Source organism: Malus domestica, chromosome 05 (genome assembly GCF_042453785.1).
Source record: "Malus domestica chromosome 05, GDT2T_hap1".
In the NCBI taxonomy this organism is placed as follows: domain Eukaryota; kingdom Viridiplantae; phylum Streptophyta; class Magnoliopsida; order Rosales; family Rosaceae; genus Malus; species Malus domestica.
Window position 1 is genome coordinate 31890711 of NC_091665.1, and position 60474 is coordinate 31951184.

Below are 60474 nucleotides of genomic sequence, written 5' to 3' on the forward strand. Positions count from 1 at the left end.
AAAAGAATTGAGAATTGTTTGTAACCGAATTTATGCTATCTGGTCTAATTAATTTAGCGGTTAAATTGGCCAGATACAAGAATATAAATTAATTCTGGCCAGCATATGGTTTATACCAAGATTCAAGAATATAAATGAATTCTTACCAACATTAATTTAGGATGTGATTTTAGCTAAAATAAGATTAGGGGTTTGATATTCACACATTTCATTTTACTTTTCACACACGTTTCTAATTTTCGGCCATCGGATCGGATGAATTAAAGAAAATCAACGGATAGAAATTAACAAGGGGTGTGTAAGAAGTAAAATGAAATGTGTGGATAGCACACCCCTAAGATTAAAGCCGGAGTATTGATGTCATTGAGGCCTACGGCCGATATGTTTGTCTATAATGATATTATAGCCTATATATATATATATATTTTTTTTTTTTTTGAAAGTGGACGATCTTTATTGCGAAACAGAGATCACATACATACTAAGGATAGTGTGGATTAAAGGACCTCGATAAAAATCTTGTCAGGACTTTCAACCCGGTCTAAGGAAAAGAGCATCCCGCACGACAAGAAAGCTGTCCTCATATGCCAATACTGAAAAACCAATACAAATTACAAACTTTCATCAACCAAAACACCCATAATAAAATCAGGGGGATCTTCAAACCATAAGAATTGCTGAATACCTCCAATGCCAACCCGAGCCAACCTATGCACAGCCTCGTTACCACCTCGCTTCACATAATTCAAACACACCTGAGGGAAAAACTGTAATAAGAATCTCAGGTCATTAAGGATAGGCCCAAGAACTAAACAATCCTCCTCCCGCCTCTGCATGGCAGCCAAAACCATACTCGCGTCACCCTCAAACACCATCCTTGCACCCACAGAACAAAACGATTGAGCCAACAACATAGCTTGTCGAGCACCAAAGAGCTCCGCATGGAACGCAGAACCCGTCGGACCAATCAAACCCGCAGCTGCAGTGATAAATACTCCCTGATGGTCTCGAATTATGACACTGAATCCCCCCCCCCCCTGGAACCTTGCTGGATCCAAGCTCCGTCGAAGTTGCACTTCACCTAACCAACATCCGGTTTCTGCCATTGTTGCGGTGGAGTAGTGGACTTTGAGGAGCTTCTTTTATGCCACTCCTGATAATCACGCAACCAACCGTCAACTTCAAGCACCAGGTCCTCCGCCCTTACCTACTTACCATGCCAAATTACATCGTTTCGATTCTTCCATAACCGCCATAGAATCATCAAACAAAGGTCTAATACCATCGGGAGGATTACATTACAACAGAAGATAACCAAGAAATAAATTGAGTGTGGTTGCCATCGTCAACCCTAATTCCCAGGCCTCCAAACCAAACGGTCTTAGCCAAGCTACAGTCCCTTAATACATGCTCAGTTGACTCACCATAGCCTCCACAAATACTACACACATTCTCCACAGCCACCACTCGCCTAACAAGATTACCATGCGTGGGTAAAGCATTCATGTATGCTCTCCAGGCACAAATCCTAACTTTCCCGGGCACACAGGCATTCCAAATCTTTCTTAACACTTTACTACTTCCATCATCAGACATTGAATCAGACCCACTAGGCCCCGCTCCTGTGACAGACACCAGAGCCTTAGCTACATGATACGTACTTCGTAAAGTGAACTTCCCGTTCCTTTCAAAATGCCAGATTCTACGGTCCAGAGACGAACGGAAACTCAACGAAATACTCAAAATAAGATCCGCTTGCTCTTGAGAAAACAAAGCTCTTACCCGAGCCACATGTCATTGCGGCAAACCTGTAACAAACAGGCTATCCACTGTAGCCTCCACATTTCAGTCCGCCGGCGAAGGACTCAACACATGAAAAAAAGTATCCCTTGGAAGCCAGTTATCTCGCCAAATCTTTCAAGATTCTCCTTCCTTTTAGGAATTTTTTTTTTTTTAAACCTAGATGGTAGGAGAAATTTTTTATTAATAACGAAAAAAGATGTTACACTTAATAACAGGGAATTGATTTTGTGTTTATATTTTCTGATTTTGTATTTATAGTTCTTGTATAAAAAGGAATGTTACTTGTATTCCAAGTCAAAGACTTGTATATATTGTACTCTACACATATCAATAAAATCATCCAATTTAAACTTTTTACATCCTTCCCTTTATAATTGATTTTCGTGTTTATCTTTCTTGATTTTGTATTTATAATTCTTGTATAAAAAAGGAAAGTTACTTGTACTTCAAGTCAATGACTTGTGTTTATACCATATTTAGGGCCTCGTATTTAGACCTCGTATAAATACTCGATGGACTTAAATGTAATTATGTAATAAAGAAAGGGGCAAATATGTAATTAGGGGAGGAGCCCTTATTCTATAAAAGGGCCTCCTCACCCTCACAAACCCTAAGTCTCTCCTATCTAGAGCAAAACTCACACTTTCTCCCTCACAAATACTCTCAGAGAAATACAATCAGTGTAGACGTAGCCCAAACCTTGGGGTGAACCATGATACATCTTGTGTTATTTACATTTCATGCAGATTCACGGTCGGATTTACGTTGTACTAAGACCTCTGGTTTTGTGCATCAACATTTGGCGCCGTCTGTGGAAATCGATACGAAAAATCATGTCGGTTCTCTTTCATTTTTTTCATCTCACCACTGTGAATCTGCAAAAAAAAATAAATAAATAAATAAACCGTTCAAGAAAGCATGTGGAAGTTCTGAAAACATCACAAATTTCAACAACAAACTCATCAGACACATCAATAATTACCACCAAAATCAACACTCCTTATGATTCTCCAAGTCCTGCAGCTTTTCAATCCATTTTCATCATCACTCTCTTCTCTCTCCTTGACTCGACCCCCGACACCGAGTTGACACCGACGGCATCGCTGAAGGGTGTTTGTGACGTGACCCAGTACCCGAATTCGTGTTGCTAATCATTTCGATGATGATGGTCGGCCACTGTTGGTCTCCCTGTTCATCCTCCAAAAGATATTCTCAATATTCAATTGGGTTACAGAGCAATTCGAATCTTGAAACCCATATCTTGATTTTCCCCTAAAAACCTCAGATTTCGAGTAGTCAATTCGAATTCTGATACGATTGTAGCCCCCATTCTCATTTCCACAGTTCCCAAATTTCGCACCAAAAACCTACACGGTCCAGTCCAATCCATTCCAGATGGGCAATTCATGCTGCTGCTGCTGCTTCTGTACCTTCATAGACCAAGCGAGCATAGGCATCTTGGAGATGTGGGGTCGTTTCGAGAGTCTCGCCGAACCTGATTTCCACCTCCTGAACCCATTGGCCGGTCAATGGGCCGCCGACATCCTCTCCACCAGGATCGCCTCCCTCGACATCCGCATCGAGATCAAAAATAAGGATAATGTGTTTGTGCAATTAGTGTGCTCAATTCAATACAGGGTGGTGAAAGAAAATGCTGATAATGCATTTTATGAGCAGCAAAACCCCAACGAGCAGATTCAAGCTTATGTCTTTGATGTGGTTAGAGCTCTGGTTCCGAGAATGACGCTGGACGAGCTCTTTGAGCAGAAGGGTGAGGTTGCTAATGAGGATATCTGACTTGGGGGACTATTCACGCCTCATATCTAGAAACTCGCTCATTCACGACGACCCCACTGCGACGTCAACCATGAACGGGATTCTGTGGGACGTTCTGGAGATGGAGGTTCCGGCGTCAGATTTGTTGCTGTCGCAGTGGTTCGTTCCTTGATTTGGAACCGAACCGAGATGTTTCATTCCTGCAACCGCGATCGACGGTCGAGATCCGTACTGTTTAGTACTCGCACATATCGTCCATCTCTTCTCAACGAGAAAAGTGCAGATCAACAGTTGAGATCTGCCAAGCCCACTACCACCCACGGCTGCACTCAGTCCGACGACCCTATTGGGTTTCAGAAGTTGCTTCGGGAAAACCAATCTCGCCGTTATGGCACAAACTCATCTCCATGTTTCTGCTGGTTACAACAGAGGTGAGATAATTAAATTTCTTCTTGATTGGAAAGGGCCGAGTGAGGTTGAGTTGGAAGCCAAGCTGGATCGGCCAGCTCTACTCCGGCCAGTACATGTGTACCTGGTGGGAAAAGCTATGGAGATGTTTGTAAAGCAAGTCTGCAAAAGCAAAAGTGAAGATAAGCTTTCTATTATTATGACTCATTTTGTCTGCCAAAAGAAGGTACAGAGAATGAGCGGGGAGATCAAGAAAAGTAAAAGAAAAGATTCTTTTCTTATTATTAATTCTATTAATCATTCTTGTTTGCCATGAAGCAGAAAAGAGGAAACAAAAACAAAGGGAGAAAGCAGAAAGCAAAAGAAAAGGCAGAAGGTAAAAGTAAGGAATAAACACCCCACCAGAATGATATGATTTACTTTTCTTGTTTTTGAATGATGTAATTTATTTTTTGTATCTTTCGGAGACATCTGTATAAACCCCCTCAGAGGGTAACAAAAAAAAAAAAGGCAAAGCCCAAAATAAATGGGCTGGAATGTTGTATAGAGGGCGAAGGCCCATAAGCTCGAAATAGCACCAACCAGGTCATCAAAAGTATGCCCAATACTCCACAATTATTCGGCAACCCGCCGCTATTACCACCAACCAGGTGATCAAAAGTACGCTAAGTACTCCAAAATTATTCGACAACCTGCCGCTATTACCACCAACCAGGTGATGAAATGTATAACCCATACTCTAATATCATTTGGCAACTAGCCATTCATGCCACCAACCAAGTAATGAAATGTACAACCCGTACTCTCCTTCATGCCACCAACCAAGTGATCAAAAGTACGCTTAGTACTCTAAATTATACATGAGCATTACTCATGTCATCCATACATAAACATTCATGAGCAACACTCATAACAATCATACATAAACATTCTTGACCATCGTTCATGTCAACATTCATGAGCATCACTCATGTCAATCAGCTTCAAAAGCTTCATTTACAGAGCTCTAGCTTCAAAAGCGTCATTTACAGAGCTCTAGCTTCAAAGCTTTATTGCAAAGCTTCACCTACAAAAGCTTTAGTGCAGGGTATACAAATACCGCATCCGAACAACCGCCACTTCGGCCCATAAAACAATTTGAAGTCTCCAGCCAACAGACTCTATTGACCGAAGACTTAAGGGACTACATTATGTACCATATATTGGGCCTCATAAAAAAATAATTGGGGGACTCCAGCCCATCATTTATGTATTGAGGAGCGAGCCCTTATTCTATAAAAGGGACTCCCTCACTTTCATTAGAGAGCACCCATTATTCATGTACTGAGGAGCAAGCCCTTATTTTATAAAAGGGACTCCCTCACCTTCATTAGAAAACAACGTCCCCAACTGAGCAACCGCCTCGCCGCGAGCATAACTCCTAACTCATCACTTATGTATTCAGGAGCGAGCCCTTACTCTATAAAAGGGACTCCATCATCATCATTAGATAGCATCGCCGCCTACTGAGCATCCGCCTCACCGCGAGCATCAACTATAGCCCATCATTCATGTATTGAGGAGCGAGCCCTTATTCTATAAAAGGGACTCCCTCACCGTCAAACGCCACAAGCCCAGCTAACCAAGGCAACATAAGCCACGAGCCGAGCAGCCGAGTAGCATGTGCTACTTCTAGTTGAACATCATTTCAGATTGAGCACCGCCTCATATCGAACATCAGTTCAAGACAACATCTAGTTACTTCGGCCCACACATGGACTGAATTTCAAGTCTCCAACCAAAAGACTCTCTTGACTGAAGACTTGGGGGACTACTGTTTATACCATATTTAGGGCCTCGTATTTAGACCTAGTATAAATACTCGAGGGACTTAAATGTAATTATGTAATAAAGGAAAAGGCAAATATGTAATTAGGGGATGAGCCCTTATTCTATAAAAGGGCATCTTTACCCTCACAAACCCTAAGTCTCTCCTATCTAGAGCAAAGCTCTCACACTCTCTCCCTCACAAATACTCTAAGAGAAATACAATCAGGGTGGACGTAGCTCAAACCTTGGGGTGAACCACAATACATCTTGTGTTATTTACATTTCATGCAGATTCACGGTTGGATTTACGTTGTACGAAGACCTCCGATTTTGTGCATCAACAACTTGTATATGTTGTATTTTACACATATCAATGACATCATCCTGTTTAAACATTTTACAGATGTTATCCGCCAACCTATTAAGGCCGCATCCTAACCATAGGTTTTATGCACTTGATCGTTTCTAAGAGACCTTAACAGCCTGGTCATTTGTATTGAAGTGTCACAAGCACTTGCCTTAAATAAATAAACTAGGACCCAATGACATGGTGCGACTATGAGTTTCATTCAAATGGCTTAGTGGCTATGTGGGAATGTAAAGCTCAAAGTTTATTAATATAGGTACACCAAGAATCCCACTAAAAGAAAATAGGTGATAGGCAACGAAAAAATAAGCAACAACTAACAAACAGTTGCTTATCTAACGTTATGCTTTTTAATTTCCCTTTCTCTCCAATATCATGAATGAAGTGAGGCGGTTTAAAGGGAAGCGAAAGATGCAATTGCACATGGTTCTAAATTTGATGGATGCAGGTGAACATATAATGCACAAAGAAGAGTGCTTCAAGATCGAGGATCTTCAAATTTCTGAAACGGTGAACAAGTATATCACACATGTGCATCTAAAACCAAAGCCCTCAAATTCAACAATATATCACTTGTCTGGTAGATGTTTGTCATAACTAAACCCCTAAAAATTCAATCCTTATCATACACAATCCACCATCACCATGCATTATATTTGCTTTGTAATTCCAACTCACAACTTGCATTGCACTTTCCATATATATGTAGAATTTTCTTCATTGGTTTACCATACTGTTATTAGTTATATGCATCCACCAAAGCATGCCGTGACATACATATTCATCACCGTCAATCCAAATCTGGCAGCTGATGTTAACGTGATAATGAATGAACAGAAATAGAAGAAAATAACGTTGCATACAAGAAAGAAACATTTCTACTTATTAAATAAGATCTATCGACATACTTAGATTTCCTGTGTCAAGAACCAACTTAGATCGTAAAAGTCCCATCCAACGCGTGGGAACAAGTATGTTAAGGATCGAAAATGATTCGCTTATGGTATCACACATTTGCATCTAAGACCAAACCCCTCAAAGTTCAATAAACCACTTGTCTCGTAGATGTTTGTCATAAACAAATGCACGTAGTGAACGCATTGCACTTCAGAAATTTGAAACAAGGCAAGCAAATAATCATGTGACAAAACATGCTCTCTGAAACATCTTCAATAATTTGTTTCTGAAAATACAGATATCTATTCCAGTTCCTTACTGTATCACGCCTTCCCAGTCGTAGTTTTCAGTGTTGGGTAAAGAGTAATCAAATATAGGTGTAATGTTCATTTCTCTTCTGTATAGTTATTATACTTGACTATGTAATTGTTAGTATTAATGAGGATAAATATGTAAAGTGTTAGTTCTGTTAACACTATAAATATCAAGTGTATAAATATTATTGTTTAATGAGAAATACAAGGATTGCAGTTAAAAGTTTTCTTCCTCTCTAAGCTTTCTCTATAAGTCTCGATACGGTATCACTCGCCATTTGTCTTCGGCGATTTCGAACCGTCCAATTTCTGCTCGCGTTCTTTGATTCTCGAAGAGAATTCTTCTTTGTTTCTTTGATTTGTGATCTTGAGAAGCTGTATTGTGTGCATCTATGGCTTCTTCGTCGGAATCCTCTCACGAGTCGGTGCCAAATCCGACCCCAATTTCATCTTCATCAAACCCTAACTTCTCACATTTGTATACTTCTCTTATGATTCAAAATATTGGAAGCATGGTTCTGGTCAGGTTGAAACGCTTTAATGCGTGCGTTGTTTGCTCTGATTCTTTGCCGCTACAAACTCATTGGTGTCATTGATGGCACAGAACCGTGTCATTCTCCTCTGCTTCCAGATCATTCAATCAATCCGGCCCTTGAACTTTGGTATGAAAAAGATTAGAATCTCTTTATTTGGTTAAATTCTATACTTTTTGAAGAAGTTATTCCGTTAATTGTTGGGGTTTCATCATCTTGAGATTTGTGGATCAAATTGGAGCAGCGATTTGGTGGTGTTTCTGATGCACACATTCACCAATTGCGATCTCGCCTTCAATCTCTTCATAAAAGATCTCTGTCAATCTCTGAATATCCGCAGCAAATCAAAAAGATCTATGATTCATTGAATGCTACTGGAGCTCATGTTACCGATTGTGACTTGATCGTTGCTACACTTGCTGGATTGTTAGATGAATTTGAGTCATTTATCGATTTTATCATGCTTCGTCTTTCTTCCACAACACTTGATGAATTGCACAGTTTACTTCTCATCAAGGAATTGTCCATGGCTCGGAGAAAGAAACTTGCTTCCTCCAATGTCACATAACCATTTCAAGCCTTTTCAATTCACACTCAGGTTTCTCAAGCTCCTATTCTTCCTATACCACAAGTCTTTGTTGCTTAGTATCCTTAATCATAGAATTTTGTGAAGCACAATCTTGGTAATCGAGGCAATCACTACAACAATCGAGCCATAACTACAATAATTGTGGTAATCGTGGTTCCAATTACAATTCCAAAGGTAACAATTCCAATCACCGTGGCACTTATCGTGGCTCTCGCAATTTCAATACATCTGGTTATCGTATACAATGTCAAATATGTGGTTCTACTAGTCATGAGGCTATCAACTGTAATGATCATATGAATCCTGAGATTGTTGATAAAGTACCTTCTGCAAAGTCGGTTGTGATGTGTGCTTATCATTCAATGAAGCCTAATACTCCATCTTGGTTAATTGATTATGGTGATACTTCTCACATTACAAATGACATCTCCAACATTCAATCTCCCAAACGTTATCATGGAGAAGACAAAGTATACTTTGGTGATGATAAAGGTATGTCCATTGATCATAATAGTTATTCTTTATTGCATACTCCATACTTTATATTTAAGTTGCACAATGTCTTGCATGTGCCTCAAATGCAACACAATCTTCTTTATGCTTATTTGTTTATTAAAGATAATAAATGTTCATTGACTCTTGATATTGATGGATCCTATGTCAAGGATCGTACTACCGAGATGATGCTTTTACAAGGACCAGTTAAGGATGGTTTCTTCCCTCTTCAAAGCTCCTCTCACCCTGTAACTCTTTAGTATCTTCCCTTACTACATTAATTAGTAATAAAGCCTTTGTAAAAGTGTGGCATAGCAGACTTGGCCACCCTGTACATTCTACTACTCAACTTGCACTTCAGGGAAAATCTACAATGGATTTCTTCTGCAAATACTATGTTTTAGCCAAGAATTATAAAATTCCTTTTAATAGTACTAGTTCATTTTCATCCAAATGTTTGGGTTTGTTGCATTGTGACTTGTGGGGACCCTCACCTGTGTTGTCTGTGAGTGGTTATAAATACTATCTGGTCATTGTTGATGATTTCAGTAGGTATTGTTGGTTTTTTCCCTTTCAATGCTATGTAGAAAATGTTCAATCTTATCTGAAGTCTCATGGTATTTTACAACAATTAAGTTAATCTCATACCCCTGAACAAAATGGTTGTGTTGAGAATAAACGCAGATATTTAGTTGAAACTGCAAGGATTTTGTTAGTTCAATATCAGGTACCTCATCAGTTTTAGGTTGAAGCATTTTCAATTGCTGCCTATTTGATTAACTGACTCCCTATCGCTGGTATTCCCCATTCTCATTGGGAACTTTTGTTTCACATTCCTCTAGATTATTCACGGTTGAAAATATTTGGATGTAGCTGCTTCCCATGGCTCAAACTTTACATCTCTTCCAAATTGGATAGTAAAAGTAAACATTGTGTTTTCTTAGGGTACAACATTCAACATAAAGGGTACAGGTTATTGGATCCACTCACTCAGAGCATTTATATTTCCAGGCATGTCATTTTCAATGAATCAGAATTTCCATATCACAAGATTATAGCTACTGCATCTACTACTTCATCAACTTCGTTATTTTCACCTATTAGTCTTGAGTTTACCATTCCTCATTATGCTCCATCTATAGCACCAATTCCTCAAATGACTACTCCTACTCCAAGTAATCATCGTAATGTTGAATCTCCAATACATGAAGATCATGCATCATCATCAAGTACAGCTTCTTCAATTACTACAGTTCCTCATGTTGTTACCAATATAAATCCAATGGTTACTCGGTCTAAAGTAAGAGTTTTTAAACCAAAGATTTACTCAGCAACTAAGCATCCATTGCCTTCTTCAAATGATCATGTTCCAACTACATATTTTCAAGCATCCAAGTTTGCACATTGGAGAAATGTTATGCAAGAGGAATTTAATGCATTGTAGTCCACAGGTACATGGTCATTGGTGCCTTCTACTTCTAATCAAAATGTTGTTGGTTGTAAGTGGGTCTTCAGGGTCAAGAAACATCCAGATAGTAGCATTGATTGATATAAAACCTGGCTTATAGTCAAGGGTTTTCATCAGCCAGATGGATTGGATTACAAAGAGACTTTTAGCCCAGTGGCTAAACTTGTAACAATTAGGATTCTTTTTTCTCTTGCTGTTCAATATGACTGGTTTTTTAATCAACTTAACATTAGTAATGCCTTCCTACATAGTGACCTCAAAGAGGGTGTCTTTATGTCTCAACCTCTTGGCTTTTGTGACCCTAATTTTCCCAACCATGTGTGTAAACTCAAAAAGTCTCTCTATGGTCTCAAACAAGCTCATAGAGCTTGGTTTGACAAGTTGTTCAACACTTTGCAGTCTTTTGGTTTTCAACACTCAACTTCAGATGCTTTTCTCTTTGTTATTAAAGCTCATGTTTTGGTAATTGTTTTGGTCTATGTCGATGATATTCTAGCGACTGGACCAAATTCAGATGTCTACAAACTCTTCATTCAGAAGCTTAGTTCAGTCTTTCCAGTCAAGGATCTTGGTTCTTTGCATTATTTCCTTGGTCTTGAAATTCAAAAGACTTATGAAGGTTTATTTCTTCATTAGAGTAAATATTTACTTGACTTGCTTCAGAAAATAAAAATGGAAGGTGCTAAACCTTATACAACCCCTCTGAGCAGCATCAAACTTGATCACACTGGACCACTTCTCTCAAATCCTACAGAGTACAGGTCTATAGTTGGTGCCTTACAATATTTGACATGGACTCGGCTTGATTTATCCTTTGCAATTAATCAAGTATGTCAGTTTATGCATGCTCCAAGGGAATCTCACTTGCAGGCAGCCAAGAGAATCTTAAGGTTTCTCAAAGGTTTTCTCACACAAGGTTTATGGTTCAAAAAAGGTTCAATTCATCTCTCTGCCTTCTTAAATGCTAACTAGGCAGGCTGGTCGTTTGACAAAAGATGTACAAGTAGTTATTGCATTTTTTTTTATCCAATTTGATTAGTTAGAATGCCAAGAAGCAATCCAATGTTGCTCGTAGTTCCACAAAAGCTGAATATAGGCCATTAGCTCACACTACTGCAGAAATCACTTGGATTTGCAAGGTTCTTGATTTATGGTGTGATAACATCTCTGCCATTTCATTGGCATCAAATCCAGTGTTTCATGCTCGCACTAAGCACGTGGAAATTGACTACCATTATATCAGAGAAATTGTTCTTGCACATTTGATCAAAGTTCAATAGTTTGCAGTCAGGATCAACTTGCAGACATTCATACTAAAGCTTTGACAAAACACAGGTTTCGGTATTTGCAGTCCAAGCTTCCTCTCGATTCTTTTCAGCGCCAAGTTAAGCTTGAGGGGTGTAAAGAGTAATCAAATATAGTTGTACTGTTCTTTTCTCTTCTGTATAGTTGTTATACTTGACTATGTAATTGTTAGTATTATTGAGGGTAAATATGTAAAAGTGTTAGTTCTATTAACATTATAAATACCAAGTGTATAACTAATTATTGTTCAATGATAAATACAGGGATCACAGTTAAAAAATTTCTTCCTCTCCAAGCTTTCTCTATAAGTCTTAATATTGGGAAAGAGCCTGCAGCTTTTATTGCTGCCAACAGAGCAGATGCGTACAGGAAACTCGAAAAACTCCTTAAACTCCGCCATTGCACCAGACATCCAATTGTCTGATATCCCATAGTTGATCACCTGCTTCACTTACAACATTTTGACAAGTGAAAGGAACAAATATTGAGGCTTCCGGACCTAATAAAATCAAGTTGGAAAGACGAATATATGAAGGGAAATAATTTTTTTTAAAAAGGGATTAGGATGTAAGCAATTAAGCGTGATCATTCATTAAAAACTCTTATTATAATCTTACAATGAATAAAAGTAAATTTCAACCAGTTCGGTTTTTGTGCTTTCACAGAGAGCAAAAACACATTTATTCAAATGAACAACACTCAAATTTTATTATTAAGGGGAGGGAGAGTTTAGAATCTATGATGCATATATAGGTAGAAACTCCGCATCCTATCCACTAGGATATTTGACCACATACAACACTCAGATCCATCTAAATTCTTGCATTCCATTTACTTTTCGCTCCATTGTAATCAACTGTTGGTCATCATCAGCTAAGTTTGGAGCTTAAAGCTTTCCATTGCAAATTCGCTTTTACCTTCGAATACCATCGTATTAAAGTTGCGAAGAAACTCTTCGTACTGGAAACTTTTATATAGTTGGGGATTGCTTGCACTAACAAGAGCTCTTGCAGGTTCTACAACGCAAACATAAGAAGGCGCAACGAAAAATCCTGCAGATGTCCTAGCATTACATGGATTCGTCACAGCCCGATGTTCAGAACTTTTCAGCTTCCCATTACTGATGATCTGCATCCCACGTCAACAAAAATTGGTAATTAAGGAGACTGATACGCTATAATTTTATTTTTCCACGTAAAGAGGGTACTGAATCTACTGAACTATACGTGTAACTGATAGCCTATGTTAACCACAAGTGCATGTGAAATAGGCTCCACGCCCATCCATTCCCCGTCTTTGAAAACTTGAAGTCCATTTACATGATCCTCTTGCATTAAGATGGTTATGAGGTTTGGGTCACAATGTTTAGTTAATCCTAATGTCAAACTTGGGTCGGGGCAAGGCGGGTAATGATTAACTGAGAGTATCAAGTTTTGGCTAAGTTCGTTTCGGAAATACCCAGTTCCGAGCCCAAGTCCTTCACTGATTAGCTCCAAAACGTTCAGAGCCAGTTTCTTCACTTGTGTAGAACATGTCCCAACAAGCTCTCTGAAATCATCAACAATTGATTCATATGAATCATGGACAAATATATGCATACAAAAAAAGGTATTTTTCTGAACGTGAAACTGCAGGCCTTACCGATATCTACTTGGCTGTTGAGGCCAATCTTGCAAGCATTCCACCAATGGATGACAAGGGTGTCGCAGGACATCGCGCCAAAGATGAACATCTTCCGCATCATAATTTACGCTGCTGCTGAAGAGCTTGCAACTTTTTTGGGGGTCCTCAGAGTAAACGCTTGCCTTGTCCTCTAGCGGCAACTCAAAGAACTCCTTCAACACACTCATTGTGTCACTTAACAGAGTATCTGAGATGCCATGGTTGATTACCTGCTTTGCAACATTTGGAAATCACATTGATGAAAATCCGATAGTACACAAGCGAGCCTAAACACAGAAAACCTAACTCTAACAAAACTGTTAACAATTTTAACAGAAAGTTAACAGCTGTAACGATCATTAGCTAACTTAACTAGAATATCGACAATTAAGGGAAGAACTTCAAGTTCTGATAAGGAACCTGAAAAAATCCGAATTCTTGACTGGCCTCGAGTATTTGGTGAATGATGTAGGTATGATCACCCCCTTCAGCTCCACCAAGATCAATAACCGGAATGTTCTTGCATGAAGGAGCAGCTGCAAGCTTCCCGGGTCTTGAATCCGGTGGCCATATGAAACTCTCCGGCAAGGTTCCATCTTTGTACCAGCTTGAAACAAGCTTCTCCATTTGCTCCAAATGTGACTCTGATCCGACGATGACTGAAGAGCAAAAAATAGTGCATAATAATATACATTTGTTGTGGGCTTGTAGCAATTTGATAATGATAATACTTTAATTTGTATCAACCATCCATCCAATCTCCATACAGTCTACTTTAAATAAAACATAAATGGCGACCAGGGTGTCAACTATGTCGGTTTTGCCGTATTGTCATGTGATGCCATGTGAGAGACATTGAGGGACTTGCTCTAGTGTGACCGAGGAGCTGTGACGAAAGATACTAACAGCGGGATATATATACTTGGTTATGTGGTAAAATCTCTCGCAGCTTGGCTACCATTTATACACATGACCACGAATGTGATCCATGAGCCACGTTCGCTACAGGCTATAGCGAGTGCTCTCCCTATGCCATTGAGTTTAAGAAAGAATATCGTGTGTGAAATCATGACGGCTCCCAAAGTATGAAGGATTTCCCAAATTCACCTAAAGTCAAATTAGATACCAGAAAATATGATTTGGAGGGAAATCAATTTAGAAGAAAAACGTGGATTAGGGTGTAAGAAATTAAGCATGATGATTGATTGAAGTGATTTTCACACGCTATTTTTCTCTTATGTATACTTTTACTTTTTCTAACCTTGGTTTTGAACAAATAAAAATACAATCGAGAGACACAAGTAAACGAAGTGTGCAAAATGTGTAAAAGAGACGTGCAGAAATCATTTTCTTGACATTATTCACTAGACGTGTTTCAAAATTTTATTTTATTTTTCTTTAAACAAAAAAAAGGCAAAGGAATAATTGAAAGATATATAACAAAAAAGTTGGGTATCATTACGAGCTGAAGAATACGAGCAAGGATAAACATCAAATCCACCTCATCAATCAATACAAATCTTTGAAATTTGATCTAAAAACTAAAAAAAGATAATCACTTTAAAAGTTATAATAATTTTAGCCGTTGCATTAAATTTAAAGAGTTGCATTAAATTTTAAAAATTTGAATTGATTGATGAGGAGAATTTGGTATAAAGGATCCAGAGATGATCCCTTCCCGATAAACAGAACTCCACCAGAGTGCAGCTACCCGATTGCACAAGGACCAATTGGCAGTCTTCCCGTACTTTCCAATAATTAAGACAAACGACTTTGTCGTCAATCCCTCGATGGGACTTTTTTAGATACTCCGGAGCACACGATACTCCAGAAATTGTTAGAAAAATGGGCGAAATTAAGAACTGTCAGATAAGTGATTAAAACCATTAGAAATTTAAATTAAAAAAATTAGATATTTACCTTAAAATTAGCAGTGCCCGTTGGTGGGGACTAGGGCTGATGGCGGTGTGGCTGGCTGACTGATGGCTTGGAAGTTGGACGATGCTGGCAAACTGGCTGCTGGACCAATGGCAGAAGCAGAACAGAAGGGATTGGTCTTGGTCTAGAGTAAAGGAGCAGACGGCAGACGGCAGAACAGAAAGGATCTGTCTTGGTCTAGAGTCAAGGAGAAGACGGATCGTGAAGGGTTACTGGGGGATGAGTGGTAGTTATATTTTATTTATTTACTTATTAACAAAAAATATTATCTATGCTAAGGAAGATGGTGAGTGAGCAATAATATGATTCAAATTCACTTGTAGTGAGAATTAAATCTAAAGTATTTCACTTATAAGTGAAGAAGAATACTAGTAGACTACTATTCAATGACACAAAGAAATTAATATTAACACCATGTCATCGTTCTCCGAAATCCTCGGGCAATGTCGAGAGGATATAATCAAAGGGAATTGTTAGATTTATGAACGTACCAAATCTACGAGTCCATGCTATCATTTTATTTTTTTTATATTTTTATTTTTATGTCGAAGAGTCGGATGCCGTTCGATATCAAGAAGAAAAAAAATCTCTGGTATAAAATAACGTTGTTTTGGTTTGAGTATGCGCATAACAATAGAATTCAGACGAGGAATGCAGGTTTTTTGACGGACCAAAAGGGCGGCTCATCGCTGCTGGGCTTAAGTGAACATCGAATTGGGTAAAGAGGGTTTAATTTCCACTGTTACACTAGTCCTCTTCAGTGCCGACACATATTTACTATTAAATTTGAGGAAATTATTATTAGCATTCTAAAAATCTCATTTTGCACTCCAAACTTTCTATAATTAGAAAGAAAAATACACTTATGAGGTGTAGAATAAAATTTTTAAAATATCATTAACATTTCCAAATTTGATATATAACTTAAATTGAATGACCAAGACTGTTGAATCAATTTTAACCGTCAAATATATGTTGCCAATGGGGAGCAAACAAACACACACACAACTTTGTCTTTTGTGCTTACACATGTGGTTTCCCCAAAAAAGATTCACATGAGTGTTCATTTGTGTTTTTTGCCGCTGCTTCTTGCTATATGTGTTGTAATCCATCCGAAATGGCGGTTAGTTGAACTGTGAAAGCTTTGGAGTTTGCTCCCAAACTTTTTGGTGGCAAACCAAAAAAAAAAAAATGTTCATTTCTCAAATCACTCAGCCCCAATTTTTTCCTTCGACCCCAACAATCTCACTTCATCATCTTCTTCTTCTCCGATCGCTCTCCCTGCAAGTTCAGTGTTAAGACCCCTTTCCCATTCAGGCCCATTTCCTTAGTTATTTCCTTTATCTAGTAGTGTATTAGTAGTAGGATAATGAATCAGCATTTTACCTAACACTTTTGTCTATAGTGCAAATGTGGGCATATTATCCCTGTTGCGACTCCCATTTGGGAGATGAATGAAAATTTGTTTCTTTTACAATTTCTCTGTCATTTTCCTTTTTTCTCTGCAATTCCCCTCTTGGTCCTTCGGGAACTTACCATTTGGTATCCAGAGCCAGGTTGGAACCATGGGCAAAAGTAAGGCGTCCGTTACGGTTGTGGATGTACTGGAGGACGAATTGGATCGTGAGTTTCAACAGCACCAGATACTCACCCAGCTACAGGAGTTTCAGGAATCCATCTCGCTATTGAATATCCGCTACGACGACCTGCAGCACGCCATGGCCGATCTCTCGATCCACCAGGTTCGTCAAGACCAACTGCAGCAAACCATTTTAGACAAAGTTCGTGCCCTCAAAAACCCTCCCTTACCCAACCCACAAATTCCAATCGGCTTCATTCCCATTTCGCTAGGCCCCACCCCTTTCCCTACCGTCCACACCCCCATCCCACCACCGACATGGTCTCTTTCTCCTTCCCCACCCTTCCCAACAACTCAGCCTCCGGGCTCCCACCTCACGACCGGGCCCTCATCCCTTCCCTTCACCCCAACATCCACCACAACCCACGCTCTAAGCCGACCCTCCACCTCCCGCTACCTACCCACATCCACGACTAGGCCTACCACCTCTTTTGTTCCCCCCAAACCGTCTTACATCCACACCCCCCAACCCACATCCTCGACCTTTCCTGGGCACAAACACCTCAAAATCGAACTTCCTCGTTTCTTTGGAGACGACCCTTACGGATGGATTGCGATGGCTGAGGAGTTTTTAGACTATCACGAGATAACCGAGCACCGCAGCATCACAATGGTAGGTCTTCATCTTGGAAGAGACGCAGCCCACTGGCTCCGGTGGTTCAAGATACGATTCCCCCTCTCCTCATGGGCCAGTTTCACGACCCAGCTGCTGCAACGATTTGGCTCAACTAACTCCTTGAACATTAATATGGCCTTGTCACATATCACGCAAACCACCACAGTGGAGGTGTATGTGGGCCAGTTCATTCGCATCTCCTGCCGCACTCCGGACTGGACTGAAGCTCAACTACTGGGCACGTTTTTGGGCGGCCTCAAAGACGAGCTACAAGATAACGTCGTGGCTCAAGGACCTTCCTCTCTGGCACGAGCAATTGAACTCGCTCGCATCTACGAGTACAAACAGGGTCACTGACCAGTGGTCCGTCCCTAACACTATCGTTCCTCCCTTTACATTTCTAAACAACCATTTTCCCCCTCACCTACCCCACCTAACCAACCCACTACATCTCGCCCTCTTCCTACAACACCCACCCCTCATCTGCCAAAACCAATCCTATTGCTCACCCAGGCAGAGATGCGCAACCGTCGCGAGCAAGGACTCTGCTTCAACTGTGATAACCAGTATCGACCCGGTCATCGGTGTCGTCAATCCCACATACTACTGTTACTAGCGGAAAAGGAAGATCCTGACCCTGTCCTAGCGACAGAGATCCCCGCACCACTGCCCCCTCCCGTGGTAGAACATCCGGAGCATCCAATCGCCCTACATGCCATATCAGCCACTAAGCGTGCTAGGGGTCGTGTGATGCGCTTGGACGAATTCATTTTCCAAACATCGATCCAAGTCTTCATCGACTCTGGGGCTGATCAAAGTTTTCTCAACCCGCAAGTGATGACTCGTTTGGGCTTGCACGTTGACCCGTCTCGAACCGAGGCAGTCATGGTCACCACAGGATGTTGTCTTAGCATTAAAGGGGTGGCTCACCAAGTTTCAGTGCGCCTTCAAGGCTATACATTTACCAGTGATTTTCACCTTCTTGCGGTGACGGGATGTGACATGGTATTATGAGTGGATTGGTTGGAAACATTGGGTTTCATCAGATGGAATTTTTTGTTAAAAATTATGGAATTCTCAATCCATGGAACCAATTACCGATTGGTTGGGTCCTCGAATTCCCCTGTTCTGCGCTCTTATGTGCCTACAAGTATTGAGATTGTTCATGGCAAGCCTCTCCATGTTGTATCCCAATTGTCAAGCCTTACTCGCCCCTCTCACCAACCAATTCCACCACCCGCCCTACTTCAATCCATTCTCACTAAATATAACAGTCTCTTCCAACCACCAACATCTTTGCCCTTTCATCGCGAGATCGATCATCGAATTCCCTTACTCCCAGGTACGGGGCCTATCAATGTTCAACCATATCGATACGGGCATGCCCAGAAAGCCGAATTAAAGCGCCAAGTTGACGAGATGCTAGCCGCAGACATTATCCACCCCAACTCGAGTCCCTTCTCATCCCCGACCTGATTAGTGGCCAAAACTGACTTGTCATGGCGTTTTTGTGTGGATTACAGAGAGCTAAATGCGGTCACCATCAAAGATTGTTTCCCGGTCCCTATTATTGATTAACTATTGGCTGAATTGAACGGTGCTATGATATTTTCTAAATTGGATCTTCGTTCCGGGTACCACCAAATCCGAATGCACAAGGCGAACATCCATAAGACGGCGTTTCGTACATATGAAGGCCATTACGAATTCACAATCATGCCATTTGGCCTGACCAACGCACCAGCCACATTCCAAACACTGATGAATTCAATCTTGAAGCCCCATGCTCCAGAAATCCGTTCTCGTCTTTTTTTATGATATTTTAGTCTTCAGTGACTCCCTAAACCGCCATATTTCCCACCTCACAACCGTGTTCGACATTCTCCAGTTGCACCAATTGCAATTGAAACCATCCAAGTGTACATTTGGTCAGGACTCGATTGCCTATTTAGACCATATCATTTCAGCTAGTGGGGTTCAGGTTGACCCATCCAAAATTGCAGCTATTGTGGAATGGCCGACGCCTACAAGTCTTAGGGGCATTCACGGATTCTTGGGTCTGGCAGGATACTACAGCAAATTTGTCCGCCATTTTGGTCTCATTGCCAAGCTTCTCACATACTTGCTAAAAAAGACAGTTTCCTTTGGTCCTCGGCAACCGACACGGCATTCTCGGCCCTCAAACTTGCATTGTCCACCACATCCATGCTGGTTCTCCCAGACTTCACCAAGTCGTTCATTCTTGAGTGTGACGCTTCAAACGTTGGTATAGGAGCAGTGTTGGCATAAGATAACCATCCCATCGAGTTCCTCAGTAAGCCCTTGGCCCCCAAACACCAAACCTTGTCAATGTATGATAAGGAAATGATGGCTGTAGTGTTTGCTGTACAAAAGTGGGGCCCATATTTGATTGGTCATCACTTCACAATTCTCACGGATCACCAAACACTCAAATATTTCTTAGACCAACGACTTACTACTCCGGTACAACAAAAGTGGTTGTTGAAACTACTTGGGTACAACTATACCTTGGAGTATCGTCTAGGGGCTTCTAATGCAGCTGCTGATGCACTGTCCTGCCGTTCCGACCTTCTATCTTTAATGGGGATATCACAACCACTATTTGATTGTGTATCCAAGATTCAGAATTCCTATACGGCAGATTCTTCCACGGCCAAGCTCTTTCAAGACTTACTACATAACCCCTACAATACAGGCTCTTTTAAGCTGCAAGGTAACTTGATTTATTACAAGACCGGTATTTTCGTACCTTCTATATCTCAGTGGTGTGCCCGCCTTCTACAGGAATTCCATGCTTCTCCTTCTTCCGGACATTCTGGGTTCTTACGGACATACAAACGCATCACTCATAACTTTAATTGGCCCAGCATAAAAAAAAGAGGTTAAAAGCTTCATGGCCGCTTGTGATGTCTGCCAACGAACTCATTATGAAACCATTAAACCACCAGGACTTCTACAGCCACTCTCTGTGCCGAACCCTCATTATGAAACCATTAAACCACCAAAACTTCTACAGCCACTCTCTGTGCCGAACCAAGTGTGGACTAATATTGCTATGGACTTCGTCCAAGGTCTTCACTCGAACCATGGCAAGAATGTTATTTTGGTAGTCGTGGATCGTCTCTCTAAATACGGTCACTTCATTCCTATCCAGCACCTCTACTCCGCTCCACAGATTGCTGAAGTCTTTATTCATGAGGTGTTCAGATTGCACGGGATGCCTGTTTCTATTGTTAGTGATCGAGACCCGATTTTCCTTACTGAGTTTTGGACAGCCTTCTTCAAACACCAACAGACGGCACTTTGCAAAAGCTCCGCCTATCACCCACAAACAGATGGCCAGACAGAAGTTCTTAACAGGACATTAGAGCATTATCTTCGCAGCTTTGCCATGGACAAACTCACTACTTGGATTCAATGGCTGTCATGGGCGGAATGGTGGTATAACACCACCTTTCAGTCAACCATCAAAATGACTCCATTCCAGGCGGTCTACGGCTATCCTCCACCCACTGTGCAGTCCTACCTTCCCGGCTCCTCTCCAGTTCATCTGGTGGATGTCACTCTCAGGAATCGGGACACCCTTCTTAAGCATCTCAAGGAGAACATGCACATGGCACAGCAGCGCATGAGGCAACAGGCAGATAAGCATGGATCGGAAATGACTTTTCAAGTAGGTGATTGGGTCTTCCTCAAACTCCAACCATATAAGCAAACCTCTGTGTCCAAAACTCACTGCCCAAAACTGGCACCGCGCTATTACGGACCATTTCAAGTGCTCGCTCATGTCGGCCAGGTCGCCTACACATTAGACCTTCCTCTTCAGTCCCGCATTCACCCCACTTTTCATGTGTCACTGCTCAAACCCAAGCTTGGTGCTCATTCTGTGACTTCAGTAACACTACCCCCAGTGGCAGCTGATGGTTCCCTTCTATGGTTTCCAGAGTGCATCCTGCAACGTGGCATGTTCAAACGACACAACAAGGCGATCACTCATTGGTTAATCAAAAGGCAAGGTCTACCGGAGCATGACGCAACATGGGAAGATGCTGACTCCATAGTCACTCGTTTCCAGATTTTGACGCCTGAGGACAGGCTTGTTCTATGGGGGTGCCCTGTTAAGACCCTTTTCCCATTCAGGCCCATTTCCTTAGTTATTTCCTTTATCTAGTAGTGGATCAGTAGTAGGATAGTGAGTCCGCATGTTTACCTAAGTGCGGATGTGGGCATATTACTCCCTGTTGCGACTCCCATTTGGAAGATGAATGAAAAGCTGTTTCTTTTACAATTTCTCTGTCATTTTCCTTTTTTCTCTGCAATTCGCCTCTTGATCCTTCTGGAACCTACCATTCAGCTCCGTTTCTCTCCCCTCCACTTCCTAGCCTCCCGCTTAATCACGCTCTACGCTCCCTGTTCCGCCAAGCCGACGTCGTCCCGGTCCGAATCGGCGGCAGCGGAGGCCAGCAATGAAGCTTTTATTCAAGCTCAAAACGACACGTCGGAAAGTCAGTGGACTGTGGAGATCGGAAACGCTAGCGTTCCGAGCCCAGTCGGTGGCCAGATTGAGCTTGAGCGACCAGGCTTTCTTTCTCTTGGCCTTCATCGCCCGCACGGTATGAGCCTCAATTATTGTACTTTGAGCCTGTGTAATTCAATTTGTGAGTTTTTTTTTTGTGGATGATTGGGATTAATTTGTAATTTTGTTGTGGAAATTGGGATTGATTTGTTGTGGAAATTGGGACAAATTTGTAGACTTTCTTGACATAAATGGGAAATGTGAAAGTTCTAGTTAATTTTGTTCATACCCTGATGATGCGAGTGCATGATTTGATTTCATTGTGCTTTGTAATTTGAAGAGTTTGAGGGCTGCTGAAATGTTATTTGGATGGTCGGAAGATTCATCGTCTACTGCTTGCATGCCATGGAATGTGTAATAACTTCTTTCATAGCTTTAATCGTCTTGGACTCTTGGCCTTTAAAGTTCTTGTCTTGGTTGCAAAAGAAAATCAGAACTGCAACTCTTGATAAATATATATATATATATATATATATATATATATATATATATTTTTTTTCCAAAGACAAGTTTACAGATTTGATTTAGATGCCCTTTTCTTTGTTTAAACTGGATGGAGGTCTTGTCCAAATTTGGGTTCCAATGTAGCTGTTTCTGGTATGTTCTGTAGGCAATGGTGAAGCTGCAATATCTCTTTCAAAGCTGGCGGATACAGCTCGTGAAGAACTCCCTAGTACTATGGCTGCCGTTAGGCTTTCAGGCATGGAAATAAGTGATCTTACGCTGAACTGAATGATCTTAGGTGATAACTAAATCTTTATTTTGGAGTCCCTGATTCATTTTTTTTATGTCATACACGGTTGCTTTGTAGTCTGTCTTCATAGTTAGACTTGTCTCTTTTCGATGAGCTATCCGTTATCTGCTAGTTCATAACCCAAAAACAAGTCCATGCATACATACCCATCTGCTTAAGCAGTGGGGGTTTTACTCTAAGCTGTTTTTCTTTTTCCCTTGGAAAATTGTGTGTTATACACTGGTGTTTACTCCCAGAAATACACTAAACCAGGTTTGATAAAGAGGAATTACTTAACAACACAATTGTTTATCAACAATATCTGTTGAGGCTTTGAAATTCATTTTTTGTGTCTTTTATATATGCTCACATCAGATTTTTCTTCAAACTTTTAAATTGGATGAAGTATGTCATGCTTTGTTTTCCATTCCATGCAGTCAAGAGATAGCTGATGGGGTCAGCAAGTCCACTCAAGCCGTTCAAGCAGCAGAAGCTGGGATTCTGCAGATTGGTACAATTGCACGGCAGCAGACTATGTGTATGTTTTAAGCTCCATCTCTGTGATTTGTGGTTAGAAATTTGTCTTGTGCTTTTCTTCTTAATAAGGCTTTCCACTGAATTCTGAACTATTGTTATCAATATTTTATGATACAGCAATGATACAGGAGAGGGCAAGCCTTCCCATCATCTCTTTGCAACCCGCTGTTGTCGGAGCAGCAAAGAAGACCTCTCTTGTTGTCGGCCAAGCCACTAGGAACTTGATCAATAAAATTTCTAGAAGGGACGACTCAGAGAATGAAGACGACACTGGAATTGATAGGTCGGAAATTTGAGTTTGTTACACTTAGGATCAGCACTCTATTTTCACGAACGTTGTGCACATAATATTCGGTACCCCACTAGTTCAAACCCGACGCCAAATGTCTCAAAACTGTGGTGGAGATGAACACTATGCACCAACGTTTGTGAAAATAGTTTATACTGAAGCACTGTGCCTGTTGTACATACCATTTTCTCCGAAGAAGTTCGTGAGCTCCCGTTGCAGTGGTTGTCCAAATTATTGAAGCTGTCAAGTGTCAAATGAGCGAGGAAGAAGTTCCTGAAGCTCATATTTTCGAATGTAAGATCACTGTATTAGCTTTCTAAACTAGGCCCCCTTCATATCTTCTGTACCCAAATATTTGTACCAAAAAACTACCAGCCTTTAAGATTTTGACAGGTGGACATCTATTAACTCTTATGGCCAAATTGGATTATTCATCCCCGTAGTCATAGGAAACTTGCATGATGACCCCGTGGTGAAAAAACTAGGAATTAAACCCATGTGGTCAAGAATGTTAGCAAATTTAGTCCAAAAGTAAGATTTCTGCTAAATGATTGTTAAAAGTATGGGTAAAACTGTATTTTCAGTTCCAATTGACATTTAAAATAAATATTTTTTTATAACAATTAACAAAAAAAATAATGCTTAATTTTTTAAATAAAAAAAGCCCCAATTCAATGTCAATTGTAACTGAAAATACAGTTTTACCCCAACTTTTAACCGTTATTTAACAGAAATCTTACTTTTGGACTAAATTTGCTAACATTCTAGACCACATGGGTTTAATTCCTAGTTTTTTCACCACAGGAGTCATCATGCAAGTGTACTATGACCACAGGGATGAACAATCCAATTTAGCCTAACTCTAATTTAACACCATTGTCAACACTTATATAAACTACATATTAATAAAACGTGCTTTCTCAACCAAAATAGGAGGAGAAGACTATTTAATCTTCTATCACAACAAAAAACTTAAGAATAGTAATGTAATTTAACAAAACAAAATTTTGTTGTTTTTTGTCTAAACCTTACCTATAGATGACTTTAACATCTCTAATTTTTAAAAAATAAAATAAACTTCTATCCCTATCTCATGTTCTCGAGAGAGAGAGTTATTTATTTATTTATTTTAGATAAGAAATGTTAAAATAAAATGACTATTTAGGCCACATAAGATTTTAAAAAGAAAATTATTTTCTTAATACACCCAATAACACACTCTGACCTGGGATGTTCACCTGGACCCAGAATCGAGCTGTGTTGGCCGACACTCGGAGGGTGGCAAAGCCATAAAGTGTAGTAATGTGGAACATGTGAATAAATTTAAACTTAATAGTGCCTAAATATAAGAGTGCGCTTGTGAATGAAAATAAATTCATTTCACACGTGATGTCAGAGCATAAGTAAAGTATAGTAAAAGTATAATGAGAATTATATTATCGAAGGTAACCACCTATACCAAGATTTGCCAAGGATCTTCGTCGACACAAAGCTCAGCTGCTAAAACCTGAAAGGGCAAAAAACGAGGGTGAATGTGCCTAAAAACAAAGTTTTGTAAAAACCTTTTTCGAAAACATAATAATTCATCGCCGTAAAATAAGTATAGTTTCCAAAATATACATACTACATATATTATGGAAATAATTACCGTAGCCTGCAATATCTCAAGAATTTAATACATCACAATATTTCGTATATAAACACCTAACATCTGGTAATCACATAATCTTGCATAAACAAACATATCATATCGAGTGCTCATCGACATATGCTGACACACGAGTTCATGCAGAGGTATTATGACATGAACAGGACTGGGTGTAATAATGATTTACGCTCTAGTACTACAATCATGTGAAGACTGGGGCTATGCGCGTCACATACAAGTCCTAATTGCCTATAGCAATCTAGGATAGGATTGGTACCTACAGTGGATTCAAAGTGAGTGTATGGTGTGATGTGAATATATACGTGAAGTCTGGCCCTGGTCCGGGCGAGTACAAACACCAGTGTAACACACGATGAGCAGATAAAGTAAATATAAATATGCACGGTAATTCGATAATTCTAGTCGACATAAAACTATTCATAGCCGTAAATCTAATTAAGTCATCCCCTTATAGTAAGCTTACATGTGCATCCCGTAGGATTATTTCATAATTTCCCAACAATACGACAATTCTTATAAACATTAATTTAATTATGGCAATCACTTAGGAACTTCGTTATTAGATGTATATGTGGAAACTAAACAAGTATATATGTACTATGTAAAAGAAAAGACCCACTCACAGATACTTGCGAAGTCGCAGCCATTTGAACTAGGAAAACCGGAGTCTCTAATAGTAACCGCACCTAAGCATAATATTAGGACCATTAGTAAAACTCCACTAAAACAATTAAATTTAGGAAAACGAAGTGCGGATTTGAAATCAAGGCATCGAAATACCCAAAGAAGGGTCCTTGACAAATTTTACAAAAAGTCAACAGGAAAGTCAATGGTTAACCTTAAAAAGTCAACCGAGCCGCCCCTCAGTCATGTACATTAAAACTTCAGAATTTCACTAAATGGATGTCAAAAACAGACTCGAGGCATCAAAATTAGCCTAAGATGGTTTCCGAGAAAATTTTGAAAAAGTCAACACAAGAAATATTCCAGATCCATTTTTGGAAATGGGTCAGATCTGGTCAACGACCCAAAGGTTTGAGTCGGGTTTGGGCTTGGTCCCCTTTTTTTTCCCTTTTTCTCCTGGGTCGGGTTGACCCGTTTGGGCTCGTGGGTTGGCCGGACCCAACAAAGAAGAAGGTCGAACTGGGCCGAGTTTGGCCGGGAAACTTCCCAAGCTCTGTTCGAGCTTGATTCTTGACTATTTTCAATGAAATAAAATTCAAAATGAAGCTTAGGAGATTAGGAACAAGAGTATATCAAAAAGAGGTTGAGCCTCGGTCGGAAAAGGCTTGCAAAGGCTGGGTTCCTCGCCAAAAAATTGGGGAACTTTCCCCCGTGTCGTTTTTGAACTAAAACCCCCACCAAAGACCTTAGAAAAGCTAGAAACATAAACCAAAACACGATCCAAGAAGTTTTGGGTGGTTTTTGGAATTTACCATTGTCGGAAACTCGAGATATATGAACAGTGATGGTGCCGAAGATAGAAGGAAAGGGAAAGGCCTTGGCCTGGTCAAAGTTCGTGACGGGGAAGTTCTGTGGGTGGTGTGCTCGCTGGGGTAAACTTTTTGGTGATGGTTTAGGTGGTTGCAGAGGGAAGACAAGAGAGATAAGAGAGCGAGAAAGGTGAGAAGGACGAGAGAAAGACTGAGAGAAGAGGGAAGAGAGAGGGAGGCCTAGGAGAGAGGGAAGAGGGACACGCGGCGGGGAGATAGTAGAGAGTTTGAGATGCGTGGGCCCCACGGGCCAAAAATAAATTATTTAAATATTTAAAATGTCAAATCAGAAAATGTTAAAAATAATAGAAAATTAATAATATAAAATAATATTTTTTTTACAGAAGTATTTTTCGGATTTGTAGTCCCGTAAAATCTTCGTTGTAACTTTGAATTTGATTCCGCTTGCGCCTACGCATTCGTACCGTTGAGTACTTCGAATACAGTAAAATAGTAGCTCGTACACATCATGAATTGACGGTCAACGAAGGTCAACAACTTGCCTCAAGGGATATTTTCGTCAATACACTCCTTTAAAATTTATAAATCCGTAAAATTAAGGACGGGTTATTACACCCAAAATTATTTTGAATGCATATTAGATTGTTTTTCTTAAAGCTCTCAAAGTATTTTCCCTATCCACATTCAGTGGTCAATGTGATCGCCAAATTTACTCATTAGTTTGTGGTGGAAGGATATGAAATGGTATGAAACAGGAGGTCGTGGACAAGTTAGTTTAATCATTAGTAGACTTACCGTTATTCCGATGTGATTTTATTAACAAATAATAACAGTATATAGTCTTGAATCAAATATTAGTTTATTCCCTTCCAAAATTAATCCAAGGCACCCATAATTTTTTCAACAAGGATCCTTGCAACCACTAATGCAAAGACTTGCATTCAAAATTAAATATCAAAGAATGTTAAATTAGAGGTGATTCGTCTAAAGGAAATTTTTTTAGCTCAAATCTATCATCAATATACGTTAAACTAGATATTCGAGGTGAAAAAGATGAGTTTTGGGACAAACATGCCTTTTTTATTATATTTAAATAGACAAGAGTCTCATGTGGGGTTTAAGTGGGGATTGCGAGTGTTTGTAGAAAGTATGGAGTGTGATGGTAGTATTTGAGATTATGTGGAGTGTAATAACAGTTTTAGTACATATGGAGAAAGTTGAAGGTGAAAACACATTCAAAGTACAGTAACGAATTAGGGAAGACAAACTATACATAATTATATTAATTTTAAAATGTGAAATTGCTTCCTAATAAAAAAGGAAACTTCAGAAAGCGAAAACAAAGAGAAAATAAAGGAAATAATCAATCACTAAAACCAGAAAATAAAAGATCAAAGAAGAAGTGGCAAACAGTGTCCCGAAAACGGGCCAGTTATTTCTTAAAATTATAACAGGATTCAATTTTTTATAAGTCAATTAAACTTTTGATTTCGCAATTTTCTAGTTCGACCAATTCGAAAAGCTGGGTAGTTCATTGACATTCTTCCCAAAAGGGTCGAACACAATATATAGTTATTAATTGATCATAAGAATCTGTTGGTTTATATACAGCTGCAAGCAAATATTTGACGGTAAGGGAAAGTTGAAAATATTGTGTAAATGCAAATGCAGGCTGGCATCTTAGTATATATGCATGAATGCATATTAAGGACCTTAAATAAATTCGAATAAATTGATTCATTCTTGCAAAGATATGCTCCTGGTCTCTAAAATTTAGTACCAATTAAAGAAGATTATATTCATATACTATTCATGTGTTATAGCTGAACTTTTTTTTTTTTTTTTGTATTATGACACATCATGTGACATTATTTATTAGCGTGTTACACGTGGGTTGGACAACATTAGCGATAAATTCTGGACCTAGTATATTACATTAATAAATCAATACACATGTTTTTTATTTGATTACACCTAATCTAAACCACGGTGAGGAGGATTCGAACTTTGGTTTAGAGAGAAAACACATATTTCTACTCAATTTAGCTAAATATGACTTTCCATACACATGTTAGCATTAATTGATTGATAACGTTACTTGACACTATTTATGCTGAATAATTATGGAAACGGATTTGTTTTACTTATTACCCTAATCGGAAGCTTCACAAATCTAGAAGGATTGGCACTCTCTAGTTCCCTGCAAAAAATTTAGTTGAAAATCTTCAACCAAAAATATCCTTTTTATTTTCTTACCAAAAAAAGAATAGCAACTTATTCATTAATTTTGGAATATTGAAAGTTATTTAATGCTAAAACGTATTTCTTTCCATCTCCACAACTCGGCGATGCATGTGAAATAGGGTAGATGACTTCCTATAAAAAGCCAACTTGCAACGATTTTTGTTACTACTGTGTTTCGAAGGTTGATATGGAGACATTTGACCAGAAGCTTGCTTCAAGCTGGTTTGATGTTCAATCTGTTCCCCAAACCTATGTCCACCCACCAGAAAAGCGGCCTGGCAACACTGTCGGCGTTCCTCCTTGCAAGAACATTCCAGTAGTTGATCTTGGCAACGATGATCGCAGTCACACAATTCAACAAATTTCCAAAGCTAGCCAAGACTTCGGATTTTTCCAGGTTTGAAAAGAGTCATGCACCTTCATCAACTTTACACTTCTTTCATCTTTTTTTTTTTTTTTTTTTTTTTTTTTTTTTTTTTTTTTTTGCATTGAAGTTTAAAGTTCAATTATGTTTATGCTAAACGAAAGTTGTCTGCAATTGAATAGGTATCTGTTCTTTATTAAAAAAATTGTTTATATGTTGTTGATAATGTGTCATCAAGTCTTTATCGATACATGTCCGTTTCTGTTCTTTAATTTTTATTTAATAAGAGAACGACGTTTTGCTCAGAGAATTTCTAATAGTAACAGTACTGTTATTTTCTCAGGTCATCAATCATGGGGTTTCCAAGAAGTTGATTGATGACACAATGAGTGTTTCCAAGGAGTTTCATGCAATGCCCCGAAAAGACAAGATAATCGAAGGCTCAAAGGACCCTACCGGAAGCTACAAGTTCTACACAAGCAGTGAAAACTATGCGAATGAAGAGCTTCACTACTGGAGAGATGCATTGGCTCACCCCGCTCATCCTTCTGAAAACAACATTCAGTTTTGGCCTCAAAATCCTACTCGATACCGGTACATAGTGCTCGTAAATATCCTTTTCAAATAGAATGATTTTTGCATTTCCTTTTCTCTCGCTACACTCTTCCTTTATGTCCGATTATTTGGACTGAATAATAAATTAAAGGAGATTCAAAGGGCATGAAGGCAACGAGTGTTTTATGAGAAAATAGAAGTGTGAAAATCACTACTCATTGCTTAATTCCATGCGATTAGAGATCAATGATGATTTTGTTGTTTTCGTGTCTTCGACTCTTTGCAGAGAAGTTTTAAAAACTTACGCGGAGGAGGTAAGAAAGTTGGGTTCTAGGATTTTGGAGATGCTTGCTGAAGGGTTGGGACTGAGCAAAGAGTTCTTCAATGGTGGACTTAGTGAATATCCACGGCTGCTGTCCAACCACTATCCGCCGTGCCCAGATCCTAGTTTAACTTTGGGATTAGCGAAACACCGTGATCCGAGCCTCATTACCATTTTACTGCAAGATTCAGAAGGACTCCAAGTCTTCAAAGATGGGAATTGGATTGGTGTTGAGCCTATTTCTAGTGGCTTTGTTGTTAACATAGGTTACGTCATGCAAGTATGTATTTAACTAAATTGTAATGTTATTAAAGTTTATATGTAAAACCCCCTTAATATATACTCTTTAAATCTTTATATACAAAAAATGTGATCTCCCGAACATTAACTTGATGACGTGGATTAATGCAGATGATCAGCAACTCGAAGTTTAAAGGCGCTGACCATCGAGCCGTGACAAATTCAAGAGCTGCAAGGACAACGGTTGCGTACTTTATTTATCCGTCTAATGAGACTGTTATAGAACCTGCAAAAGCTTTGTGCAATCCACCACTGTACAAATCCATGACGTTTACAGAGTTCCTTCAATACTTCAAATCGAAAGCTGCCAACGACGAAGAACTGTCAAAGGTTTTAAGCCTCTCGGGGAGCTAATCATGTGACCCGCGCGCCAATTAAGATAAAACATCACAGATTTTGAGTTATAGTTTAGAATAATCTCTTCAGTTTAAGTTTACAATAATGTCTTGTACAAGATTCCAAAATTGAGTTCATTTGGTTCTATTTAAATGCCAGTATTTATATTCTATGTCATTTTTTTTAGTGTATACTAATTCATTATAATATATTTTGGTAAACATTTAATTACACAAATTCATTAGTATAGCTCGGTACTAACATTTAGTTACACTTGTTGTGCCATATATTGGGCCTTAGTATTTGGGCCTCATGATCTTGCCCATGATGTATGTAAGAGGTGAAGAAGGCCCTTATTCTATAAAAAATGATCCTTCACCCTCACTTGAAGGAGGAGCAAAGGATCCTTCATCCTCACTTGGGGTGAACCATGATATATATTTGTATTATTGTGCGTTTATGTGATTTACAGTCAGATTTACATTGGTCCAAGATCGACCCGATTTTGTGCATCAACAACACTAATTCATTATAATATATTTAAGTACAAATATTTTGGTACAGACATTTATGGACAAAACAATCCAATTTAATATATTTTGGTACAGTCATTTGCTATACACTTATGTATTTACATACTTTTCTTACGTGTCACTAAATATTCTCTCATTTTGACTTATTTATAATTGGAAGAACTAAAATGTGCATATTAATAAAATTAAAATTTTAATGTGAAGATATGAAATAAAAATACACATAAAATAACAAAAATAAAATATGAACTTTATCAAAAGTATACTTCGAAGGATTATAATCAATATGTAATCTAACACCAAATCATAAGCTTTATTGCTAGTGATTGGCCTACAAAAAATAATATATAGGTTGTTGACTTGGAGTTGCAGTGCTGTACAAGTTGTGTGTTCTTTAGGGAGAGAAGAAAACTATAGCATGACTAGGAGATATAACATGCATCTTTGGTTATGAAGTGCAAACACACGATTCTATTTGAACAATATTTTTTTATTGAGTGACATACGTATACAGTTGACAGTGGCTCTCCAAAATTCCAAATCCATCAACTTAGGACAGATTCTACTTGTAACCAAGTATGTATATCATCAAGCGGGATAAAAGTCTAACGTAATGAGAGAGATATGAATAGGATGATATATCACTAATTATATCTAAAATTTTGCCTTATCTAACCCTTAATATTAGATGACAAGTGATTGTAAATAATTGTCAAAATATCTAATTTGAAGTGCAGACGACTTCAAAAGAAATGCGAAAACCATTACCCTTAAACCAGAATGCTCATATGGTCTTGAAAAGAATGGAATGAAATGGGTTGAAAGAAGATATTGATGAAATTGAGGTTCCACTATAAAATCAATTGACAATATGGGGAGTAGTCCAATATCATATAAGCACATAGCAAACATTGTCCCTCACCGATGTGGGGCAACTCTCCACATGTGGCGGATTTTCAAGCCTACACGTGGACAACAACTGGGTGACGTGGAGCGCGTGTGGCCGTTAAGCTTCACACGTGGACAACCTTACTCTGTTACCATGATGAAATTGAGGTTCCACCATAAAACCAATTGGCAATATAAGGAGTAACTCAATATCATATAAGCACATAGCAAACCTTGTCCCTCACCGATGTGGGACAACTCTCAACAGATATTGCAGGGAGGGACATAGGCCAACTCCATTCTAAACCATAATTTCACAGCGGCCCAGAAGCACCTTCATGCATGACCAATCTTCCAACACCCATGTATAGAAATATAAATATATGAAACTAGTTACAACTTTTAATTAAAAGTAAAATTCAAGAGACACCAAGACGTCAATAAAGGGCCACTAAGTCATGGTTTATATACGGTTTACTACTGTAGGTTTAGATTTTTTATCAGAAATTTGTAATCGGTCTCCAAATCTTTGTACATTCACATTTATGTTGTTACTAAACTAGTTTTGCTTTAACTTTTATATATCATGTTGTTGTTTAGGCATTTTTGTTGAAATTCGTGTCTTGCACACATTTTGATGTATTTTTAAAATTTATTTTAGACTTTTTGTATTAGCATCCTACAAAATGTTGAATGCATCCGATATTAAAATTTAATATTAAATGACTTATTTACCCGACTATGCAATTACAATTTTGACCTTATTAGGTTTTTTTTTTAAAAAAAAAATTCTAAATACACCCCAAATCACTTTTAGCGTATTATTTATCTTCTCAACTATCAAAACCCTCACACACTCCATTGTTGAACAAAATGTTGATTGAGAAAAATTGTTTTTGACAAATGGAATATGAAATCGATGTTTCGGAAGCTTCACATGAGGTAAGACTTCTTATTTTTCATGTTGATTGAAAAAAAGTTGTCTAAAATGTTTTTCGATAAAAGAAGTTTTGTGAGGAACCTTTTAGAAATTCTTCCTAGATTTATTTTGGAATTGATTGACTCTGAAGGGTTACAAATTAACATGTCAAAAAGTGAGTATTTGTATTACGACATAGATCACTAAGTGTGTATCAAAGCGGTACAAGCAGAGCAATCATATCACATTTCTCGGAAAAACACCGGCACCAAAACTCAACGTCAGGAGGGTGGGTGGCTTCCCATCCGGCAATAAATTAGTAATAACAACAGAGATAGATCCTAAAACTTGGAAGTCCCTCTTCTTGTTTTTCCCTTCCTTGTCTTGCTTACGTTTCCTCTTCTCGTTCTCTGCGAACATGTCACTGAAATCTTCTTTCTGACTTCGCAGCTTCTCCTCCTCCCTTGCTTCTTCGTACCTGTTAAATACGACACACTAGTTATAAGCTATCTGCTGCTGCTAAGGTACATTGTTAAAGTAAAGTTCAATTTTTTCATGTCTCGGACTTACTTTGCAGGCAAAACGGTCTCCATATCATCCAATTCTTCAGGTTGTATAGTGACCTCCACTTTATCTGCTTTCTGACCTCTAAGCAGCTCAACCTAAGAGAACAATGACAAATCAATCAATAATACACAATGAAGCCATTGCTGATGTTACCCTACTTAACGAAGGTAGACATCTGTCGATGCAAACTATACTAAGATGATTTCAAATCATCATTTTGAAACCATTCGGCAAACTAAACGTTTAGATGACTTGAAATCTTTCGGCAAACTAAACATTCAAATGGTTAGATTCAGTTCCTGAAAATTAAAAATGAGTGTTATAAGATTTGAGAAATGTGGGGTGTATGTACAAAATATAAGGTGTATATTGAGAATGTGGGGTGTGGAGGTATTATGGGAAAGTATGTGGGGTGTATTAAGATAATTTTTAAGTGAAAAAGCAAATGTGGAGTTTATTGAACAATTTGTGGGATATTAATATAATAAGCCTTTATTTTATTATATTTCATTGATTTGATGAATTAAATTAAAAAATAAATTCTAAACCTATTGGTCGAAATCTTATATATCAGCATCTATGAAACACAAACTCTCATGTTTCATTGACATTCAGCTCCATTCTTTTTATGGCACCAAAGCACAAAAACTGGTACAATTTTGGTGATCAATCTGTCTTCCTAACCATAAAAGACCAGGTAAACTCCACATATCCACCACCTCTGCCCAGTCCACCTTCTTCTTTCCCTACCTTAGCTATTGTTCTACTAAGCCTCATGGCCTCAGCTTTCTTGCTAGTGAGCTACTATCTCATTGTTGTCAAGTTTTGCTCAAAGTGGCACCAACTCAATCTCTTGATCATGAGGTTTCCGACCACCTCACGAGCTCGACAAAATGAGGAGCTACTTACGGCCTTCTCTCCGTCAGTGTGGAACCGCGGGCTTGACGAATCAGTCATTCGTGGAATCCCAACTGTTCAGTTCAAAGGAGGAGAAGTTGATGAAGAGAGAAGTGTGTGTGGATGTGCAGTTTGTTTGAAGGATTTTCAAGAACAAGACACACTAAAAGTTCTTCCCAATTGCAGCCATGAGTTTCACTTGGACTGCATTGATGTATGGCTTCAAAGCAATGCCAACTGCCCTCTTTGCAGAACAAGTGTTCCGGGTACTATTCGTTGTCCGATCGATCATGCCATAGCACCGAGCTCTTCGCCTCAAGACTCGGAGCTGTTTTCTATCGGTAGTGATGTGGACTTTGTAGTGATTGAATTGGAGGGAGGAGATGGAGTCATAACTCATAGCACAACATAGAAGTTATGAACCCAGAAGGACGGAGAACGTAATAAAACTAAGGTCTGTTTTTCCTTTCCTATTGAGTGTGAGTTGTAATGTGAATTTCTTTTTGTAACCTTTTCTTCTTAATACAAGCGGTATTGGAAGAGGGGAAATCGAGCTCAGGACTTGAGATGTATAGATGAATGCTTTTAACTAAGCTGTAAACAGTGGCGCAAGATTGGGAGAGGATAAGTTAAACTCGGGACATCAGGTGTAGAAGTGGATGTTCTTAATTAACTAAGTTGCAAGCCCTTCGAACGACATTGGGAGGGGGATCCAAACTCGGAGCCTTGTGTAGGTGAATCATCTTAACCAACTGAGCTAAAGATGAGATAAACCAATGTATGGGGTCACATTGGGTTAATTTTAGACATAATGAAAGACATTAGAGATTCCTTGCTTAAAGCTTGGCATGGGTTTTTGAGAATCATTGCTTCTAGGTTTGTTATCTTCTTCTTCTTCATGAATGAGAATGATTACTTTTAACATATTTTTATATTGAAGCAATTATGCAAATGTTGGTGAGTGCTGAAAGCCTCAATGTATTCATCACGTCTAATTTTAATTATACGAATGCTATTTCTTTGGCCCTTATGAATATAGAGGAAAGAAAAAGAAGGCGATATGATTTTTGCACTCGTTTTCTTATATCCATTCATGTTTAACTTTGTCTCTAGATTTTCTTTTGATCTATTCAGTTCAAAGAACAAAAATAAGCAACGGTATGCATGATGAGAAAATGGTGTGCAAAAATTACTTACAAGGAATAGAAAATGAGATCATTTCCCTCGTTAACTTTACCTGCGTTTACTTACAACTAAGGTATAAAAAAAGTGAAAATCTTCCCTTGAAATCTGTAATTAAGTGCCTAAAAATGGGAAATCAAATCGAGTAGGGTGACTAGTTGATCCGATTCCCTTTCCTTACTTCTCTTTATGTTTTAGCTCTCTAATTCCTTCAATTTTCCACTTTAGTTAACATGCCCTAAAAGAAAAGCAGGGCAAAAACAACAAAGCAGCATACATGAGCTGAGCCAACACCAACATCATCATTACATGTCTTTGCTAACCAAACATCATCAATAAGTTGTTCAAGAGAAACAGAGTTACTATATTGTAGGGCAACATGTCTCAGAAAAATCTGGCAAGCCAGCGTAAACCAGTCGTCCACACGCTCGAAATGTAGATTAAATTCTTACTAAACAGATAATAAGTGTATCACAAAGACCCGTAAGATCGTTTATTAATCAAGCAATTAAGGACTAAGATTATCATTACAAGCTTTGTAGACAGGCTAAACTCGAATGCTGGCCAAAATCTTCAACTTCTAGCAGAAAAAACAGGGTGATTACTTCAGAATAATTAAGACATTGGCAAAACTAGGAATCACTATAAATTGTGTTGTTTATATAACTAGCTACGTAAGATTACTGAAAAAATTAAAACCAGTAGCCACAGACCCTCACCAATATATGAAGCTACCCAGTCCATGCTATGCAGCAGATGGATAAGTTTGAGCATCTTCTGAATTATTAATTCACAGGAAATCAGCCTTTTGAACTCCTGTCAGATCCATACGTTTGGGTCTGGGGCAGAGGTAAGGCCTTTGTAGTAAACTCATTACTTGCAAATGTGTTACGGGCTTTAAATTTCAATTGTTCGAGAACTCGGTGTGCTTCTTTGAGTTCGTCTTCAGCACTTGGTCCGTGGCTTTCCCAAGCATCAACTACTTGCTGCTGGAATTGGATTGCAAGGACATAGCTGAAAAATCCAGGAGAGAAATTCTGAGATACTATATTTGCCCATAACAATTGACATAAGATTAAACATTTCTACTAAATGCATCAATCGTCTCAATGAATTGCTGCTTGATAAATACAATTCAAGTGCCAGAATCGTATCAAGTTCACTTTCTTTGACCAGGAAACAATGGAAATAGCAAGATTTATAACCACATTGTAACTGTCATATCCAATGAAGTAATAAATCTAATATGTAAGAAAATAAGAAAGAGTATTAATACCTTCCCATGGCAGCGTATGCTTTTGAGAGGTTCTGGCATGACTCAATTGAATCGGCATGATGGGGACCAAGGGAGACATCCATGATGTCCTTCGCAACAGCAAACATCTGCGCAGCTGACTGAGGTCTCTCTAGTTCTAAATATGCTGCCCCCAAGTTATTGTAAATATAGCCGACGCCAAAATGCTTGGGACCAAAGCTCTCTTTCAACCTCTCAGCTGCACTCTCCAAGTAAGGAACAGCCTGTGAGACCTTTCCAGTCAACAGAAGTAACCACCCTATTCTAGCTGAAACACTTCCCTCAGAGTGCTGTTCTTGTGGGAGCTTCTCAAGCAAAGCTAGTGTTCGCTTTAACAGTGAAATTGCAGTTTCAAACTCATTCATAGTCTCATATTGCATTGCTATCTCCGAGTACGCTTCGGAAACATCTACTGGGGAGATTGTCTCTCTCTTGTCAAGAATTCCACAAGCAAGCTCCAAACATCTCTTTGCATCTGCCGTTCTTTCCTGATTACATAATGCTTTTCCCATCGAGATAAACACCAGTGCCCTAGTCTCACTATCCTTATCTGTCTGCTGAACAACACGCTTCAAAGTTTCAATAGCCTCGTCAAAGTTTCCCAGGGCAATCTGCATATTAGCAGCATCAATCTCTGCACGAAGCAAGTCGGAACTAAGACCCCAATTCTTCAACACCCTTTGTGACAATGCATTTTGCTCCAACGCCTTCTCATGCTCCTCCAGCCCAGTATAAATAACCGCAAGAAGTCTCCTGTCATGTGCAACCTCAACTGAATTCTGCCCCAACTTTTCTTTGTGAATCTCCAATGCCTTCATACAGAATCCTAATGCATCCTTAAAGTTCAAAAGAGCTACATACGCCTCTGCCAAATCCCGGTGTCCCTTGCCAAGTTCAGTACTATCTTTCTCCAACATGAACTCCTTAATCTCCAAACACTTCCTAAGATTCCCTAGAGCCTCCTCTCTCCTCCCCATTGCAGTCTTCACATTCGCCAACTCGAGCTGCACAGCGTGAAGCACCGGTCTAAGATCCCGAACATCAAAACCCTCCTCCTCTAATCTACACAATGCTCTATTAGCCCTATTAAGGTACCCCAAACTATCACTAAACCTTTTTAATCCATAATTAACAGAACCCATTAACTGTAAAGCCATGGCAACAACCAAAGAGGGCTTACCGGTATCGTCTCTATCCAAAGCCTTCAATGCTCTGGTAGCAAAAGACAGAGCCTTTTCAGGGTCCTCACCTTCATGGTCAAGCTTGAGGCCGACTTTCAGAGCAGCCATGCCGAGCTCCCTCTCTTCGAAAGCCGACTCCATGGCCTTGAAAGCCGCAAGCAGTTCTTCGATGGTTTTTGCAGACTCGAAAGCCTCTTCAAGGTCCGACTTTTCCATGGATTTTCTCTGCCTGGAGGAAATTTGAGGCGATGTTTCGACGAGGGTGTTCATATTTCGAGATGGGTTTGTGTGGAATTGGCTGCTTTTGAAGAATGAGTCCTGAATTATGGCGCAGGGGCTGAAACGGGCCGGTGAGACCGCCGGCGGAGAGGGGGAGGAGGAGGATGGGCGGTCGGAAATGTAATTTCTGGAAAGAAGAGGAGGGATTGAGGATTTGAGTCTCTGGCGAGTGAGGTGGGAGAAGAGTGAGATTGAAGATTTTCTCATGGTCGGAAATGTTGAGAGATTTTTGTGAATTTGGGATTTTTGTTAAACCCTTGTGCATAAACCCTACAAACTGCTTTCTGCGTTCCAGTGAAGGCGATGGACAACGAACAATGAAAACTGCGATGTTCCTAAACGGCGCCGTTTTAGGAGCTAAAATTTCGGGTTTCCTTGCATAATTTTACTGGCATGGGCATTGGAATGTTTTTGTGCGGTAGGTGTGTCCAAAGTATTAAATATCGGTAATATTGGAAATATCGATAGTCTGAAAACACAGAAATATCGATAGAAATATGGGGATAATATCGATATCGATAAAAATTATATGGAAACCACGGAAATTGTAAGAAAAACTTGGAAATTTTTATTAAAACTTTGCAAGATGTTTATTTAGTCAATTATCTATTAGTTTATCACAAAAAATTGAAAGAAAATGCATTGCATGATGGATTTAACATTATCAAGTTGATTATATAGCGAACTGACAAACATTATGAGTGTAGAAAATATGTAGTAATTAATGAAAGAAGTTTAAACACACCAATTGGGACTTATTGCGGCAAGTTTTTTAGATATGACCTCGCATCAAGTCGTCTTTTGTGTTAATTTGTAATCTTAACTGGTTTTGTTGTGTTGTGTCAATTAGTTAAATTAAGCGGTACATCCAATTGGGGCTTATAAACATTTTAATTCTCCTTAAAAATCTAAGGGCATTTTAATCAGGATTTTAAGTAATTCTTTAAAGTTTAAGGGGTATTCGATCATGATTTTTAAGAAATTCATACATTCCAAATGTATTCATTTAGAAATTGATTCGAAGAGATTTTTAAAAAGTTGGGAAACTCGAAAAAATTAGAAATATTTCACATAATATTTTAAACATTCTCAAATTGCTCCCTAAAAATTTGAGGGAATTCACTTAAAATTTTACATAAAAGTTTTAAAAATTATTAAACTTCATCAAAATTCATAAATTTTTAAATCTATTATAATCCTTTAAAATCTGAATGGAGTAAAAAATTCAAATCTAAACCTAATATGAAACAATCACTAAATTACATAGAATTTCTAAACCAAATCTAACAAGGATCAATTACAATTCTAATACGATGTTGTAATTACTTGGAGTTTTTTAGGGCAATATAAGTAGATGATTTGGGGGCCTGAAACTTGCTTAAATCCCTAAATTGCCAATTGAAATGAGAAAGAAGAGAAGACAGAGAGAACGAGTCAACGATCCCTCCTCCTCCTCATCGCCCTCCTCTCCCTCCTCGCAATCTCCGCCCCTGCAAAACCCTCTTCGTTTCCTCCTACTCCTTTTCCCTCCGCCGCCTCCCCTCCTCCTCCTCTTCCTCCTCCGGCTTCTTCACCATCGTCACCGAGATCAACCAGATCCTACCCGAGACCCCCTTTCTTTCCTTCCTTCTCTGCACACTATCTTCTCTCTCGAAACCCTCTCATCACTCTCACTCTTTCTCCCGTGATTACCCTAGTACACGGCACCCACACCATCGTTCCGTAGACAGCATCACCATCAAAACCTCGTCTTTCTCTCTCTTCCTCTTATCTCTGCAAGATCGACGAAACCCAGAAACCTCCGGCGAGTTTTCTTCATTTTCTCCGGTTAGGTAAGCTTGGGTGTGTGTTATGGAACGAGATCAGGTCGGGGGAAAGCTCACCCAACTCCGGCGAACCCGTGACTATTGAGGAGCTTTCCGAACACCTTCGGCCATTTCACTGCGAACCAAGGGTATAAACTTACTCCTCTCTCTTTCCTCTTCACGTTGGTAATTAGATCGGAGTCTAAGGTTTGCGTTTGTAATCGGCCGGAGCTGTAGAAGCTCCGGCGTTCTTCTCCGAGTAGCACAGTTCCAAAATATCGCGATAGTTTCAGAAATATCGCGATATTATCGATAATATCATGATATTTTGACGAAAACCTGTTGGATACCTATTAAAATATCGGTACTGTGAAAACCCGATAATATCGGCGAAATATCGCCGATATTATCGGCATTTTGTTCCTTGGTCATATCACACCATCTGTAAAAACATGTTTCATGAACGCATGGGTAAATGTGTTGGACCACATCATTTGTTAATCATGTCTCTCGTAAGCACGAAATTTTTTTGTTTGATATTTTCCAGTTATGTCAAAGTTTCTCTCATTTTGGGCTCATTACTTTTATTGTCCTATTAATAGTCTGGCGGTCATGTCGAAATTTCTCTCTTTTGAGCTCATTACTTTTGTTGCCCTATTGGGCGTTATGGTTTTGCTTGTTTTGTCGACGTCTTTGTTGTATTCTTAGAAATGCTTTTGTTGAGGTTTTTGTTGTATTGTGAGAGATTTTGTTTGTTAAGAAAATATTTTTATTCACCATGACTAACCCACACAGTGGAGCCAATCACAATAATCAAGTATCAAACTTGTCATTTATGTAAACCGAATCCATGGTTTTCTATTTATAAGTCGAGAAGAATATCATTTAACCGTAATACTAGTAGAATATTGAGGAACAAATTTGAAATGACCAATAAATAACTTATTTTAAATACAAATTATATATATTTTTTATATATTTATTTATTTTTAATATTATCTAGACATTCTAATTAGGGAGTAGCATTCTTGGTAAATTGAAAGCTTCGTATTTTAGGATGCTGACTTTATATATAGAGATAACACAGATTCCTCACGAAGTCGAGTATTGGTCTAATCAAGATTCGATTGAATTTATATACAACAAAGAATGCACAGATTCCTTGAATGAGTAATAACATTAATCACATTCCACAGTTGCTGCAAAACCACCCAAATTACTAGTTAAGCAAGAACCTCTTGATAAAACCAGAGGCCAACAAATGGTAATCGATATCACTACAAGCTTGAGGGGTGGCTATGGCTTTATTTTCGGAGTTTCAGGAGGTCTACTACTGTACACGTCACCGAAATGAAGATTAAACTCTCCTGCCTCCAAGTCCAGGTCATCCACGTACGTCGTTCGGGACAAGCTCTGGTAGTTCCTCCAGTCCAACCGTTGTTCTTGTTCTTGTTCCGGTTCTTCTTCTTGTTCGTGTTCCTCGAAGCTTCTTTCTGAGAAGTTTCCGTAAAAATTATCTGAAGACTGGCGCATGAAGTTTGGAGGATCGAGAAAGCTTGACTGGGGTTGTTTCCCGTGTTGAGTGAAATCTGGAGGCTCGAGAAAACTTGACTGGGGCTGTGTTCCGTGTTGGCCGGTTCTAGCCCACCAATGACTCCGCATTGGATTTGCGGAAGTGCCAGCGTCATGATGCTGAAGTACACTCTCTCGGTGGAAAGGCGCTGATGTAGAAGCCCCCAGATTAGACTGTGAACGGTCATCATAACGATGAGCCCAGAGATCTTCAAATCTCAGTTGATTATCTGGAAAGTTGGTTGGGGTCCAATCAGTAGAATGTTGCTCAGTAGCTTCAAATGGTTCTTCTGGAATTTCACCAGCGTAACTTGCCATGCGGTGTGGCCGAGAGGTGTAATACCAATCAAGGAGATATGGGTGGTGATTCTTTTGATCTGCATCAATTAACCACAGAGACCCCAAGTGATAGGCAGTTCCAGGGCTATGATATGGCCTTTCCCATGATAAAAGATTGTTGCGGTCGCCAAATCCTCTCGGAGGAGAATATGCATGTCGAGTTCCTTGTCCCTGCAACTTTTGCTCCCTGAAAGTTCTCAGCTTTTTAAGAAACTGATCACCTTGAGTATTTGGGTCCCACGATGGATAGTTACTCTTGAAGCTGCCACAAAGATTGGAAAGCTCATAAGATTTGAGATGCGGAAAGGCATTTATCCAGGGCGTGCCTAATTTGCATAGTCCTAGGAATACTGCACCTTTTTGGCAACTACTTAATTGCTGCTTACAGCAATCTTATGAGTAATGGTTGTGATCTTACCTCAAAAACGATTTCTCCATTTTCCCCTGAGAACTCCTCTGCGAGCGAGGTACATTGTCAGGTGACCCGTAATTGCTATTACCATGTCTTTCAAAGTCGAAGGTGCTAAAACTGCCAGGAAATCAAGAGGGCAGTCAAATTTCGTACTCTTGTTAATAGAGTATATGGTGCCAGAATACAAATGAAAAGACGGTGACAACAATGACTGATAAGAATACCGACCTACACACATGACCAACACCCTCAACATTTACTGTGAAGTCTGCAATAAACTGTAAAATGTCATCCACCCTCTGCAAAATAAATCAGAAAGCATATTAGAACAAAAAACTGCCAACTGTGCATCTAGATGGCATAAAAATAAAATGACATTTAACAATTATGATCAAAACTGACCTTCGGGACGACAAATATAAGTAAATATGGAGTAAGGAAGATTGAGGCCATCTCCTCAAGTAACATCATTCCAGTATACTGCATTGAAAAATCAAAACAGCATGAACATCAGCTTAATTTGTTTTGTAATCATAAAATGTTATAAACTGTTATTTTCTTCCCTTCGGGCTTAAATTCAACTGGAAAGGGTAGACTAATCTTCAGGCATGTAATATAATCAAAAATCAAAAATCAAAACTGGATACAATATTAACTGTGAACAATCAAATATTTACTGGGACGGAATCAAAACACTAGATTCCACCACGTATGTGATGCATAAACGGGGCCTATAATATCTGTTTCACCAACTGGCAAAAGATACGTCCTACTTTTCTGAAACTCTCAACAGAAGCCACACTACACTACTTGAGTGCCCAGAAATATTTTCCACATGTAATCCCAGTTTAAGATGAACAAGAGTAAATGAAATGAGAATTACCTGAAACAGGGTTTCAAACTCTACCCGAACCCTTTCAGTATTCTCTTTGCCACGCCATGTCTTTGGCATATAATGTGTATATTGTACCACCATAGACATTGCCCCCTCTGGATCAAGGACCAGCAGTTCATCGGAAATGGCAGCCCTGCTAATAGCTGTTATAGTTCCAAAAACAGCAGCATACCAGAACAAGTTGCGTCCAAATATCTACATGATTAAAAAATATTGTAGAACCAAAATAATTAGCATCGAAATGTATACAGACAGCCTGATATAGCATTAAGTTACAAGTAAGAATATCTTACATGGCCCTCTAGCAGAGATTCCTCCAGAAATGCGATGATGATTAGGATAGCAGCAAAGCCACCAGAAACAAAAGAGATGAATTTCGCTATTATGGATATAATAGGGCAAGGAAATTGCTTCAGATAATCAGAAGCATGCACTACACTGCTCGTGACTCGGTGTTTAAACAAATGGTCCACCTGCCATTCACCATGCCAATAGTACAAAACACCGTACAATTATAGACATTGCAAACAAAAAGCAGGAAGGGAGGGGAATATTGATCTTCCTAAGCCAACATAATAATTGGACCTTAAATGACAACTTTTGACTAACAATTTTTTCTGTAGCATAAGTACCAGACATGGGAAAAGGATCGAGTTGAATTTGAGGGGAAGAACAAAAATATTACCTCATTAAATTCCCTAAACATCCACCTTGACAAATTTGACCACCTTCGAGATGATGCTGTGCTTGGATGGTTATAAAACTGTTCTGCATGCCTCAGGAAGAGATATACCAGCATGAATATTACAAGAAATGGGGAAAGGAGAAGCATTACGAATCCAACTACCATAAGCCTTTTCTTTAATGTTCTTGGATTAGATTTAAAGTCCCTTGTAACATAGAAATTTCTGCAGAAAGAGTCACATCGTCAGAAATGAATATTATAACAGAAAACAAAACACACAGGACAAATAAAATTCTCCGAGTGCATCCTGTTTGTAAACAATATTACACACTTCATTCAAAAGGAAATACATAATACAAGTCATTGATACATGAATAAACAATTATCAACAAAGCCATACTCTACCCTTTAGCGGTCCTTGAAGCATGGCCACTCGAACCAATAAAACCTCCTACCAAAGATTCTAGTGTAGACAAAACAGGTCCCAGTTTATCATATTTCCCTAAACCGTGCATATATCTATAAGCACACGAAGTAGATTAGAAACTAAAAGCAATAAAAATATCCAACACAGTTTGACCAAGAGACTATGCCAACTCAACCCAATACTTTCTTGCCAGTCAGGGATGACCATATTAAGGCCTGGTTTGGTACTGAGGCGATTTTGAAAAAAGTGGGTATCAAAAAATGCTGGCAGCTTTTTTGTGTTTGGTAAACATTCACCTTCAGCTTTTTTTCACAGTTTTGGATGAAAAAAAAGCCAAAAACACAAAGCTGCAAAACCCAGCTTTGAAAAACCGGTTTTTTTTTCACATCTGTTTTACATAAAAGTTTACCAAACACTATAATACTACTTTTTTTTTTTCAAAAGCACTTTTACAAAAAAGTTTACCAAACACTCTGTTGCTTATTCTCACAGCACAGCAGAAGCAGTTTTTTTTCAAAGCACAGCAATACCAAACCATCCCTAAGAGATAGCTTCTAATTTTTATTTTTCTTTTAAAGGAAAGCATAATAGTTTTGCTCCTAGCATCTATAGGATAAATATTCATTCTAGCTAACAAAAATTCTAAAGTACAAAAACAAGAAAGAAGGCATCATAATGTATTCCAAATAATTGTAAATATGATATAGGTAATATGCCATTTGGACATAAGATCAAGATTCCAAATGAAATCGAGAAGTACATATACATTGCAAGATGTTTGTACTTAGATTCACCCTACCGATCAAACATGCTCTGCAGAATGCACCAATTTAAGGTCCACTCGAGGGTTTTTGTCAGTATTAATCGTTCTTGCTTTCCATCCGAGCCAGACTTTACAATTGGACCAGCACCTGGAACCCACTGTGAAATTGGGAAAGCAAGCACCCCCTTGTTAAGCATTCCAATCAAGTAGTTCTCCTTCCGCATCAATCGCATAACCACATCATGAGCAGAAAGATCTTTGACCACACAGAGCTGCTGCGATCTTTGTAGCTGAACAACCTTTTCAAGAATTGATGCCCATGGCATGGTCTGAATTTCATTGTCTGTGACATGGAGACTGCAAGAAGACAACCAAAATCACTATTCTTTACTAATAAAGGCATAGGTTTTGTACAAAACAACAGGCATAGTTTAAAATGCATTAAATCTTTTGAGATCAAACTACTCAGACATACCTGTTGTGATAGAAGTGACGGACTGCCAAAGTATCCCTTAACTGAGAGAAAAACCTCAAAAAACAGAAGACCAAATAAATGGAAAATATGCCCAAATATCCAACAATGATGGCTTTGGAAAGAGTTAGAGGGGTTAATGGGTGCTGATGAAGGGCTTCCTTAGCAAGGTCACAGGGCTTAATTCCAGATTCGAATGCATCCATCCCACATTTTGCATTACGAAGACCATTCCAATCAACTTTTAATAAGAAGAATCCTGAGAACAATATAGTGAAGCCCAAACTCAAAAGTTCAACTATCCACTTTATAATAATACACCAAAGTCCTTTCTCACAGTAGTAGCTGTAGAGCCTTTCAAAGAACAGGTCCAAATCAGCAATTGGTTCAACATTTATACTCTCACCATTAAGAAGCCCTGAAGGGCTCTCACTACCAGGACTCGGTGCCCTACCATAGTCAGATAATTCAACCTCAGGAGCCACATCCCTAAGCAACCCTGATGTCAAAGATGAATCGCCTTTCCACTTTAAAATGCCAAGAGATGTCACACCCTTCAACCTACGGAACATCATTCACAAAGGCTGACAGTGGACAGATACAGCCAGTCCATTCCACAAACTACTATACCAGTTAAGCAGGTATCTGTAAGGATGAAAGGCATAAGATAAGTCCTTTTACAGGCATGTAAAGTTCTAAACAAAGTTCAGCATCTGTGAAGAGGGTAAAATATATAATGCAGTAACAAAATCAATAAGCTCTCCCACCACAACCAAAACACCTCACTCAGATTACCACCACATTGGAATGACAGTTTAATGAGGATCAAATTATCAAATCACTACCGAAACCAACCACGAACTGTCTCCAACATACTAAACTGATCTGCTGAACCCGACTTTTTTCAGATTGAAAATAAACTAGTAAGTATATAAATATGCCAAACAAACCAAACCTAGAACATAGGCTCTAATTTCACTATCCAGTTGAGTAAAAGTAACAGCGCAACCTCGAGAAACGCACACAGAACCTCTCCAGTGCAATGTAACACAAAATCCTACAAACCTAGCACCCACTTTGTTTTTTATCCTACATAAAGCAATATACTTCAGCTGTTTACTTTCTCGGAAAGTTCCAGACTTTTGTGCAACAAAGTAAAAATCATACCCTAAAGCTGGAATAATTACTACAATCTGATCATCTACCTTGACAATAAGTCAATTCGCCACGAAAATATCAAAGTCTAACAAACAAATTAAACAAAACCCAGAAACGCAAATGCAAAAATTCGACAAGAGAAGGAACAAAACCATGTTTATGCACAGAAATAAAAATTGAACAAAACGCCAACATGTTCAATCTTTCTTTTGGGCAAAACAAACAAACCCAAAACGAATAACAACACGATAAAGTTAAAGAACGAATCTTTACCTCCGACCCACGAAGCAGCATCATCAGAAGAGTCGAAATCGATGAAATTGATTGGAACACGGAAAAGATACGTTTCGAAAAGGACACCCAATTCGAAACGGATTGAGACGGTGAGAGGAAAAGGGCAAAGGGGGAAGAGAGCTGTGGAGGTAAAAAATGGGGAAGAAGCTGGAGGCGGTCCTGTAAATACAAATGGCTCTGCCGATTGATTGAAAGCAGAGAGGAGAAACCGAAGAGAGAAGGGAAAGCTTTTGGGCTTTTTGTTCAAATTTATTTAATCATCTGGGTGTTTTGTTTTCTTCTTCTCCTGTCTCTCTGCGTGAGAGCTTGCTTGTTAAATTGTACCAAATAATAAGAAAAGACTGGGAAGGAGACGTGGAGTTGGGTAATACTTGCGAAGGGAGCCTGATGCTTCACAAACCTTGGTTTTTGTTGGAATGGAACAACCATAATTGTATTAGGGTCAAAAATCTTAAATAATTGCGAGTATTATGACTGGGGAGGGTTTGCTCTGGGCCTAAAGAATGATACTTGGGCTTAGGGGCTTAATAGGGCAGCGCACGAATCTACTTTTACGATGGCGGTATTTTCGATAGGGGATTCGAACTAGGGTGTAAAGGAGGCGGACACGTTATCTCAAACCAACTAGCCTAACACATAATATGTAAACGAAAAACACTTGGGTCGAAAGCATCTGGTCGAGCGAGCACCAATTTAGATATAGTGACGCTAATTGTCATGGTAAAATGGTTGTAGTCAAGAGATAGCGATGGTTGTGAAATGTTGTACATACATTTTAAAGTTTGGATTTATGAGGTACATGAATTTCTAAATTCATCTCTGAGTTTTGAATGTTAATTTCGATTCATATTATTTTTCTAAGAAAAAAAAATTCAGGTTTCTAATTTTTGCTTTATCATATTAATTTTTTAAACCTTATTTTAAGTTGACATTTTCAGCTGGGTTACGTTTTGGGAATGTATTACTCTCACTCTTTGATTAATAAGTACGCATGCGATTTTTTTTAGAACATTAAAAATAATAAAGCAATTCCCAATGATCCTGAGATTCTGAGAATCTTTTAGCCAAAATTACGCTTTTGTTATTGATTTTCACCTTTGTGTTACGAATCTAATCCTACCATATGTAATTGTGGAATCTTGTGATCTTGGTTTTCTTTTGTGTGTGCGCGCATACAACATAAGAAGGGTGAGGTTGATACTTGATTATTGGTTCGACATAGTTTGATTTCACACGTTGGACAATCTGTTCTGATATTATGAAAAAAGTTGTAGTTCCATCATAAAATTAATTGACAATATGAGGAGTTGCCTAACCCCTTATAAATTCATAGAAGGTCATTCCTCCCATCAATACGAGACTCATTCTCAATATCTTCCCATGATTTTCCACCGGATTATCCACCCCCCCCCGCGAAGTAAATCATTTCATCTGAGGCAGCAACATGTTTGAGAGCTGAGAAAGTCTGGCAGTAGAATTTAAGACTTGAACAACATGCATCCGCATCCGTAAGGATGTTGAACAACGTGCAAATCTCTGATGCAGACATTCTATCCATGCATCCAATTATATAAGAAAAACCTTCAATGCTTAACACACGATTGATGGAATTCACTACTCGATTCGATTACTCCAGCTCCTGAATGAGAGAGGATGCATAATCTTGAATCAATCTCAGATTCCGGAACAGCGACCGAGGTTGCTCAAATAACCATCATCAATACCCACAGTGATAAGTACTTGATTGTAATATATTGGTTCAAATTCAATTATCTGTTAATGGACGTCCAAATTAATGGCGTGTTTATATATGGGGAAAGGATATGACGGAATGAGAGTCATTTCCCATTCATGATTATTTCTTCATTTACCAACTTAAGCGGAATGCACATTTATGTGGGGTCTCACGTAAAATTAGGATTCAATTCCTGATATCGCTGGAATTGGATTACCTGGACAAAGGTAGTATTTGGATTCCAAAGAGAAGGTTCCATTCGGAATCAAATTATTCTTCCTAAAATGCCCTTCACCTTCAGTACTCATTTCCATCGCTCCTGCACTTCACCTTCATTGCCTGCGCCTCACCTTCCATCTCCCCGTGTAGCCATGCCTTACTCCCCTGCCACTGCCTCACAAAAACCGTATAGTGTAAATTGATTTAAACTGTTTTTACGTACACAAATAATGTCCAAATCGTTTCTTTATTACCCGGAACCATATTTAGTTAGCGTACTCGGTCCGAATAGATATCTGAAACCAAATTAGTGTCCGTTTGGGGTTATTTTTTAGAGCTACTTCTGCTTTTTAAGAAAGTTTTGAGTTGCTATGGTGTTTGGTTGTGATGACATCATGGCAGCTCAAGAAAAACAGCATATAAAAAATTCGGGCTTGGGCCTAAGGAAGCCCAAATGAAAGCCAACCGAAGCAAGAATGCGGGAGCCAACGGATCTATTTGGCGGGAAGCAACCGGCCAGGCGAGCGCCGCTTCATCTTTTCCCGCCACGGAGAACTCGCGTAAATACTGAAATCCCCAAAACGCCAATCTCTTCTCCTTCTCTGTTAGACTGTGACCCTCAAGATCTCGCCTTTCGATCGATTCGAATCCGAATTTCTCTTCATCTCCGCAATGAGTTCCTCCGCGGAGACCTTCAGATGCGAGACGCCGGTGAGCAAAACCCTAAACCCTGAGCCCCAAATGCGAGAAAATGAGACGCTGAGCTTCAAAACCCCCGAGAAGCCACCGCAACTCCGTCGTGGAGCTCGCAGCCGTAACGTCGCGCTCTCCATTGAACAAGTTAGAAGATCCGCCGCCAAAAGCCTGTTTAAGTCGACCCAGAAGAAGCAACTGACGGATGAGATCGCATCTTGGCCGGACAAAACCCCGCTGAAGACCCGCGTTCGCCGCTCCATGCAGCTACCGGAAAAGTAAGAAATTTTTTCTAGCTTCAATTGATTATATGTGTTTGATTTGCTGAATTGTTTGGGTTGATTTTGATTTATTATGTTCTGTGGGTGTTTTTGCAGGTATGAGATGTTGGGGGAGTTTTTCAATTGCTTGGATATTTCGATTGGGAGGTTGCGAAATAAGGGTTTGAAGTCGAATTTTACGAATATTAGCCCGGTGATTGAGCATTTAACGGATAGGTATTTTTCCTTATGTTAAAGAAAATCTTTTTAATTTTCTGTTTGGTTGCTAAAGATATAAATTGAGGCTGCAGAAATTGATTGAGAATTGTTTCTCTCATTTTTAGGAGGTTTACTTATACCCACTTGGCTCAGCTGAAATTTATTTTACCTGAGGTAATTGAGATAAAGAAAATGGTTGTGTGGGATGAGAAAACCAGTCGTAGGAAGCCGGATCTTCACATTAGCATGAATATTCATGCAGTGGCGAATGATGGCAAGTTGAAATCTGAAGGTGGTGGGATTATGCGTTTGAGGAAGGCTTTCCGCAAACGGCTTGCAGATATTTCAAAATCCTCTCCTGAGGTATACTTTTGAATTCTGATTGCAAGGAATTTAGAATGGAAAGTACTGTGTTAATTTATGTAACAACGAAAACTTCAGGCAATGATTTTTATTCCCGGTCATTCTTGCAGCAAGGTGCCTGTATTTCCATTTTTCTCAGTCGTTATCTAGTTAAATTAGATTAGGTGTTAAGGAAAGTATTTTTACTAGTCCACTTGTTGCAGCTGGGGAGCAAGTTTCAAGTTTTGTAAATGAAAAAGAGAGATCATGCTAGTATACTTGGGACTTCAAGCTTTTCTTTTGATCGTTTTTACAATATATTTCTTGATCCACTTTGCGAATACTATGTGGTCTAACAATTCTTAATATGTTTTTAGGATTACGAAATTCCAGAAGAAATTCTACCATATCCATTCAATCATGTGAAGGAACACATGCATTCAGATACGGTCAAGTTTCCTGCATCCTCATCTCCTGGTGAGGTATTGTCCAGCGTATGCACAGTTGAGCAAGCAGCAGTATCAACAATCTGCCTTCAGGGTGATGCAATTCCAGATGAAATGCATTTAATGACATCTAATCAATCAAAGGGGGATTTGAATTCAAACATAAATGAGACTCCCACACAGTCAGTGCCAATTAAGACATTATTTGAAACACCTAAAAAGAAGCAATCAGCAATAGAAGGTTATCTGTCCCGGTCTTTTCAAAGGCACTCTTCTCAGAAAGTTACAATAACTGAAACCCAATCTCCAAAATTTTCTGTTCCAGAGTCAAATTTCAGTGCTTTTTTCTCCACTGAGGAAATTAGTACCGCTGCTTCATCCTATGGCCAAGTTCCTGCAACTCCAACTAAAGAGAGATACCCCGTAGAAAATGATGATAGTTTGCCCAAAACAGGTGCCAGCATTGAGTCGACCCCAGGAAAGGTTGCATCAACACCAGCCAGGTTGATGACCACAACACCTGCGTTGCACCCACCAAAGAGATGCTATATGAGCCCAGATGATAATTCTACAAGCTCGCCAAATAAATTGTTTCGGCTTCCTCCATGCTCCAGGTCATTGAAATTTGACACTCCTGTGAAGAATAATATGTTGAGCCCAGATTATAATTCTACAAGCTCACCGAACAAGTTGGTTAGGCATCCTACATGCTCCAGGTCATTAAAATTTAACAGTCCAGTGAAGAATAAACTGTTTGAGGAGAAAGTTCTTGTTCTGGATGCCGCATCACTTGATAGTGACATTTCCAATGTTCTTTCAGAAGGTCTTCTGCAATCAGTATGTCTATCGTGAATTCTCCATTCCTTTCTCCTTATTGAGCATTTCTGATTCTATAAAAGCTGGTGGAGCTTACTAATTCCATTTTTATTAACTCGCCCTGCACAAAAATTTCGTCTTCCCCTTTTTGTTCCAGTTGAAATATCAAACGCAGATTAGAGTATAAATATTCAAGAGCTATGCTCTCATCATCTATTCCAGTTACCTTTAATAATGGGATGGATGGTGTAGCATATTTTAACAAATATTTTCTGCATCCAGCACACAAACTGTTATTGGGAAACTTTTTGTCTTTTCGCATGTAGTAGATGCAGCAGAAACTGGTGGTACAACTCTCTAAGATGTCAATAAGTGTAAATATTTTTCTTTCTTTTATTTTGGATAACAATATGATTGGATGAACGTAGAGTATATATAGTGGAAGGAAACATAGTCATGAAAGCTTTTGGCTACTATGTCATCGTTGACAATTTTAACCTCAGTACCAGTCTCTAAGAAATGTTTATTCAATATTTCTCTTCTTCTACTTGGATATGAACATAATGAACTTTAATTTTGAGAACTAATCCATATACGTCTTTGCAGATTAAAGACAAGGAGAGAAAGGCAAAGGAGCGAAATGCAGCCATCTTGCAAGCAAAGAGGCGACAACAGATGATTTCCAGCCTTCCTGAACTCTTCAATATGATTCATTTCTTATTTCAATCAATGAACTGTTCATTTATGAAAAAAGAGGATCTTGTAGAGAAGCTAATTTTTAGCCATTCTGATATTGTTGATGAAGGTAGTCTATCTATGAAAGAAGATTCTTTTCGAATTATGGAAGCTTCAGTTGAGCCTAAGTTCCTTTTCGTGGTTCTTTTCACAGGTGAAGTTGAAGAGCAGCTTAAGTTGCTATTAGAACTGGTTCCAGAATGGATTTCTGAAAAGTTCGCATCTGGAATTGTCATCAAGTGAGTTGTCTTTATAGTTAGAAATACAAATTGTATGTTTGAATGTATATTGTATTCCATTACAAGTTGTTTGACATCATTATGTTTCTATTCTTCTTGCAGGATTAATAAATTGTCAAACCCCGAGTCCATACGTGCACGGCTTGAAGAAGCAAAGTGAGCTACATGATCCGTATTTGAAGGTTACTGTAAGAAGCAAATTTAGGGGATAGTGTCGCGATTTTCCCATTTCATTAGGCATTTTGTAAATGTTTTAGTTAATTAGTAGTTCATGTAAAGTAAATCTGGGTGGCCTAATCTAGTTGTTAGTATGGAGGCTTTTGTCAAGAATGATTTAGCAACAATGTTATTGAAATATATATTTCCCTTTTTACAGTTTTTAGAGCTCTTTTTTTTTTCTTTAAAATTCAAATGAACAGCAAAAAAATTCTAAGCATCACAAAAAAATGCTTGGTTTCAAGTTGATTGAGATGTGCTAGTTCTCGAGGGTCATTTCTAAGCATATTCTCCTTAACCACATTAGTTGATAGGTCTGATGACACTTCTCATCAAGTTAAAGCAGAATATGATACGTCTTGGATCGTATCGACCTTAATGTGATAGCACTCAATACTGAAGCCATTACATGTAAACAATACCAATGGCATTCATTCAGCTTACTTTGCTAATTGCTTTATTTTCTAATACATTGTTCTGGATGATAGGATGCATAATCTTCAACCAAGAGTTGCATCTTTTTCCTCAAGGTCTATATGGAGGACCTGTACTGCTGCTAAGATTCCATTTGCATCTTGTGTTTCCTCTGCTCATTACTAGTCAATATAGCTTGCTCTTGCGACCCGATAAGATTTTGATCTTTATCTTTGCCCCATAAAACCATGTAGAGAACGATGATGATAATGTATTCTGAGTAGCCAAATTTCAAATTAGACATCTACTTAAGTAGATTGAAAGTCTCTGTGTGTGTGCGCGCACGCTGTTGTGTTTGTGTGGGTTTACATGTTGCTTGCAAGTCTGACATAACAGTGCTTCTACCTGCCAACGTGCAGTGGTCACAAAAACGGGTCCTTTTTGTTTTGTGCACCATAGTTGAGTGAAGATTATTGTACCCTGAGCATACAACTCCCTGTCGTTTTTGTTTATCATGCAAAATATACTGTCAATAGCTTCTTAATAAATTAGAATTCTACTCATGTCATAGCTTTATTTACAGCATATATGATGGACCAGAAGTCATTGTTGTATCTAATACTCCATGCTGCCTGTTTGTGTTGTATGATTAATGTGAAGACAGCCGATTGTGCTGCCCCAATACAGTATATCCATGCGGTTAGTGATAGTTGTGCAGGATATTTCTTCAATGTGATTGCCTACGGATAGAAGAATACTTACTGTAAATGAAATCTCTTGCATTATAATACCATGTATTAGTTTATGGTGATATAATTTCTTTTCTATCATAATGTTCTTATGTAGCCAATAATGCATGCATCGTTTGTTGTGTTGCTATGAATTCGGCTAACTTACTGTGATTTAATTTATTTTTTATCATAATGTTTTTGTGTAGCCGATAATGCTTGGTTTGTTGTGTTGCTATGAATTAGGCTAACTTTTTCTGTATACAGAAGACTGAGAGGTTTCATGTAGATTGATCAGTGAACTGGTAAATCCAATGAGATTATCGTGGTAAATACCTGCTCTATGTGCCATGCAAACCATGATATAAAACTTGCAATGAGGAGGATTGATCTTTTCGTCCAGTTTGTGGGAACAGAGTTACTTCTGATGTGTATTGGATCTCCTGAGCTTCGCACGGCAGGTACTTTGTACAAGGTCATGGTCATGACTCCAGCCGAAGATATTAAGGTTCTGAAGATTTTAGCTATTCCACGGGGCCTCCATCCATCCTATATGAGATGTGTATTGAAAAGTGTTGTTAAAAACAAGAGAGAGATGTGTACTTATCTTTCAGGTGTTTGTGAGCTTTTAATGCCCGACCAGAGTATTACTACAATTAGAAAAGTCATGGATGGAATGGTGTTGACGACCGATGTGACAAAGGTTGGAGACGTGTACTTCAAGCTTGCAAAATACATGTTAAGGGCTAAGCTAACCCTGTTCTTCATCAACAGAAAAAGGTTAGTATTTTCCTGCTTCAGACAATCTCAAATGTGAATGAAACAAATATTAGTGTCAGCTTGGGCCTTACTTTTCTGCAGGGAAGCAAAAAAGATACTTCAAATGGTAAACCCTCACTCTCATGATAATGAGATTTTTGGGTCGAATGTATTCAGTGTTAAAATGTACTCTAATTGTTTAGTTCACGATAGCAAGCTAGAAGTACCTTTCAAGAAAATAGGCAAATGGTAACATCACCACGCCACCTACTATATGTCGATAGGTTACAAAGACATGAGGATTCATCCCGTGATCAAATGATGCGGCTGTGATAAAGTAGAGAAATGTATAACCGATCTGTGCTAAAACCATGAGAATGTGCAGCTTGAATCTCGTGAAGGCCATCGCGTATGGACATACTCCAGGTGCCATATCTCATTACTCTGCAACATATCTTTTTGCTACTCTCTCCCTGTTTATAATCAAAGGAATTACGCACTAAATTCATCCGTATATGTGAATGTGGTTCTGTTTTGATTATGCCTGCATGTTGAGGGAATTGTGTGCTTAGTACTTGGAACAAAAGTAACGGTTATATTCCTTTAATCAGCTAGTTTGGCTACAGTTATTATATTCCTGAAACCATAGCAATGGCCAATATTTCTTCAACCATTGTTGCATGGATCAACAAATAAACCGGAGGAGGGTGTCGGGTAACATTTTTCCCTGGATTTTCAAGCCTTGCACGGTTGCACCTACTGCCCCCTTATAATTTTCTCAGGAGGCAAACGCTTTTGACGACATATATGCCTACACTATTTGATCCGCATAAAAAATTGGTTTGATTGAACTTGTTCTGTAAGACTGAATGGCTATGGTTTGATTATTTTTTTTAATAATGATTATTGAACTTGTCAGACTGGGGTGTTTACCAAACAGGAATGGAATGAAAAGAAACGGAATCAGAATCGCATTCCTCCCGAAGCATTCCGGCGTTTACTAACCCACTTAAAATCCGGAATCGAATTCCTTAATCTTCCGGAATTCAATTACCTACATGGAGGTGGTAATTGAATTCCCGGAGGAAGCCTCCTTCTGGGATCAAACATTTCTATCCAAAATACCCTTATACCTTCCAGCGCACCCTTTCCTTCGTTTCTCATCCGTCGACTCCTTACACCTTGACCACCACCATGACACCACCCTTACACACTGCAGACCCGGGTGGAGCACCGGGTTGAGTCATTTTCTTCCTGAACGAGCCCTGGAACGGCAGACCCTTCTTTATGCGAATGTTGCAAACCAATTTGGGGATGCAAGTCAGAAATTGATTGCTTGGATTGGTGTGAATGACAGACCCTTGTTCCCCAGGGCGTTTGTCAGCGAGAGAACGTGGTTGGCGATGAGGAGAGTCTTGTGGATGAGGGGGAGTGAGTTGAGGCGGTGGAGGGTGAGAAAGAAGAGGATGGGGGAGGAGATGAGGGAGGAGAGACGGTGGTGGTGGTGGGTATTGGAGAAGATGGTGTGGGTGAGAGTGTCGACTGCTGAGAAAGACTGGGGAGCGGGTGAGAGAGAGGAGAGGAAATAAATTAGGGTGATTAAGGGGTGGTTTGGGAGTGAGGTGCTTAAAAAAAAGCACCTATGAAAAAAAAAGTTGTGAGGGTTTTAGGTGTTTGGTAAACTAAAAAAAAAAAGCTTATTTTGGAAGCTGCTGTGAGAATAAGCTGAAATCAAAGGAAAAAGCTGAAGCTGCTATTTGCAGCTTTGGAAAACTGGCTTTTTTTCAAAGCACACAGAACTATTGTGCTCTTTTAATTAAAAGACCCACTATCATATTGTTTTTTTTTTCCAAAAGCATTTTTACAAAAAAAGTTTATCAAACACTCTGCTGATTTATTTCACAGCCACTTATTCTTACAGCACGGCCGCTTATTCTCACAGCAGCTTTTTTTCAAAGCACAGCAATACCAAACCAGCTCTAAGAATCATCTCAAATATGAAGAAGCAAATAAAAAAATATTGTTTCATATTAAATTTGTACTAAAAGTTTTACTAAAAAAAAATTATCTCTACAAAAAAAAAATGAAAGAGTAAAAGTTTTACCACAAATAATTAGCAAATAAAATAAATCAGTGAAGCAGGGGTACCTTAATTATATTATATTTTATTCTGATTCATATGAATTAGTAAACAATTTATAGAGATCAATGTCATTTCTACTTCGATTCCAAACAATTTTAGTAAACAACTTCAACAGGAATCCAATTCTGATTCCAACTCATTCCATCCTCCTCAATTCAATCCATTCTCAATTCAATTCCCCTCAATTTGATTACGGATTAGTAAACGCGCCAAATGAATTCATTATTTAGTATATTAAAATAAAAAGGGCACTTATCGTTAAATTAGTTAAGTATCTGATTCTTTGAAGTTTGAATACTTGATTCATGTATCGACGACACAATAATTGTTTTTAAGTACTTGCCCTATACGGAATCTTCTCTATTCTTTTTCTTTTATAGTGATTTGGTGATACAATATAACGCATATGTTGCTGTGGAGAATAAGAATTGTTCTTCCTGTTGGAAATTTGCTTTTGTAAACTTGTCCCAAAGGATTCTGCAGTCTGCAGAATTATTCTTTCGAAAACATGCACAAATAATACTGGTTCTAGAATTTTTCATTCATCATAGCTGCCCCAAATGGGAAAGCTGCACTTAAATACAAGGCAAACCCTATGCAAACCTAATGCGCTAAACCGTTGTTTAGATAGAGCTTATTTTTTGTTTTGTATTTTCGCTGTTCCATTTTTGGTTAAAAGTTTGTGACCGACTCTATTTATGCATATTTCTCTAATTCCTATTTTATTGCAGGAAAAGTAAATTCCCAAGAACTAAAACGGGAAAGAAAGGAAGAGAAGAGCTTAGGAAATAAATCTTTAAGCTTCCTTTTTCTGTGGGCATCTGCACAAATAGAAATTGACCTTGCATCTTCAAGTTCTTGAGGTAATCGTCCCTGTCCCCATCATATCTCAAACCATCTGATAAGGGAGCTTTTAGTTTCCATACCAAATTCAAACCAACTTTAAGCTAAAATACCATATTTTTAGTTTAGGTACTCGTTGAAGAGTCAAACTAATTGGCTACTTGAAATGACAATAACGCTCAACCATACAATCATAAGGTCATAGTCATTAACTTTCCAAATGAATTGTAACTAACATGCATACGTGAGACTTTTATTAAAAAGAAGAAAAAAAATCACTATTAATCCATTAGGGCTTAGGGTGTAGGTTTTGGGTTTTAAACGGAGCCCAAATCTTCTCCAAAACCCAAGATCCACACCCTAAGTCATAAGCTCTTTCCAAGAACATTCTAAAACCCTAAACCTAAACTGATCAACTTCAAATCTTGAAGGACCTTCTAAAACCTTGGGCTTCAAGGGACCCTATAAAATCAACCATGGGCTTCAAGGGACCCTATAAAATTCTAAAAAACAAATAATCTTGAGGACAAAATGGTAATCTCCCATGTCTTTTATTTATTCATAGGATTACTTGCAATAAAGCGTGTGGATTATCCTAAAACGTTTAATTGGTCTTAGTATTTCTTTTTTAAATCTAAGGAAAACTAATGAAAAAGGCTTGAAAACTTTGAGTTTTAATGATAAGGACAAAATAAAGGGTAAAATGAATAATATCAGGTTTGACTTTTTAGTGTAAAAATGTGATTTTTCGTTAAAATTAACAGTACCGCGGGGTTTTCGTTAAAACTACCTAAAATCTATGTTCTGTTGTAAACATTCCTAGTTTAAGTATGATTGTGTAAATCCTAGATAAGATTTGATTCTAGTTATCCTTTCCTATTACAACTTGTATTACTTGGAGAAGAAGGAATATATTCTCTCCCTTTACTACTATAAATAAAGGCACAATGTAGGAGGGATAACAACACACACATTCCCCTACAATTCTACAAACACACATCTCTCTCCTCTCTCTCTCTGCCGCCGGCCCTAGTCCCTCTGTCAGATAAAATAGACCACAACACGTTATCAGCACGCTCCTACCGCTGCGCTTAGGAATCTGACGTTGGAAATTTTTTCTGCATCAAACCAGTTCATCCATATCATCACGCAATCAGGTTCTTTCCAAACAACGGTTTTTAACTCGATATTTTGCAAGCCCTGATAGCATGAACATTCACCATGATGCATGACCCAACTTTACGTTTAACGTATTTTAGATTCTACATAAATTGTGTATGCTTCATAATCAAAATTGCTACAATTATGTGAATTTGATATTTGTCATGAATTGAATCCTACATATGTACATGCATTGAAACTATTATTTGCATATGCATCAACGTAAATATGTGATTCTAGTTATCCTTTCCTATTACAACTTGTATTACTTGGAGAAGAAGGAATATCTTCTCTCCCTTTACTACTATAAATAAAGGCACAATGTAGGAGGGATAACAACACACACATTCCCCTACAATTCTACAAACACACATCTCTCTCCTCTCTCTCTCTGCCGCCGGCCCTAGTCCCTCTGTCAGATAAAATAGACCACAACATGTTCAACTTGGTTTTAATATGAATTTACCCTTTCGATAATCTGAAGTTACCATTTGGACCCTCCTGATAAAAGTCAATCATGTAAAAATACAGCCATATGTACTGTGACTGAACGACATTTATCTTGCTGGTCACATGTTTTTATATATGATGATTCTGTAGCAACATTATGCAGGTGGATCTTATATCATATTATGTACCAGATGTAACTATATTGCTGTTGCAGGAGGACACCGTACAGTACGAGGAGGACGGATTGTTATTGTTTGATCGCCGGGTAGCACGCCATTTTTTATTAGAGGCCGGCCCGCAGTTTACGTGGATTGTTTATAGCTGCTGATCAATCACTAATATGATTGGATGTTTACAATTAACTTTGAAGAAACCAATGGAGGTTCTTCCACCATTTTTACAATAAAAAGATGCTCAAGATACCAGCACAGAGCATCACAGATTGTTTGAGGCTATGAAAAATAAGGAGGTAAAA

At 38.8% G+C, this 60474-nt stretch overlaps 7 protein-coding genes, 1 long non-coding RNA gene and 1 pseudogene across 11 annotated transcripts; 5 read left to right on the top strand and 4 right to left on the bottom strand.

Moving 5' to 3' along the window:
* The first annotated feature begins 3267 nt into the window (after positions 1-3267).
* Positions 3268-3600, top strand: LOC114825143 (hypersensitive-induced response protein 4-like). Its single transcript, XM_029103512.1, has one exon. The coding sequence runs from the start codon at positions 3268-3270 to the stop codon at positions 3598-3600; it is 333 nt and encodes a 110-aa protein (XP_028959345.1).
* Positions 3601-12332: 8732 nt separating this feature from the next.
* Positions 12333-15567, bottom strand: LOC114824906 (protein DOWNY MILDEW RESISTANCE 6-like). 2 transcript variants are annotated; one of them, XM_029102613.2, is made up of 5 exons: positions 15347-15567; positions 13847-14085; positions 13406-13656; positions 12991-13312; positions 12333-12892 (listed from the first exon to the last, which is right to left on the bottom strand). In XM_029102613.2, the coding sequence occupies exons 2-5, from the start codon at positions 14051-14053 to the stop codon at positions 12638-12640; spliced, it is 1035 nt and encodes a 344-aa protein (XP_028958446.1). In that variant the 5' UTR covers positions 14054-14085; positions 15347-15567; the 3' UTR covers positions 12333-12637. The 2 variants fall into 2 exon arrangements, with proteins under 2 accessions (XP_028958446.1, XP_070678689.1); XM_070822588.1 differs by lacking the exon at positions 15347-15567 and having other exon boundaries at positions 13847-14167.
* A 6243-nt stretch (positions 15568-21810) lies between these two features.
* LOC114824907 (uncharacterized) lies at positions 21811-24197 on the top strand (annotated as a pseudogene).
* A 5127-nt stretch (positions 24198-29324) lies between these two features.
* On the top strand, positions 29325-31196 carry LOC114819095 (hyoscyamine 6-dioxygenase-like). The gene is made up of 4 exons (XM_029102614.2): positions 29325-29539; positions 29850-30100; positions 30348-30663; positions 30795-31196. Exons 1-4 carry the CDS (start codon positions 29330-29332, stop codon positions 31035-31037), a joined length of 1020 nt encoding a protein of 339 aa, XP_028958447.1. The 5' UTR covers positions 29325-29329; the 3' UTR covers positions 31038-31196.
* A 3332-nt stretch (positions 31197-34528) lies between these two features.
* On the top strand, positions 34529-35747 carry LOC114824909 (RING-H2 finger protein ATL16-like). Its single transcript, XM_029102615.2, has one exon. The coding sequence runs from the start codon at positions 34555-34557 to the stop codon at positions 35233-35235; it is 681 nt and encodes a 226-aa protein (XP_028958448.1). The 5' UTR covers positions 34529-34554; the 3' UTR covers positions 35236-35747.
* Positions 35748-36439: 692 nt separating this feature from the next.
* On the bottom strand, positions 36440-39158 carry LOC114824908 (protein KINESIN LIGHT CHAIN-RELATED 2-like). Of its 3 annotated transcripts, none has more exons than XR_011581497.1 (3): positions 37282-39092; positions 36725-37019; positions 36440-36582 (listed from the first exon to the last, which is right to left on the bottom strand). XR_011581497.1 is itself a non-coding variant. In XM_070822589.1 (2 exons), the coding sequence occupies exons 1-2, from the start codon at positions 38964-38966 to the stop codon at positions 36806-36808; spliced, it is 1899 nt and encodes a 632-aa protein (XP_070678690.1). In that variant the 5' UTR covers positions 38967-39158; the 3' UTR covers positions 36440-36805. The 3 variants fall into 3 exon arrangements, 1 of the variants encoding a protein (XP_070678690.1); XR_011581496.1 differs by having other exon boundaries at positions 36440-36585; XM_070822589.1 differs by having other exon boundaries at positions 36440-37019; positions 37282-39158.
* Positions 39159-41671: 2513 nt separating this feature from the next.
* LOC114819096 (autophagy-related protein 9-like) lies at positions 41672-48010 on the bottom strand. Its single transcript, XM_008384655.4, has 10 exons — positions 47561-48010; positions 46133-46774; positions 45694-46014; positions 44468-44690; positions 44076-44255; positions 43771-43977; positions 43290-43367; positions 43116-43186; positions 42894-43004; positions 41672-42737 (listed from the first exon to the last, which is right to left on the bottom strand). Exons 2-10 carry the CDS (start codon positions 46702-46704, stop codon positions 41861-41863), a joined length of 2640 nt encoding a protein of 879 aa, XP_008382877.2. The 5' UTR covers positions 46705-46774; positions 47561-48010; the 3' UTR covers positions 41672-41860.
* Positions 48011-49716: 1706 nt separating this feature from the next.
* On the top strand, positions 49717-53660 carry LOC114824910 (CDT1-like protein a, chloroplastic). The gene is made up of 7 exons (XM_029102616.2): positions 49717-50506; positions 50606-50725; positions 50833-51070; positions 51427-52332; positions 52918-53116; positions 53201-53285; positions 53388-53660. Exons 1-7 carry the CDS (start codon positions 50208-50210, stop codon positions 53443-53445), a joined length of 1905 nt encoding a protein of 634 aa, XP_028958449.1. The 5' UTR covers positions 49717-50207; the 3' UTR covers positions 53446-53660.
* A 794-nt stretch (positions 53661-54454) lies between these two features.
* LOC139196504 (uncharacterized) lies at positions 54455-55192 on the bottom strand. Its single transcript, XR_011581498.1, has 2 exons — positions 54980-55192; positions 54455-54655 (listed from the first exon to the last, which is right to left on the bottom strand). It is a non-coding gene; the product is annotated as an uncharacterized lncRNA (long non-coding RNA).
* Positions 55193-60474: the final 5282 nt, after the last annotated feature.

Excerpts from the sequence above, each read along its gene's own strand:
- LOC114819095 (XM_029102614.2), top strand. The coding sequence starts at position 29,330 with ATGGAGACATTTGACCAGAAGCTTGCTTCAAGCTGGTTTGATGTTCAA. Across the intron at positions 30,101-30,347 it reads CAAAATCCTACTCGATACCG|AGAAGTTTTAAAAACTTACG; the intron begins GTACATAGTGCT and ends GACTCTTTGCAG. Across the intron at positions 30,664-30,794 it reads ACATAGGTTACGTCATGCAA|ATGATCAGCAACTCGAAGTT; the intron begins GTATGTATTTAA and ends GGATTAATGCAG.
- LOC114824910 (XM_029102616.2), top strand. The coding sequence starts at position 50,208 with ATGAGTTCCTCCGCGGAGACCTTCAGATGCGAGACGCCGGTGAGCAAA. Across the intron at positions 50,726-50,832 it reads ATTGAGCATTTAACGGATAG|GAGGTTTACTTATACCCACT; the intron begins GTATTTTTCCTT and ends TCTCATTTTTAG. Across the intron at positions 51,071-51,426 it reads TTTCAAAATCCTCTCCTGAG|GATTACGAAATTCCAGAAGA; the intron begins GTATACTTTTGA and ends ATATGTTTTTAG.
- LOC114819096 (XM_008384655.4), bottom strand. The coding sequence starts at position 46,704 with ATGATGTTCCGTAGGTTGAAGGGTGTGACATCTCTTGGCATTTTAAAG. Across the intron at positions 43,368-43,770 it reads AGTTTGAAACCCTGTTTCAG|TATACTGGAATGATGTTACT; the intron begins GTAATTCTCATT and ends TTTTCAATGCAG. Across the intron at positions 43,005-43,115 it reads GGTGTTGGTCATGTGTGTAG|TTTTAGCACCTTCGACTTTG; the intron begins GTCGGTATTCTT and ends ATTTCCTGGCAG.
- LOC114825143 (XM_029103512.1), top strand. The coding sequence starts at position 3,268 with ATGTGGGGTCGTTTCGAGAGTCTCGCCGAACCTGATTTCCACCTCCTG.
- LOC114824906 (XM_029102613.2), bottom strand. The coding sequence starts at position 14,053 with ATGGAGAAGCTTGTTTCAAGCTGGTACAAAGATGGAACCTTGCCGGAG. Across the intron at positions 13,657-13,846 it reads AAGAATTCGGATTTTTTCAG|GTAATCAACCATGGCATCTC; the intron begins GTTCCTTATCAG and ends GTTGCAAAGCAG. Across the intron at positions 12,893-12,990 it reads ACATAGGCTATCAGTTACAC|ATCATCAGTAATGGGAAGCT; the intron begins GTATAGTTCAGT and ends CGTGGGATGCAG.
- LOC114824909 (XM_029102615.2), top strand. The coding sequence starts at position 34,555 with ATGGCACCAAAGCACAAAAACTGGTACAATTTTGGTGATCAATCTGTC.
- LOC114824908 (XM_070822589.1), bottom strand. The coding sequence starts at position 38,966 with ATGAGAAAATCTTCAATCTCACTCTTCTCCCACCTCACTCGCCAGAGA. Across the intron at positions 37,020-37,281 it reads GCATACGCTGCCATGGGAAG|CTATGTCCTTGCAATCCAAT; the intron begins GTATTAATACTC and ends TGGATTTTTCAG.